The sequence below is a fragment of the Gorilla gorilla genome, chromosome 4 (genome assembly GCF_029281585.2).
Source record: "Gorilla gorilla gorilla isolate KB3781 chromosome 4, NHGRI_mGorGor1-v2.1_pri, whole genome shotgun sequence".
Classification (NCBI taxonomy): domain Eukaryota; kingdom Metazoa; phylum Chordata; class Mammalia; order Primates; family Hominidae; genus Gorilla; species Gorilla gorilla.
Genome location: NC_073228.2, coordinates 123,452,910 through 123,524,998, shown reverse-complemented (window position 1 = coordinate 123,524,998; position 72,089 = coordinate 123,452,910). Strand labels below are relative to the sequence as shown.

The following is a 72,089-nucleotide window of genomic DNA, read 5'->3' as shown; positions in this document are numbered from 1 at the left end:
TCCCAGGTGTATTTGGAAGGCAGAACCATCCTGTGAGTAGGCAACACTAGTGAGAGACTTTTTACCTCTTGCCAATCTGACACACAGATGGAACAGCTCCCCAGAATCAAATGTGCAGTCAATGCATGAAACTAGAAAAGTAAACCTGGGAAGACATGAAACCTCAGAAAGAATGAAAAATAGGTGTCATGATGATAATATGTTATCAACATGTACTATAAATGTGGGGTGCTTCTGGCCTCGCTTTTATATTTACGATAAGGAAGCAGTTGTAAGATACTGATCTGTGATTACATATGGTTTCCAGCTGAGCCCTTAACCTTCCTGTCCCCTTCAGTCCCTTCCTATTGGTCTCTATTCATTTGCCTCCTAGAGATGGGCTCCAAATTCAAAATCAAGCTACTCCAATAAGTTATGCAGGTATAACCTTCTAATTAAAGTTGTATTGAGAATATAATCTGCTTTTTACTAAGAAAGAACTTATACTTTGCTTCCATTTTCACTCCTTTTATTCCTCAAATAAGAGAACAAAGTGAGAAATGTAGAGAGTCGCACTTTTTACTTTGCTTTTTAAATAATAAAGTAGTAAAAGAATATGAACTGACAGCCAATTCCCCTCCCATATCCATTCTTCTAAACTTTGTTAATAGCTATCAATTTAATCTAGTGTTCCTATGTTACCGATCACTACTGTGTGCAGACAATTGAATTCAGCAAGACTCCATGACTGTAGGTGATACTGGAATTAAATGACATTGGACCTGTTTATCTTAGATTATTTACCCCTTAGCATTTAACATAAGTGATGCCTACTGTATTAGTCCATTTTTACACTGCTGGAAAGAACTACCCAAGGCTGGTAATTTATAAAGGAAGGAGGTTTAATTGACTCTCAGTTCCCCGTGGCTGGGGATGCCTCAGGAAACTTACACAATCATGGTGGGGAAAGGGGAAGCAAAGGCACATCTTCCCACGGTGGCAGGAGAGAGAGGGAGCAGGGGAAATGGCCACTTTTAAAACCATCAGATCTCATGAGAACTCACTCACTATCATAGGACAGCATGGGGGAAAGTATCCCTAGGATCCCATCACTTCCTACCAGGGCTCTCCCTTGACATGTGAAGATTATAATTTTGAGATGAGATTTGAGTGGGGACACAGAGCCAAACCATATCACCTACTATTATATGCTTAAAGTGAATGCATTTAATTATAAATTTAATAGAGCCATTATGCTTTTTATATCACCTTTACACTGTATAATTATTTAAACAATACTGTAAGTAAATAATGTGTATAGGGAAATGTAAGTTAACCATAAAGGTAACTTTAGCAAGATCACCAGTGCTTGCTTTGAGCCAGCCATCCAGGTAGTGAAATGTGACCCTCACCATGGTAAATACATGGCTTGCTGTCTGTCGTACCATGGTGACATGGTTCCCAAAGATGTCAATGCTGCCATTGCCACCATCAAGACCAAGTGTACTATCCAGTTTGTGGATTAGTGCCCCACTGGCTTCAGGGTTGGTATTAACTACCAACCTCCCACTGTGGTGCCTAGTGGAGACCTAGCCAAAGTACAGAAAGTAGTGTGCCTGTTGAACAACACCACAGCTGTCGCTGAGGCCTGGGCTCACCTGGACCAAAACTTTGACCTGATGTATGCAAAGCATGCCTTTGTTCACTGGTACGTGGGTGAGGGGATGGAGGAAGAAGAGTTTTCTGAAGCCCGTGAGGACATGGCTGCCCGTGAAAAGGATTATGAGGAGGTTGGAGCAGATAGTGCTGAGGGAAAGGATGAGGGTGAAGAGTATTAACCTATACTTTTATACTCCACTGTCTTGGGACTGTCTCATTTTTGTTCTGTGAAAATGTCCATTATATCCCTAAATTGTCAATAAAAGTAATAATTCCATTTTAAGTGTCAAAAAAAACCTCACTAAGCATGTTACTCTTAGTGAAATCAATGCATGGTCTAGCCTCTTATATAAGAAACAGAAAAACAAAAAACATTCTATTAAAAGATTATTTAATAGATATTAATAGATTAATAGAAAGCAACTTGACAACTATGTTTCCTCAAGAAAATGTCTTCATATGGTTTTTCCCAGATTCAAACCCAGTAATAAGCATCCTAGTTCAAGTAGTTAAATGTGAGAAATGGGGTAGGGGGAATCCAACAGGGGAGTAAGATGGTGAGAAAGAGAAGAGAAAAAAAAATCATTAAAGGGTCTGTTATTCACTGGGTAATATTATAGGCAACTGGAGCTAATCCGCAGAGAAACTCTGGGAATCAGAAAATTCCACGTGAAGGAGAAGGGTGCTAGGGCACTTGTGTATCCCTCCCATCAATCCCTGGCTGAGGGCTGTTCCTGGAGGGTTCTTAGCTCCCATCCCTTCCTCCCTGCCGTCTACAAAGACAGAGCAGACGTCAATAGCTTATGGAAGCTCTTGGGCTGGAAGACGGCAGACACCATCTGCCAGTTGGAAGTCTGCCAGAGTGCACCAAAGAGGTAAGGTCTAAGAGATACTGGAGGGACACTGAAAGAATTGCCAATAAAAGACAAATGCCAAGTGTAAATTCAGAGGGGTTTACAAGTCATCTAAGCAATTGAGCAAAGATAATAAGTCTCTTTTGACAATAGCCTAAGATGAATTACTCTCTATGATTTTAATAATAATTGCTGGTTACCATTTATTAAGCAGCTCCTATGTGCCAGGTATTGCTCTGAGCAACCAATATCCATGATCTCATTTAAAATTCATAGCAACCCTATTATGATCATCACCAATTTACAAATGAGGAAGTTAGGGTTAGAGGGATTAAGAAATTTCCTGAAGTAACAAACCAGAGTAAGTTCTCTTTCTGCCTCCCATTGCTTTCTTAGGTCCTCAGATTGAGAGAGAAATATTTTCCTTAGAATGAGTATACACTAAGCTCTAGAAATTGTATCTAAAGAATATGACCATCCACAACCTTCAGAGAAAGACCCGTGCCTTCACATCTTTGAAATGCCAGCCTGTGTACCAAAAATGGAGAAATCTCCCACCCTGGTGGCCCTGCCGGAAGGGTAGACTTTTATGAGAAGTCTCTCATTTCATGCTCTGTACCTGCTTCTTTCAAGTTAGCACTTTTTCTTTTTCCTTTTTTTTTTTTTTTTTTATTGAGACAGAGTCTGACTGTCTCACCCAGGCTGGAGTGCACTGGTGCGATCTCAGCTCTCTGCAACCTCCACCTCTTGAGTGCAAGCGATTCTCCTGCCTCAGCCTCCCAAGTAGCTGGGATAACAGCCGTGTGCCACTACGCCCAGCTAATTTTTACTGTATTGTTAGTAGAGATGGGGTTTCACCATGTTGGCCAGGCTGGTCTTGAACTCCCGACCTCAAGTGATCTGCCCACCTCAGCCTCCCAAAGTGCTGGGATTACAGGCATGAGCCAACACGCCCAGCCAAGTTTAACATTTTTAAAGAGCTGCAAGCTCCATTAATTACAAGACCATCTCTGCATCTGTTTCCTTTCCCATCTGACTTCCATTCACACTGCCTGGTCATTGATGGGGAAGTTTATTTTTTGTAGCATCCTTCCAATCTGACTTTTCTTTCACCTCTTCACATTCTGGCAATTTTATTCTAAAATCTCCAGTTAGAACTTTAAAATAGATTTTTAAAGAACATCTGGATGTTAGAACTTCAAAGACCTAACGTGTAACCATCTTCTGTAATAAACCTAAATTCAAATCCATTTTAAGTAGCATTTTGGGCAAAATACTATTTCATACTCACATGCATTTGTTCTCTTTTACTCCTGATTCTCCAAATCTTCCTTAAAACTTTCAAACTTTAAGTCGTTTTATGCTATCATACCCAATTTTCAATTATTTGTATCAAAGGAAAAGGATATCATAGGGGAAAACCCTTCTATATTATTTTACCAGTCTAATTTCTAGACAAAAGCTTTGAAGTGGTAACAGAAGAAACGTATGTCCAAATAAGCCATAAGCTAGGAAGACAGACCAACAATTAGCAATGAAGGTCAAATCTGAGTACAACAAAAGCCATGGAGAATACTGATATCCTTTGTTGGAGTGACATTTCACAGACATTGGTACCTTGTTAAAGATTACATTTCCAAGATCAAAATGGACAACAATGAAACATGCTCAGGAATAGAAAGCAAGAGGGTTTTACTAACAGTAGCCCTCTAGAATTTATAAATGGTACTGAATGACTGACAGGAAGATAAGTAGCATATTACCGTTCAGGGAATTTTGTTACTTTCAAACCACGTGGGGTAGCACGGAGGCAGTGGGGGTGTCTGCCACGATTAGTCTTCCTTCTTACACCTTGGTTGTGAAACACAATTCAGTGTTAATCTAAATGTAGACATAGGTGTGTGTGCATAGGTGTGTGTGCACATACACACACACACACACACACACACACATACACATACATATGGAGACAGGGAAACCTTTCATACAGTCTGTGCTTGACAGAACTGAAGGTCTTTTATCAATGTGACTGGAGGTTTCCTTTACACCCTGGAATTCATTCCACAGGAATATTTAACCTTCCTCAAAAGTGAAGCTAAAGAGTTTTCCAGGAGTGGCTTCCTCCCCTGAGGTAGGCCTAAGTTTTCTTCTCTTAAAATAAAAACAAGGTAAATATTTTAGAAAGCCAAGAGACTTAGACCAGACTATACACTAAAATGTATTGAAATTCATTCATATACAGAATTCATTTCTTATTTAACATTACTTCTGAACTGTTTGAGTAGATCTGGATCACACACACACACACAGCCTTTGGTGGAGAAGAGAGGTATTAAATAAGTGATGTATTCAGCAACTAGTTTTAAGAGGAGAGATGTTTTCTGGCTTTTTGATAACTTCTTCTGAAGCAAAAAATGGTTACCTGTGGTGAGGTCCAATCAAAACTCCATTGCCTCCTTTGAGGTGAGCCCACAAGGCCTGTCCCGCTCTGTTCTAGGGGAGCAGCACTGCATGCTGAGCTGGTGCAGATTTGGACCCGAGAGATTTCTTTGAAGAAATTTACAACTATTCCACATTCACCACTGCTTACAACGTGTGGCATACATTGCCTCAGGCGGTGCAACTCATTTTATCATCACAATCATTAACTTAATCTTTTTCTCATAACAAAGAAAGAAGCTATTGAATGTGTAGGAAGGGCCCATAAAAAGGAATATGATCAAAGGTCACTAAAATACCCTTTCATCCTCACAAGCTTGTGGGGATAGAAAGAAAAGAAGGTAAAGAGGACCAGGAGTCATAAAGCTAGAAATTCTGCAAGTGTCTTGGCCCTTACTGTTATATACTTCTAGGTCCCTGCCCCAGAATTCCTTAAATTTCATTTTTTTCCATCAGTTGTTATTTTCACTTGGCTACTGTTGGGAAAAAGCCGAGTGTTGGGAAAAAAGCTGAGGCAGGACTTGTGGGTCTGACATAATGCCCAGGACTTGGGGCATAAAACCCCTCGTGGCCCCTGGAACAAGTCCAGACTTGCAGGCTCCTTGCTTCTAGCTTAAACTAGAAGAACATGCTCCCCATCATCTCAAGTAGCAGAATATGTTCCACATGCTTCAAAGGAAATGCTAAACCGTCACAACTGTAGATCATGTGCTTGCCCTTTCAACCCCCACATTCTCATCACCTGTTTCTTTGTTTGATCACCAATAAATAGTCTGGGCTTCCAGAGCTCGGGGCCTTCACAGCCTCCATTCTCGCGTTGGCCACCTGGACCCACTTGCTCTCTCAAACTGTCTTTCCTCATTCCTTTGACTCTGCCAGACTTTGTCGCCCCCACGACCTGGTGTTGGGACCCGATCACCCTAACAGGCTACTACATGTACCAGACCCTTTTTCATTTTTCTTTTTTTTTTTTTTTTTTGAGACAGAGTCTCACTCTGTCACCCAGGCTGGAGTGCAATGACGCAATCTCAGCTCACTGCAACTTCTGTCTCCCAGGTTCAAGCAATTCTCCTGCCTCAGCCTCCCAAGTAGCTGGAATTACAAGTGCCCGCCACCACACCTGGCTAATTTTTCTATTTTTAGTAGAGACAGGGTTTCACCATGTTGGCCAGGCTGGTCTCAAACTCCTGACCTCCTGATCCACCTGCCTCAGCCTCCCAAAGTGCTGGAATTACAGGCATGAGCCACTGCACCCAGCCACCAGACCCTTTTTCTATAGTGATGGCCCTTTTGGATCCTAAGGTAATTTAGAATAATACAAAGAAAGATCTGCCTTGCAGAATCAGGAAATTTACTGAGCATGTTACTCTTAGTGGAATCAATGTGGTGGTATAGCCTCCTGTAAGAAACCGAAAAACAAAAAACAAAACTCACTGCCCCCCACCCTCCACCTTAGCTCCAGCGACCTACCTAGTCCCATATGGGACACTGGTCCACACACAGAATTCAAGCTTACTCCATGTTGGCTGATGCTCAGTTAAATCCACTCCATATCCAGGTACCTTAGTGACTTCTCTAAAACACACATCTGATGATGTCACTTTTCTGCTTATTAGCCCACAGAACAAGTCCAAGCTTGTTAACACAGTCAACAGAGCTCTGTCTTCCTTCCCAGCCACTCTCTCCCTTGGATTTTATGCCCAGCCATACTGAATAATGTGCACATTGTCTTCATCTTAGAGATTCTGTACAGACTTTCCCTCTGCCCAAAACTTTTCCATTTCTCCATCTTTGCCTGAGAAAGTCCTTGAAAATTCTTAGTCACCCTGCAGAACTCCAATGTCACTTCCACTGAGAGCCTTTCCTGGGTCCCCCATTCCCTACCCTAACAACTAGACTTAATTAGCTGACACTCCTGTTTGCCTCCACAGTTTACACTTACCTCTTCTATCTCCTGTATTGGCATTGCCTATTTATCAGTCTCTCTGACTGAACTATAAGCTCCTTAAAGCCTAATAATTCGTTTTCTTCACTGTTGTATCTCAAAACCCAGAATACTACCTAACACATGACAGTTACTCAGTAAATACCTAGGAACAGATGAATGAATGACAAGCTGACCAATCCCTAATGCTATTCCTCACTCCCTGGTCTGCAACCCAAATCACAGCCCACTACCATCCCTCTTCATGTGCCATTTGTGAATTTCCAGCAACATTCTTCCCATTCCACACATCCCTATTTCACATTGTTCCCAGAACTCCTCAAGCAACTTGTGACTATTCAAAAACCAGTTTTTACCTTCCCTTAGCTGCCTGTACTATGGTCCAAATTATCCCTAATAATTTGCTCTCCTTGGATCCTGTAATACCAGTGTTACATAAATATCGGCTATTTGTGCCATGAAAGGGAACAAAACAGATGAAAATTCTTTTGCACTGTACAGGGAGCAGCAACACATCTTCAGGGTCTGGGCAGTGCCATTGTCAGCCCAGAAAATTCATGTCTTTTCTATAGCCTCAGCCCTTCTTTTTCTCAGAAAGTGAGAGAGTCCAAAGAGTATATCAGAGAATTTCCTGGACCTCCAGAGTTGTAAACAAACTCCGTCTTTGAAATACCATCTAGACAGAACCAAATATAAGAGCCTACATGTGATGAAGCCAAGATCTCCTCTGTGATTTCCCTTCTGGAAACTGTGTAGTTCATTGTTGTTTCCACAGGCCATAAAAGGTGATCTTCAAACTCAAGTCTGTACCTGGTCCCATCTTGAAACTTGGGTCTGTACCTGATCCTTATAAACATCTAAGTTTGCGTCTGTCTGCGCACTCTGACCCACTAGAGCCTGATCATGCATCTAGATGTATAACAGGACTTTTTCTGTCTATCTGGGAACCTGGAATCTTTCACATCAATCCCATTAAATCTCCCAAGACAGAAAAACCACATAGGCATCAAAGCTGTGTTCATCCAGTTTCACAAGCCTCATCACCTCTTGTTGGCCACATGCAGCTATTTTTAGGAAGATTCCATTTTGAACTGGAAACAAAGTCATGAGGGTGAGAGTCACTTTGAGGGTCCCCCTTAGATATGGGCTTCCAGACTTACTAGAAAGCTCTTAAGAGGAAGGTCAGCAAAGGTCACCTTAACTCAGGGAAGCCCAAGGAAGTACTTGCAGTCAAGATTTCACATTGTTCCCCGAACTCCTCAAGCAACTTGTGACTATTTGTACCTTCCCTTAGCTGCCTCTGCTGTGGTCCACCAGTAGGTTGCCAGATTTGGCCAATAAAAATACGATACCCAGTTAAATTTGAATTTCAGATAAACCACAGATAATTATTTTAATATAAGTATATCCTATGTAATACTTAGGCATACTTAGACTAAAAATGGACTCACTATTTTTTTGACAGTCAAATTTAACTAAACAGCCTGTATTTTATGTGTCAACCCTACTCATTGGAAATGGTGGAGGCTCACCAGGATCAGTAATAAGGACCCCAAAGATGCCCCAAATAATCCTTGGCTTTTATTTATAGACTCTGAATTAGTAAGCATGAGCTTTTCATTCCAATTAACAGGCTGTAATGAATATCTTCAGTTTTAGGGCTTTATATACTTATCACAATCTTTCTTATTTTAAAGAGATGGTTATTTTTTCCAACCTTAATATCTCATCAAAAAGTATTGAAAAGTTCACTAGACAAATGAAAAACATGTATCTGAAAAATGAAGGCAAAACCCCTGGTGTTTAGCAAAAAAACAAAAAGTACCAGGAAGACAGAAGAAAACTAACTTAATAAGCAAATCTCTCCAGGGATATTTCCATAGTTTGATGTCCTCCCACACTCTGAAAATATTATTGCATCAAGAATGTAGAACTGCTAACCAAATTTAAGGCATCCTTACGATTCTGTCAAATTGAGGATACTACTGTATCAACAAATGGGCCGAGTAGCTGACCCAGGGACCATGGCAGTTGGTGGAGCATATCCAAAGGCCTGAAATGGAACCAGGCAAGCTTCTTCTGTGCGTTTCCACCTGGGCCCCAATAATACTAAGCTCCTAGTACTTGCCAACTTTAAGTACTTTTCTATGTATCTCCATTTTTCCTTGATTATTTGGACTACATCCTAGACTTGACATTACGTGAACTGCATACAAGAAGCTATTTTCTATAAAAGGGGAGGGGGGGTAGTGGGAACCCTGAATCTGTAGCTGTTTTCCTTCATCCAGCTACATGGAGTTTTATAAAATAAAGGGTCAGTTTAGTTAACCTCTTCCATATAACAGTACCATGCTTGTCTTAAGAGATGTAAAAATCTGACATGATTTTTAACAGTTTTTGTGGCAAAACCATCATCTCCCAGATGGCGGCAATAGAGCAAAGTAATTAAAGGCATGGATTTTGACTTGCTCTTATGTCTTGGAGGAGTCACTTGACATCTGTGTATTGTCTGTACTTCTCTGCACTTATCTGTCACATGGGGTCAATAATTATACCTATTTTATAAGGATGTTGTGAAAATTACATGTGATAATATGTAATATTATTAAATATAAAGTATATATAACATATATATAGTATATATAAAGTAGCTAGAGGAGTGCCTGACACAGAGTAAGCACTAGACAGATATTAACTATTAGCTATTGGAATTATTTCTCCATGAAAAGGACTATATTATCAGTGGATGCCTCAGTGAGAACGAGTGAATCACAGAATCACAGCATTTTGGAGGTGACCTAGTTCATACTCTATGTGAAAAAAGAAAATTATATGTGTGCATAGGAAAATGTCTGAAAGTTAGCATAGTAAATGGTTAATGAGGTCAACTTTGAGGACTAAAATAAATTGGGGAAGGAGTATGGAAAAAAATTAAATTTTACTCAATTTTTAAATCGTTTGAGTTTTTACAGTGAGACTTTCAATATATTGGTTGTGTGATTTTTTTTAAATGTGGCAGGATAAATGTTTTGAAGTTTTCCCGGTATGTCTGTGTTTTTTTTTTTTCTTTTTTTTTTGGAATGGCTGGTATTTCTTTCATCTTTGGATAGAAAGAAATACCCCACTGAGTTAGCAGGCTGCAGGAAAGAGATGACAGAACAAAAATGAATGGAGAGAAAGGAGTCTAGGAAATGGGAAAAACTCACAATGACAGTATTTTGGAGAAAGGATATGATGAGGGAAAATGAGGCAAACATCCTACCTTTATGAAGATAGGGACTCCCTGGGCTGAGGATGGAGGAAGGTCAGAGGTGGCTGAACAAGGGAGCCGGGCAGAAAAGGACACACAAATAAGTGCAGAGCAAGCATCCTGAGACACTCTGCTTGCCCCCATGCAAGCATGCATTTCCAGCAGCTAGTACTTCACCCGTGACTCCCCAGCAAGAATGACACTCAGGGGTGTCCCATCCAACTTATTCTGCATCCACTATGTCAGGACACTTATAAGCCCAGAGCTGTGGATGGCTCCAACACCTATAGGGGTGATAACGGTATGAAGGGGGATCGCCTGAACCCAAACTTCATGGGAAGAAACAGAACAACCTCAGAACTCCCCCAGGCCAGAGGTTTTCTGCACATGATTTCCGTCTGAAATCATGTGCCTTATCTGGAACAGGTGCACCTCACTGATCTTAGAATTTTTTCTTAGTAGCTGATGTGACTACAGTGTACAGTAACCTCATGACTACAGTGTACAGTAAGCTCAGGCATGAACAAACTCTTCCTCCACCTTCTGTATGCTTCAGACTAGTGTGGTCTGGTCTCAGATGAATTCAAGTCTTCAGAAAAAGAACAAAGTTCCCAGATGGTTCCAGGAGTTGTGCCCACATTTCCTTAGACCACTAAGGTGCTCATCCTAAGATGAAAATAGCACCTGCCTCCTAGAGTCATTCTTCAGACTGATTGCATGAGTCAAACAAAGCTTAGAAGAGTGCTTGGCTCATGATCAGTTCTCAGTAATATCTAGCTAAATTTATTATTATATGTCCCTCCTTATCAGAGAGGTTTGAAGATCAAACTCCCATGACCTCTAAAAAAAGATAAACTAGTTTACCTATTGACAGTGATTTTAGCCCTAGGTTTAATGAGCCATCAAAACTACTGTTGAAAAATAGGGGACTTTACAGTTTTGAAGAAGAAGTAGAATGCCTTGGAGAGGAAGAGCTTGGCCAAGAGACTTGGACAAATATTCCCCAGGAATAAGAAGAGAAGGTTCTGGGGACCCAGAAGCATGATCATCAAATTATAAATTCCCTGCAGTGGCATTTTAGGGGAACACTGGAAAGGGACAATAAATGCTCGTAAGACTAGAATAACAAGTAGAAAGTGGTTTCAGGAGAAGATCACTCTTGTAGAGTGTGTATCAAAAGCAGAGAAGCTGGCAAAAGGACAAACATGAGCAAGGAATGAAATAAAGGGGGTACCTGGTTCCTTCATTGAGTGAACCCAGCCCCATGGCCAGCAGGCCTCCAGGAAACACTTGCAGCCCTGGAGCTATCGATCATTCATCAACTTTTGAGAAAATACACCCAGCTCTGAGATCATCTCTTCAACACCATCTTTCCTTCTTGAGTTTAGTTTGACCTCCTCCCTCACCTTCAAGCTATGGACTAATGCTGCCTAGCAAGAAGAGTCATTTGTGTCTCTGGTCCTCTAGCTATCATGATTCACATTAGTGAAGTACAAAAGGCAGTGACCAAATAATAAGAAACAAGAGTGTATGAATAAGAAGAGATACGCATAAAGCAGCAGATTTTTGTGACAATATGGTCCATGTCAGCTGTATGTGTCTGGCACCACCTTAATTACTAGCATTCCTGGGAAAGAAGTTCTCAGAAGGCAGAGCCAGGCCATCTGGTTGCACAGTGCCCTCACACTCCACTCAGAGATCTCAACAACAGCTTCAGCCCCCAAGATCACTCCCTTTGTCTGCTCATGGTTTTTGGATTCTCCTTTTCTCCACATTTGTTTTGAGGAGAGGCAGAAGGATGGAGGCGCAGGCCAGCCCAGATTCTCCCGAGGGCCCAACAGGATGCCTAAAATTAACCTGTTACCTTCTGGGCAGTGGCTTAGATCTCCCCATGTGGGTGAATTTTCCTTTCATCTGTGCTTCAAATTCCTGACAAATGTCGTCCATGCTTCAAGTGTCTGACTGGAGGAAGCCTGTGGAAGGGGGCTAAAGGCAAGCAGCAATCCTTCAAACAGCCTGACACTTTCTGAGTCTCAGGAGAAGTCTACACAGTGTTCTATTAAATCCTGTTTGTTCCAGAGAAGTAATGGAAACAATTCAATTGTTCGATAATATTTTAATGGAAAATAAATTAGTCTACATGCATATGATGGAACAGTATCAAATTGTTAAATGGATCTTGGTCCATGATTGACATGGATAAATCTTGAAAACATGCTGATTGAAATAAAATATGTTTCATAATGTTATAACAATCATGTAAATAGTCACATGAATTCTAAATATTGCTATGGATATATACATGCAAGAAAATAATTAAAACATGGACTGGATATATGCAGATCTTTTATATTAGTTACCTCTGTGTGGGGGTGGGGGGGTAGTCCTAAAAATGTATGAAAAACAGTTATCATGAGTTTTAAAAGTATATAAGATGCATTATAATGAACTAAATTTCTTCATGGAATACATTATTTACATTTGATATCATCATTTATCTAGGAAATCCAAAATAATCCACAGGTAAACCAGTGAAAACTAATAATATAGTTCACCAAGGCACATGGTTACAAGATCAAAAATTTAAAAATCAATCAAGTCCCTCTACAATAGAAATAGCAAATTAGAAAATGTAAGAGAAAATACAATGCTATTTAAAATAGTACCAAGGGCTATATAAAGTATTTAGAGCTAAAAATATATGTAACATAACATATAACTAAAAAGCTGTGTATGATTAAATTCTGCCCAATTGAAGGTTAAACACAACAATAAATGTTAACTATTATGATGCTCATGCTTCATGAGAAAACACTCTCTTCTCAAATAGCAGACAATTAAATGAGGGGGATTCAAAGACACACAGCATTCTAAATGTGAGCTAGCTCAAACCTTTTGATAACACATAAAGCCGAGGCCAGAGAAGTTAAGTTCCTTGATCCAAGGGCCCAATGTCCTGACTGCAAGACTAGCATTTTTCAGTAATTCACAAGACACAGTCAAAATTAGTACCCTGGAGGGAGAAAGTAATTATATGAATCATGTAATTACTCAAACTTAAGTGAAGAAATAGCTAACAAAATTCTAGATATTGAGAGAGAATTGAAGTGCAGAGTTTAAAATTTTACTAATCCGTAGGGAAACTGCAGACCATTTAAAGTATTTTATTAGACAATGGTGATAACCATTGAATACTTAGGAGAAATGCAATCTGGTTAACAAAGTCGAGAGACAACTGCAGGAGAAAGGAACACCTTTCTCAAAATGGCCATCAATTAGGGGATAGTTAATTATATTATGATTTCTCACTGGAAGTAAATAAATTACACTTGCTTAAAAAAAATGGGATGAATCTATATTAAAGATCCATGTTAAATATCTATATTAAAGGCATTAAAAGATCTTCAACAAAAATGTTGATTTAGATTACACATAGTATGATACAATTTATGAATCAAAAATCTCTATAAAGCTACATATATCATATAAAACAGCTATGTATGTAAATACATGGACCTAAGATCTTGAAACCAAACAACTAACAATCAAAATCTCTGCAAAAGGAAGTAGGCTTGGGAGGGGAGTAGGGATAATTTGAAGGGGACTTTAATTTTATTTTTATACATTGATTACTTTAATATCATTTGCATTTTTATGATGACAATATTTCTATATTGCTCCTAAAATTTAAAAATATGTAGCTGGATGCTACTTTGAAAAATTAACTGAAATATTTTTTATCACTTCTCTTTGCTGCTGGATTTTTCCCCATCCAGTCAGCTAAGCACTTCAAGTTCATTGCATTAGGAAGATAAAGACCCAGCAGAAACAAAGGAAAAAAAAAGGAAAATTCTTGGCTATGGAATGTCAAAAGCAGAAACCACAGGAGAACAGAAAAGACTTCTGTGAACAAACAATAAATCTCACCTCAATTGTAGAAAGATTTCCCTGTACTAGAAGGTCAGAGAGAGGGAGAAAAGTGCTGAGGGAGAAAGGTTAGCATGGCCAGGGACAAGGAAAACTACTTTAAAGACTATACATACAAGAAGAGAATCAGTATCTACAGACTAGCCAGCCTGAACTTGACCTGTACTCCAGCCATCACTCCCAATCACAGACACTTGGAGAAACTTAGAGAACTCTGCCTGCAGCTCGTTTGGAACCCATTCCATTAAGCATTTTATGCCTGCAGAACAAGCAAGAACTATATTAGACCCTTCTGTTGAACTCTCCATCTTTTAGAAACCTAAATCCTCCACATACTTCAGCAAAAAGGAGAAGAGAGAAGACTTAGATCATGTGGAAGATTTGGGGGGTCGGGTGGGCATGCCTGAAGTGTGGCATTTATCTCTTCTACCATATTCTATCAGAAAGTTCTGCCACATGGCCCCACCTAACTGTAACAGAGGATAGGAAATATACTTTATGTAAATGCTCAGGAGGAAAAGAAATACAGATTTTATGAGCATATAGCAATGCGACAGCCACAGATGGCATATCAGTATGGTGTGCCCAACTAAAAGCATCTTCAACAGTAATGACATTACTGTTTCATAAAGTTCAGATTTGAGAGGCAGGTGACTCAATGACTATGGGTCCCTGAGTTGGATTTTCTGTAACTCTTTTGGCTATCCCCTCGTGTTTGAAAGACAGTTGTCATACCTGTAGGCATTACACCTTCCAAATCTACCTTCAAAAACAAGAAGGAGGGGGTCAGGGTTTTTCACCGTGAGCCACTCCCTTTTTATCAAAGAGGAAAATCTCTGCCAGAAGTTCCCCAGCAAACTTCCCCTTACTACTTATTTGGTAAAAATCAATCACTAAAAAAGTGGAATGAAGCAATATGACCAGCTTCAGTAAATCAAGATTCATCTCCTGAGGCTGTGCCCAGTAAAGCTCAAAACCTGAACAAAATCAGAGTTCAGCTAGCAGGAAGCAGAGAGTGATATTAGGACATGATCTACCAAAGATGGTAAGTGAGAAACACAGATGGAGATGTAGAAATCATTCCAAACCTCTCAGTCTTTGAAATAAGTATAATCAGCTAAACTCACCTACTAAAAAGCAGACTGAATATTGTAAATACAGCAAAACAGTTCTTAGACAAAAAGCATATTAAAGCAGACTAAATGGAATTTAAAGCAAGAAAGGAATTAATAGAGAAAAAGTGGGGGGAAATATTTGACAATAAGAAAGCCCACCAAAAAAAGTACAAAACATTAATTTTCACATGACTTGCAATATAATTTCAAAATATATGAGCTAACTCTGTACAAATATAAGGAGAAATTGACAAGTTCACAATCATTGTAAAATATTTCAGGCTAAACCAGAAACTGGAAGATCAGACTTAAAAATAGAAAGGATAAGCAATATTTGAATAAAATAAAGGAGACTGATTAACAGATATGCATATGAACTTGAATCCAATAGAGAATACACATTCTTTTCAAGTACATATGAAACACTTTTTAAATTGATTATGCACCAGGTTACAATAAAACTTTGGCAACTTTAAAATGTATGCCTATGTGATTCACAGATTAAAAAGAATATCAGAATAGAAATTATAAAACATTTAGAAATAAATAGCAATGAAAGTATAACACAAAACTTGTGGAATACTACTAAAATGGCATTTCAGAAAATTTGCATAGCTTCATATGCATTTATTTAAAAATAAGAATGATTAAAAATCAATAAGTTAATTGTTCAATAGATGCTGGAAAAAGAAAACATTGAGTAAACCTATAAAAGAAGGAAAGAAATAATAAAGGTACGATTAGAAAATCAAAAAAAGGAAATAATACAAAATATCAACACTACTAAAAGATTTCATTTTCAATTATTAAAATAACAAATCTCTGGCAACACTAATCAGTTGAACTAGGTGAGTAAATGTGCAAACAAAAAATTAGAAAAAAATGCAATCATAATTACAATAGAAGATTTTTAAATCACAGACTACCATGATAAAACTATGAACTACTTTGTGTTATTAAATGTAATTTGTAAAAATATAAATGTGTTTCCAGAAAAACTGAAAACTTTAAACAACAAATTAAAATAATAATAAAAATTATTCTCAACCCTCTCTCTACCCAAGAAAAGAAAAATCCTACGTAAGGCTTTTAAAGAAAAACTTTACCTAAACTTCAAGCATTAAATTGGAGGGGAGGGGCCAAGATGGCCAACTGCAAACAGCTGCAAGTCGGTGGCTCCCACCAAAAAGAATCAACACAGCGTGTGAATCCTGCACTGACTGGATAAAGAAAATGTGGTACATACACACCATAGAATACCATGCAGCCATAAAAAGGAACAAGATCATGTCCTTTTCAGGGACATGGATGGAGCTGGAAGCCATTATTCTCAGCAAACTAACGCAGGAACAGAAAACCAAACACTGTATGTTCTCAATTATAAGTTGGAGCTGAGCAATGAGAACACATGGACACAGGGACGGGAAAAACACACACTGGGGCCTGTTAGGAGGGAAGAAGGGAGAGCATCAGGATAAATAGCTAATGCATGCAGGGCTTAACACCTAGGTGATAGGTTGACAGGTGCAGCAAACCACCATGGCACATCTTTAGCTATGTAACAAACCTGCACAGCCTGCACATGTATTCTGGAACTTAAAATAAAATTAAATTTAAAAAAAAAGGACTAAGTGAACTCCCATTCCACAGAAGCTCTTTCAGGGATGAGAGGAAAAAAATCATGGCATAGGAGATAGCTAATTTTGGTTTTTAAAAAAAAAAAATGGACAAGGGTAATGTAAGAAAAAAATTATACTCTGATTTTATTTGTGAATAGTCATAGAAATCCTAAATTTCTTAATAGCAAAGTGAATTCAACAGTTTAGTAAAAGAAAACAATAATGGTAAAATGAGGTTTATTTCAGGGAGGCCAGGATGGTTCATCATCCAAAAACCTATGATGCATTACACAAAATTAACAACTACAGGAATGAAATCATCTGAACAGATGCATCAAACCCACATAAAATTCAACAATCATTCTCACCTTTTTTAAAAAATTAGGTTATTTTTATGGTCACTATTATTTTATATTGTACCAGAGGTCCTAGCCTGTTCAGTAACAGAAGAAAAATAAAAGTGCCATCTAGAAACAAAAAGGAAAAAACTAATTCTTTTTATTTGTATTTAATATGATTGAATATAGAAAAATACAGAATACTATATAGAAATACTTACACCTGAAAAATTTCAAAAAGGTTGCTAGATGTGAGATGAAAATTTAAAATATGCATCAGTAATAACCAATTCTAAGATATAATAGAAAAAACATACCATTTACAAGGTGAATGAAAAGAAAAGATACCTTGGACTGCATCGAATAAAAATTGTATATAACATTTGTGCAGAAAAGCATTAATCATTATTGAAGAACAAAGAAAGAAAAAAAATGCTTGAACAAAGAAAGAAATACACCACGGCAGTAACTACTAAACTGAAATATCTATATAATTCAGCACAGCAATGGATGTCTGGGTATACATTCTAGAGAGAGACTCACATTCTGTGGTAATAGAGGAAATTTGGATGCAACTAAAATTTCATCAAAAAGACAATAAATAAAAAGTTGGCATATTGATAGAATGAACTATAATACAGTAGTAAAAATTAGTTAACTATAGATATGTGTATGACAATGGATAATCTTAAAAACCTGTTTTTTAATAAAAACAAGTTGAAAACTAATAATGAAGTACAATAGTATGTGAAACTTTCAAGATATTCGAAACATTTTATATATTTATATAACAGTATAAAACATGCACAGAAGTATTAAAAAATACTCAAAATCCATATGTAAGGCAATGGAACAGGGGACTATGGCTGTATTTGTAATCATTTTTACTTCAAAGCCATCTGAAGCAAACGTAGAAAAATGCTAAGCTTAATAAAGCAGGATGATGGAAACATAGGTATGTAGCGGAGTTTGTCATGGTCTCATATGAAATCTGGTATCCAGCCTTGAAAAAATTGTCACACAGAAGTCTAATCAAACCCAGGAGCTTGGCTATTGCTGCCTCTGGAAAAGGCTGATAGATATCTTTAGTGCTGATGTAAAACTTCATTCACAAACCACTGGAGAGATAGATGAAAATAATGAATAGCGCTGGGCGCCGTGGCTCACGCCTGCAAACCCAGCACTTTGGGAGGCCCAGGCGGGTAGATCACTTGAGCCCAGGAGTTCAAGACCAGCCTGACCAACATGGTGAAACCTCATCTCTACTAAAAAAAATACAAAATTAGCTGTGTGTGCTGGCACACGCCTGTAAGCCCAGCTACTTGGGAGGCTGAGGCAGGAGAATCACTTGAACTCAGGAGGCAGAGGTTGCAGTGAGCCGAGATCATGCCATCGCACTCCAGCCTGGGCAACAAAAATGAAACTCCATCTCAAAAAAAAAAAAAGAGGAAGAAGAAGAAGAAAAAGAAAAAGGAAAAAAAAAGAAAATGATGAATAGATAGGTAGATTAATTTGTTAATTAAATAATATATCCAGGGAAGGTTTGAAATACAACCTTTATTACGTATGATATTTACATGTTAGACTGAGTGCTGGTCCCTCATCTGCTTCATACCTTGGGCAGTCTGTCTGCTACTATCTCCATGGCTCTTTCTTCTCCCTGGAAGTGAAGAAAACAATTGAGGCAGAAGAGGAAGAGGCAAGAAACAATACAAGCATTGCTAGTCAGTTACCCTTCACCTTTGTTTTAAAGCTCAGAGTCATGCAACCCACAGTGAGTTCATTTCCAGATCAAATGCAGCAAAATGAAGGTTCTGAAACATTTCCAGTTCTCTTGGTGTCTCATCATGATGATGTTGTTACCTCTCCAAATTCCCCTTTTCCCCAAGGGCTATATCCATGGGCTGAGGTGGGATCCCAGCTCAGGCCAAAGGCTCTCAGACTCCACACCTCTGATCTTGCTGGCCTCCTGTCCTTTCAGGCCAATCCTGGCCCTTGAGGTTACACTGAGCTTCCGCTGCCTAGAAGAGCTGCAGCACTTCCTCTTAGAATTGAGGACAATCATGGAGACATTGAGAAAGTTCCCAGTCAATGCTCTTCACCTTGTCATCTAAGCAAATGGAGGACAATTCCCCCAGAAGCACCAGGTGCATGATAAGTTGATGTGGCTGCAGAGCCACCAGGTGACCCAGTGCATCCCTGCAGCTCCTTCCCTTGGATTCCTCTGGGCCCTCACAACACAGCCTCAGAAAACTGCAAGTCTCACTCCTTACCTCTTGCAAGAGAAGGCCACACCATCTTCCAGTATCTTCTGGCCCATAAGTCTCAGCTGCTGTGTGAAAATCAAACCAAAGAAAGACACTTCTTAGTTAATGCGACTTTTGAAATTCTCAGAATTTCCTGCAGGAGCTGGAAAGGTCAAGACAAATCCTGACTTACAATCGAGACTTTATTAGATGCCTAGGCAAGAAGCAGGGATCCCAGTTATGTCCCCCTCCATTGTTCCCTGAGCCAATAAAGCCCCCAAATCTTCCTTACAGAGACCTAAGCCTGAAATGGGGAGACAGTACTGGCTTGGGGAAGCCATTACTCCCTCAGCAGACCCGCAACCCAGCCTTTGCTCACTTCCTGTCCTTTGGAGAATGAAACACACAGCCTGGACATTGGCTCCAGGATATCCTCAGGCCAAGGTCTTCCTCTGTGGGCTGCCCCTCCTCCTCCTTTGCTTCTGTTTTCTCTTCCTCCTCCTTCTCATTTCCATTTTCCTCCTCCTGCTCGTCTTGGGTGCTCTCTGATTCCATGTTGCCTGTCAGCTGAGCCATGGTGAGATGAAAGACGTGGCAGCTGAAGCCCTCTCTGATCCCAAACTGCACATGCTCCTGGAGGGCTTCCATGGTGGTGAACACCCGGCAGCAGGCCATGCACCTGAAGCCGTTCTCCATGGTCACCAGCCAGTCAGGAGTCTTGGCCCTGGGTGTGTCCTCAACGGTGGGTGAGCCTGGCAGGCTGTCTGATTCTGTCCTTTCCTCATGCTCTTTCTCCTCCCCACTGGGCTCACTGTCAGACAGGAGGTTTCTGGTGGACACATCAGAGGGGGGAGTACCTACCCTCACAACCTCAGAAAGGGTCACTTCTTCCATCCTTGGCTGCTTTTCTAAGGACTCCGAAGTTTCCTCTGTCTCCCAGGAGACAGCCACACCTTTGTTCATTTGTACCTGCATGTAGTATATTTTCATGCCCCTTTCCTCTTCGTTTACACACGGAGAGGACACACAAGTCTTATAGGATGAATGGGACGACAACGGGACATGTTGTGAGCGGGGAGGAGTCTCTCCTCGTTCCTGAACCTGGGCCAGGGGTGATTGAGGCTGGGGGCTGTCTCGATGTATTCTCTGGATTCCTGGGAAAGGAAATTAGAAACATGAGCAGATGCATGGGCCATGCTAGGAGCTGAGGGAACGTAAGTTAAATATGTGTGGTGCAGGAGACAGGGACTGTGTGTGGTGAGATGCAGCTGTGTGGTGAGCTTGGTATTTGTTGTTCATATTGTGGGGTAGTGATTCTAGTGTCATTTGCATGTAGGGATGTTGGTGGGGTGCCCATATATAGGGGTGTGGAGTATGGTGGTGAGGACTGCAGCATATGTGGAATGTCGGCAGCATGTGTGTGCTATGAGGATGTGAGTTGGTGCCATCATTGATGTGTTATTTGTGGAATGTGGGAGGTAGTGTGGGAGAATGGCACTGCAGGTCATGCATTTGGGTGGTGTGTGTACAGAAAGTGTACCTGTGGAGCGTGTGGCTGTATGTGTGAGGTGTGTGGGCCTGAGCTAGAGTCCCGCTGCAGTGCTGGAGGCCTGGGCTGAGGAACTCTGTCTTTCTCTGGAAGGCAAAGGCAGAGCCCAAATAGTTCCAATGAAAGTGCTTAATCTGGTCCTGTGGCCCTACACCCCAACAGCAGACTTTTCCGGCCTCTGCTCCCTGACTGCCTGACTGCACACCAGGGCTCATGCTCTCCTACACTGAGCTTATATTCATGCTCTTCTAACAGCTCTGTCGTCTTGCCCAGACACCTCTGCAGAGCTCTGATCATATCCAACTGCCCTGGGTTTCTTCTTAGCCTCATCCTTGGATCTATGGGCCTCCTGCCCCCTACCCAAGGAGCCCTGCACCCAATCCCATGCCTAAGGAGTCCAGCACCCAAAGAGTCTCATACCCATAGCACCCTGCATCCAGAGTCTCATGCTCAAGGAACCTCACACCCGGAGAATCTCACATCCAAGGAGCCCCACACCCAAAGAGTGTCACACCGAAGGAGCCCCAAACCCAAAAAGCCCCACTCCCAAAGAGCCTTACACCCAAGCAGCACAGCAACCAAAGAGTCTCATGCCCACAGAGCCCCACACTCAAATATTTTCATGCCCAGTGAACCCCACCGCCAAGGAGCCACGTGCCCAAGGAACCCTGCACCCTTACCACTGTGGATGAGCTTGCGTGAAGAAGAAACGCAGGAGAAGTATTCGGAGGTAGAAGTAACTTCTCCCACCCCTTGTCTCCAGCCTTTGGTGACTCTAGTGGATCCAGGCTGCAGGGCATCCTCTTGGGACTTTGACATTCCTGAGAAAGGTATGAAGGGCACAGATATATGATGGATGGGGAATGTTTGTGCATCATTTACCATCCAACAAATATTTACTGAGTGGCTGACATATGTCAGGTGTAGTGAACACACATGGTTTGTGAGACAGGCTTCTGGTGGATACTCCAGTATTTAATTACAGTCAACAGGTATTTTGATAGTGTATCAATAGGAACATAGGCCTGTGTGGTGACTATGAATACGTCTGAAGTGTAAGAGTGATACATACCAGATAGCCTTTGATATGTGTAGATTTGTGTGGGTATATTGTAGAAACGTGTCTGTGTCTGTGGAGTTTGTGTGCATAGTTTTGTGTTTACAACCCTGAAATTATGCAATATGTAACTTTTCCTGATTATATGGTGTGGCTTGTATTTATAATGTACATTCATTCATTCATCTGGCAATATTTTCATGAACAGCTACCATGAATCAGACACCAGTCCACTCTTCTAGGCTCCAGGAATACTGAACAAAACAGTCCTTCTTCTAAGTGGACTTTACATTCTAGACAAGGAAGACAGACATTAAGCAGAAATATATAAGTATATCATAGGTCAGCTCATTATGAATATATAAGGGTCATCAGATTTAGCAAACAAAAATAGCTGATGCCAAGTTAAATTTGAATTTTAGATAAATTACAAATAATTTTTTTTAGTGTAAGTGTGTCCCATGCAATATTTGTCATACTTATTTTTAGTGTCAGTATGTTCCATATCATATTTGGGACACACTTATACTAAAAAATCATCGGTGGTTTATCTGATATTCAAGTTTAACTGAACATCCTGTATTTTATCCGGCAACCCTAATAAGGGGATGGTGGTGAATCTTTGTTTCGTTGTGGTCTATGCAAAGCAGGCCTGGCTCTGGTACACAATGTGTTGCAGATATGGCATGTATGATGTGTGACTGGCTCTAAAAGAGGTATTTAGAGATAGTTTAACATAGCTGTGTTCGTGTGAGAGTTGAGGAGACACACACACACACTCCCCACACACAAGAAATCTCTGTAGGAAGAAAAGACTGTCACACACATGGGTTGTGTGAGTATGTAATAGAGGAACGGTATGTATATATAACTATATCCACTGTGTGTGGAGGTGTGTGACTCTTTTTCTGTATAAGAGTATATATGGGCATATGAGTGACTGTCTCCTGGAATACCCTTAACAAAAATTCGGTATACACTGTTACGTGTATTGAGTGTTGCCCAGGCCCAGGCATGGTGATAGGAAGTTCACCCCGCAGACCCCACCACTGTGCTCCTATTATCTCCAGTCCTCCCCCTCCCAACACACACACACACGTGCACACACAGACACACACACACACAGGCAGACAAAACATTCTGAAATGTAAGGGTAGATGAAGGAGAGGAAAACCATTGCCTTCCCCTTCCTGTCCCAGCCCCCTGCTCTCCATGCCTACTCTCCACGCCTCCATTCCCAGGGCTCAATCTACAGGTCTTTAGGACCTTCAGCCTCATAGGCGCTGCTGAGCTCTAATAGGGGCAGAAGCCTCCAGGGCCATCTCTGGGGCAGGCTCCTTTCTGCCCTGTCTCCTGCATGTGAGCATCCCCCTTTCAGGATAAGTGGCTTGTTTACATTTAATACATGCCATTATCATGCAGCCTGGGAAGTAAATTGACAGCGATCTGAGGCCCTTACCCTGTGCTTCATTTCCTCTGGGAAGTCCCACACTGTGGATTCACAAACTCTATTGGATTAATTGGTTAATTCTTCCTGCTGAAGCAATCAAGCCTCCGTGGTTTCACTATGACGCCATCCCTAAACAAGTGTTTAATCTACTTTCTAACAAGCATTTCACTTCTCAAGATATTTTTCAACAAGGCCTTTAACTCATTGGGCTACTCTCGTTTCTGCTAAAAGGTGTAGTGCAAATCATAGATTTCTACCAGCACACTTCACACCTTCCACCTCAGTCACCCCAGGGAAAGAGCAAATAGAGAGAATACGAGAGAAAGACGAGACTCAGGCTGCATCACTGGGTCTTTGTAAGTGGGTCCCCCGCCTGCCTGAGACTGGCATAGTTCCAGGTACCAGCAGCCCCAGAACAAAAGTTCTCAGCCCAGCAGGTTTGGCTTTCTGTGTGCTAGGGGCATCTGAACTTCCTGTCCGTCTCACATCCGGGTACCCTCAAGATGGATGTGCGGGCATCAGCCAACAGCCAGGTCTTCCCCTCCCTACTGCATAGGTGGTACATTCTCCTCAGTTCCTCCTCCCTAAAGAAGGCTCAGGCTGGCCGGGAGCGATAGCTCACGCCTCTAATCCCAGCACTTTGGGAGGCCGAGGCGGGTGGATCATGAGGTCAGGAGATCGAAACCATCCTGGCTAACACGGTGAAACCCTGTCTCTACTAAAAATACAAAAAAAAAAAAAAAATTAGCCAGGCGTGGTGGTGGGCGCCTGTAGTCCCAGCTACTCGGGAGGCTGAGGCAGGTGAATGGCGTGAACCTGGGAGGCGGAGCTTGCAGTGAGCCGAGCTCACACCACTGCACTACAGCCTGGGCGACAGAGCAAGACTCCGTCTCAGAAACAAAAAAAAAAAGAAAAAAAAGGAGGCCGAAGCAGGCGGATCAGGAGGTCAGGAGATCGAGACCATCCTGGCTAACACGGTGAAACCCCGTCTCTACTAAAAATACAAAAAATTAGCCGGGCGTGGTCGTGGGCACCTGTAGTCCCAGCTACTCGGGAGGCTGAGGCAGGAGAATGGCGTGAACCTGAGAGGCAGAGCTTTCAGTGAGCCAAGATCGCGCCACTGCACTCCAGCCTGGGCGACAGAGCGAGACTCCGTCTCAAAAAAGAAAACGAAGAAGGCTCAGGCTGGCCAGTGACACTCGTGCCCCAGACAGTTTGCCCCGCACATACCTCCTCCCTTCTCAGCGGTTTCCTGGGACTCTTCATTTTCCAAATGTTTCCTCTTTTGTCGTCGTTTCATGATATCAGCTAGAAGAGTTTCTAGAAGATGCTTAATGTCCACCTCCCACTTTTTCCTGTAGATTGGCCCTTCTTGGCTCTCAGGAAATTCATTAAAAAGATTCAGTACGAATAAAAGTAGTTGAATCTCCGAGATAGCTAAAGAACTCAGACCGCTTAGTGAAGGAGCAGCACTGCCCAGTGCCCACTACACTGCAGGGCTGTTAAGGTTCAAAGGTCACCAGGCCCACAGCAGATTCTCTGACCTCAATGATGACATCACGGCGTTCTGCGGACCTAGGTCCAACACAGTCTGTGCAACTGCAGAGACGTCGTTTTCAAAAACAATTCCTTTTTTCCAATAGAAGTCCTCTAACGAATTCAACTCTCCCGTATTTCAAATGTGGCAGAATATTTTGAGATGTTAACATGTTCTGTTTAATTTTTTTCTTTTCTCCTTTTTTTTCACCCTTTCCCTTCTGGACTCAAGCAGGTAGCAGGCTTTGTGTTCATTGCTCAGAGGAGGGGTATGGCAGGGCTGAAAGCAGCAATAGCATGTTAATCATCTTGACTTTTCTTTCTTTTTTTTTTTTTGTTTTTTTTTTTTTGTTTTTATTTTGTTTTGTTTGTTCAGAGACAGGGTCTCTCTCTGTTGCCCAGGCTGGATTGCAGTGGTGTGATCATAGGGTCTCTTCAGCCCCTAGGCTCAAGTGATTATCACACTTCAGCCTCCCGAGTAGCTGGGACAACAGGCACCAGACACGAGGCACCACACCTGGCTAATTTTTTTTTTTTTTTTTTTTTTTTTTGAGAAACAGGGTCTCAGTATGTTGCCCAGGTTGGTCTTGAACTCCTAGCCTCAAGCTATCCTCCTGCCTTAGGCTCCCAAAGTGCTAGGATTGTAGGCATGAGCCACCACACCCCACCTGACTTTTATTTCTAAAATCTCAAACTCTGTAGGAAAGAGGAAAGTTAGCAGAAACATAACGGAAGCAGGATTTTTTTTAATTAGGCATGCCCCCTTCTTGCTCTACTACAGTGTTGAGAGGTACTGATTAGGTCAGAGAGAGAGAGGGATCTTCAAACTATGGAGGAGAGGAGCCCTCTAAAATGTAGCCGAAGAGGTACATGTGGCAAAAACTTCAAGAAGGGCTGGCTGTATTATGCGTACAGGCAGAATCATGGCAACCTATCTCACACATGGCATAGGAGCCACACCACCTAAAGACACCCTTGCAGCTGAGCTGATGGGCATCTAAACTTCAGCTGTATGCTCCAATAACCAGAGACTATGCTCTCACCCCACCCTCAAAGCCTCAGCCCTGTATGATTTCCAAATAGGGAGGGGTGGAAATCCAAACAGGACATCAACAGAACCAAGGCTTAAATTACAAATTAAATGGAGTTACATAAGAAAATTGCATACTATTTCCTGCACATCTCTGCTCATGGGCTGAAATGTATACCAGTTATAAGTGGCAATCCATCTGGATCTTTCTGATTCCAATCTAAAATTAGAGACACCTTATTTGGGGCAGTGGCCCCAATCCAGTGGGACTATTAGTTGACAAGTATGAGGGGGACTCCCAGAAATCACTGCGTTAAAAAAGCAGTAGAAATACCCAGAGGACCAAGATGGGCCCAAATTTGAAAGGGCACTGCAGACTGTCCCCAGGCAGAAGGAGAATGAAGATAGGGCAAATGTAGCCTTGTAAAAAATTGCTGATGAGATTAAATCTCCAGTTTCTTAAAGAATCCCTAAAAAAGAGGGGCCAAAGAGCATTTTTTTGGGTGGTAGAAATTTTCAGACTAAAGTAGAGAGAATTGTATAATGGGAATGCAGCTTCATGTACACATAATCCAGTTTCAACAGTTATCAGTATTCTGCCATTCTTGTTCCAACCACCACACACACAGACTTTTAGTCTTTTGTTCGTTTCTTTTTATTTAGGTGTTTGAGATAGAGGAGTGGGGGACTGCTGTATTTTAAAGCAAATTCCAGACATTATGTCATTTCTCCTTGAATGCAGCAGTATGTACCTACAAAGATATGAACTTTTAAAAAGCATAACAGATATATCATTATCTCACCAAATGAATTTAATCATAATTCTTTTATATAATTTCATAACCAAGCCATACTCAATTTCCTCCAAATATGCTAAAATATCTTTGTATAACTGTATTGTTGAGATCAAGATCCAAAGTCCACACATTGTGATTGGTTGATACATCTTTTAGTCTATAACAGTTCTCCCTCCCTTTTTAAGGCATTCACCTGTTGGAAAAAACTAAGTAATTTATCTTCTAGAATTTTCCACAGTTTGGAAATGGTTAATTGTATTCTTGTGATGTTAGCTAGATGTTCCCCTATGAGCTGAATTGCCTTGTAAACAGGTATTTAGGTCTAGATAATTGATTAGTTTTAGATTCAGTGACATGGGAAGCTTGCAGAGTTTTGCAGGAGAAATTACATTTGAAAAGATCACTCTGGTAACTGTGTTGAGAATAGACTTTTAGAAGGCAAAGGCTGAATCAGAGAGAACAGTGGGCCTATTGCAATAATCCAGGAGAGAGATGAGACTGGTTTGGATCACAATGTTAGATGTGAAAATAATGGATAGTGGTCATCTTCTGGATGTATTTTGTAGGAAGAGACAACAGAATTTGCTGAAAGATCAGATATTTTCCAGAAGCTAGGCTTGTGGACTCCTTCATCTGGTACCCCACCAAAAGAGGCCATTCTACATCTGCCCCTGAAGTCATAGCCTTCATGTGGGGAACATGTGGGGACACTAGATCAAAGGAGCCTCCTCTTGTAGCCGACAAAGATGGCTGTTTGTTCCTCCCTCTGACCTCCCCCTCTGGCTTTCCTCTGTTCCTCTTTGACTTCCCCCACCACCAGTTTCATCATCAAAACTCCTTCTGATCCTTGAAGAGTCAGGGAAAAAATGTCCACCAGGTGACCAAATATTACTTAGGAGTAGGAGTCACAGTCCTGGAAGACATACCCCAAACTGTTCACTTTCCTTACCTCTGAGTCAAGAAGGAGGATGAGAGGAACAGGTGCAGAAGATAATGAAAGAGAACTCTACTCCTTATATTTCATACTCTGGATGGTTAGAATTCTATAACAAAAATGTACCAACATATAACTTGTGTAACTAAAAATATACACATATTAAGAACAAACCAGCGAGCCTGCCACTCCTAGAAAATTGACAACATTAAGAATAAAGCAGAAGATATAATTACAGACCCTGCAGACATCAAAAAAATAGCAAGGAAACCCCACAAACAAAGCTATGGACACGAATTTGACAACTTAGATGAAATGGACAAATTTCTCAAAAAAACACAAACTGCTACAACTCGCTCAATATGAAATAAGTAAATTTCATGCCCTATAACTATAAAGGAAATTGAATTTGTAATTGTTAAACTCCCAAAAAAGAAATCTCCATGACTACATGGTTTCACTGGGAAATTCTGTCAAATGTTTAAAGAAGAATTAACATTAATTCTACACAATCTCTTCCAGAAAAAGAGGGAGAGAGATGATTTCTCAATTCATTTTATGAAGTTAGTAATACCCTGATACCAAATCAGACAAAGATAGCAACAAAAAAGAAAACTACTTACCAATATTCCTAATAAATATAGATGCAAAAATTCTTAATAAAATATTAGAAAACATAATTCAGCAATATGTATAAAGAATTACATACCATGACCAAGTGGGGTCTATTCCAAGGATGCAAGACTGATCTATTCCAAGGATGCAAGACTGATTAACCTTCAAAATTCAATCCATATAATCCACTGTATTTATAGGCTAAAAAAGAAAAATCGCATAGGCTGAAGAAGAAAAGAAAATCAACTGATGCAAAACTTTTTAAAGCATTTTAAAATATTCATTCTAGCTGGGTTGGTTTGGTACTCCTATAGTCCAAGCTACTGGGGAGCTGAGGTGAGAAGATCACTTGAGCCCAGAAGTTTGAGGCCATCCTGACAACACAGCAAGACCCCATATCTTTTTTTTTAAAAGTTGTTCTTATAAAAATAGGAATAGAGAGGAAATTTCACAACTCAGTAGAGAGAATCTACATAAAGCCTACCGCTAACATTGATGGTAAAACTGAATGTTTTTCTCCTAAGAACAGGAACATGGCAAAGCTGTCTACTCTCAATGTTCTTAATAATAATGCTCTTAGCATAAAACTGGATGTTCAAGCCAGTGCAAAGGGAAAAAAAAGGAAAACAAAAGTCACACAAGAGAGAATGAAAGAAATAAAACTTCCTATTTCCAGGTGACATGATTGTGTAGAAAATCCCAGAAAATCTACAGAAAGAAGAGGAGGAGGAGGGGGAGGAGAAGGAGGAGGAGGAGGAGGAAGAGGAGGAACAAAGGTAGAGAAGGAAGAAAAAAGAAAAAAGAAAGAGAGAGAGAGAACTTCTATAAATGAATGCAGCAAAGTTACAGGGCAGAAGATAAAATTACATCAATTGTATTTCTATATATTAGCAACAGACACATGAACACCAAAATTAAAACAATACCACTGGCCATGCAGAGTGGCTCACGCCTGTAATTCCAGCATTTTGAGAGGTGGAGGCGAGAGAATCCCTTGAGCCCAGGAGTTCCAGACCAACCTGGACAACATAGCAAGAACCTTTCTCTACAAAAGAAATTTTTAAAAATTAGCTGGGGGTGGTAGCACATGGCTCTGGTCCTAGGTACTCGGGAGGCTAAGCACATGAAATGATATTCAATATCATTATCCATCAGGAAAATGCAAAGTAAAACCACAGTGTATCACTACACAACTATTGGAATGACTACAATAAAAAAGTGACATCATATATTGATGAGGATGTTGGATCATTCATACATTGCTGCTAGAAATGTAAAATGTTATAGCCAAAAGTATGGCAGCTGAAACATATAACTACCTTATTACCCAGCAATTACATTATTGGGCATTTATCCCAAAGAAATGAAAAACCTGCATACAAAAACCTACGTAACAGCTTGTTCGTAATAGCCAAAAACTAGAAACAACTCAGATGCCCTTCATGGGGTGAATTATTAAACAAACTGTGGTACTTTCTTACTTTGAATACTACTTAGCAATAAAATGGATCAAACTTGGATGAATCTTCAGAGAATTACGCAGAGAGGGGGGAAAAGTCAATGCCAAAATGTTATATACTGTGTAATTCCACTTATAAAACATTCCTGGAATAAGGAAAGTATAAAAATGAAAAATCAATTAATGGTTGCCAGTGGTGAAAGAGGGGGTGAGAGTGAGAGAAAAGCAAATGTGGCTATAAAAGAGCAACATGCAATATGGCTATAAAAGAGCATCCCACTGCCACTCACACCATGGGGTGTGGCTCCTCTTCCTTTGGAAAGGGGAGAGAAGATTGGGAAAGACTGCATCTTGTGGTTTGAGTGCCAGCTCAGCTGCACAACAATAGGACACCAGGTAAACTTCTAAGGTTTTTGACTCTAGTCCCTGGCTTCCGGAGGGCACCTCTGAAAATGCGTAGGGCCTCAGGGAACTCGCCACCCTGAAGGGAAGGACACAAGCCTCTCTGGCTTTACCACCTGCTGACAGTAGAGTCCCAGGGCCTTAAGTGAACATAAGTGGTAGCCAGGGAGTGGTTACAGTAGGCCTTCGGTGAGACCCAGTGCTGTGCTGCCTTCAGGTCTGACCCAGTACAATCATAGTGGTGGTGGCCTCATGGGAGTTTGTGTCACTTCATCCCCAGCTCTAGGTGGCTCAGAATAGACAGACTGTGTTTGTTTGGGAGAAAGTAAGGGAAGAGAACAAAAGTATCTGCCTGATAATACAGAGAATTTTTCCAGATCTTGTCCAAGACCATCAAGGTGGTACCTCTAGGAGTCTGCAAGGACCACAGCGTTACTGGGCTTGGGGTGGCCCCTAAAGCAGATACAGCTTAGATCACAACACCAGAGTCCTTTCAAAAAAAGTATTCTCAAGAAGGACAAGTACTAAGTCCAGACTGAGAAGACAACAGTAAATACCTATCTCTTCAATGCCCACACAGACGAACATCTACAAGTATCAAGACCATCCGAGAAAACACAACCTCATCAAATGAACTAAATAAGGCACCAGGAATCAATCCTGGAGAAACAGAAATATGTGATCTTTCAGAAAAGGAATTCAAAGTAACTGTTTTGAGGAAATTCAAATAAATTCAAGACAGCATGCAGAAGGAACTCAGAATTCTATACGTCAAATTTAACAAAGAGATTGAAATAATTAAAAATAATTAAGCAGAAATTGAAGACAAGAAAAACACAACTGGCATACTGAAGAATACACCAGAGTCCTTTAATAGAAGAATTGATCAAGAAGAAGAAAGAATTCATTGAGCTTAAAGACAGGCTATTTGAAAATATACAGTCAGAGGAGACAAAAGAAAAAAGATTTTAAAAAAACAATGAAGCACACTTGCAGGATCTAGAAAATAGTCTCAAAAGGGCAAAACTAAGAGTTGTTGGCCTTAAAGAGGAGATAGAGAATGAGATAGGAGTTAAAAGTTTATTCAAATGAATAATAACAGAAAGCTTTCCAAACCTAGAGAAAGATATCAATATCCAAGTATAAGAAGGTTATAGAACACCAAGCAGATTTAACCCAAAGAAGACAAGCCCAAGGCATTTAATCATCAAACACCCAAAGGTCAAGAATAAAAAAAGGATCTTAAAAGCAGCAAGCAAAAAAGAAAAAAACAAATAACATACAATGGAGGTCCAATACATCTGGCACCAGACTTTTCAGTGGAAACCTTACAAACCCGGAGAGAGTGGCATGACATATTTAAAGTGCTGAACGAGAAAAGTTTACCCTAGAATAATATATCCATGAAAATATCCTTCAAACATGAAGGAAAAATAAAGACTTTTTCAGACAAACAAAAGTTGAGGGATTTAATCAACACCACACCTGTTCTACAAGAAATGCTAAAGGGAGTGCTTCGGTCAGAAAGAAAGGATGTTAATGAGCAACAAGAAATCATCTGAAGATAAAAAAAATAAAACTCACTGGTAATAGTAAGTACACAGAATATTAAAAAACTGTGGCTGCAGAGTATAAACTATCTTAAGAAGAAAGACTAAATGATGGACAAATCAAACATAATTACTACAACAACTTTTCAAGACATAGAAAGTACAATAAGATATAAATAGAAATACCAAAAAGTTAAAAATCAGGAGACAAAATTAAGGCATAACATCTTTATTAACTTTCCTTTGGCTTGCTTGTTTATGCAAACAGTTGTTATCAACTTAAAATAATGGGTTATAAGATACTATTTGCAAGCCACATGGTAAACTCAAACCAAAAAACATACAATGAATACAGAAAAAATGAAAAGCAAGAAACTAAATCATATCATCAAAGAAAAGTACCTTCACTAAAAGGAAAACAGAAAGAGAAGAAAGAAGGGAGAGAAGACCAGAAAACAAATAGAAAAATTGTAGGAGTAAGTCCTTACTTATCAATATTAGCAATGAATATAAATGGACTAAATTAGTCTATCAAAAGACATGGAATGGCTGTGTGGATTTAAAAAAAAACAGGACCTAGTGATCTGTTGCATACAGGAAATACAATTCACCTATGAAGACACACATAGAAATAAAAGAAAGAGGAGAAATAAGATAATCCATGCCAATAGAAACTGAAAAGGAGCAGGAGTAGCTATACTTACATCAGACAAAATAGATTTTAAGACAAAAACTATGCAAGGAGACGAAAAAGGCCACCATACAATAATAAAGGGGTCAATTCAGCAAGATTTAACAATATTAAATATATATGCACCCAACACTGGAGCACATAGATATATAAAGGAAATATTATTAGAGCTGAAGAGAGAGATAGACATCAATATAATAATAGCTGATGACTTCAACACCCCACATTCAGCATTGGAAAGATCTTGCAGACGAATAAACAAAGAAACATCAAACTTAGTCTGCACTATAGACCAAATTGACCTAATAGATATTTACAGAACATTTCATCCAGTAGCTACAGAATACAAATTTTTTTTCCTCAGCACATGGATTATTCCCAAGGACAGATCATATGTTAAGTCACCAAGGACGTCTAAAAACATTCAAAAAGATGAAATCATATCAAGCATCTTCTCTGATCACAATGAAATAAAACCAGAAATCAATAACAAGAGGAATTTTGGAAGCTATACAAACACATGGAAATTAAATATATGCTCCTGAATGACCAGTGGGTCAATGAAGAAATTAAGAAGGAAATTGAAAAAATTTTTGAAGCAAATGATAATGGAAACACAACATACCAAAATCTATGAGGCACAGAAAAAGCAGCTCTAAGAGAGAAGTTTATACCTACAAGTGCCTACAACATCAAAAAGGAAGAAAAACTTCAAACAAGCTAACAATGCACATTAAAGAACTAGAAAAGCAAGAGCATGCCAAATGCAAAATTAACCAAATAAACAATAAAAATCAGAGCAGAAATAAGTGAAAGTGAATGAAAACAATAAAAAAATCAATGAAACAAAAAGTTGGGGTTTTGAAAAGTTAAACAAAATTGACAAACCTTTGGCCAGAGTAAGAAAATAAGAGAAAAGATCCAAATAAATCAGAGATGAAAAAGGAGACATTACAACTTATACTGCAGAAAGTCAGACGATCATTAGTGGCTAGTAGGCACAACTATATGCCAATAAATTGGAAAACCTAGAAGAAATAGACAAATTCTGAGATACATACAACCTACAAGATTGAACCATGAAGAAATCCAAAACCTTAACAGATCAATAACAAGAAACAAGATGAAACCATAATAAAATTTCTCCCAGTAAAGAAAAGGCCAGGACTCAATGACTTTACTGCTGAATTCTACCAAACATTTAAAGAAAAACTAATATCAATCCTACTTAAACTATTCCAAAAAATAGAGAAGGGACTACCTCCAAACTCATTCTATGAGGCCAGTGTTACCCCGTTACCAAAACCGACAAAGACACATGAAAAAAGAAAACTGCAGGCCAATATCTCTGATGAATATTGATGCAAAAATCCTCAACAAAATACTAGCAAACCAAATTCGATATGTTAAAAAGATCATTCACCATGACCAAGTGGGATTTATCCCAGGGATGCAAGCATGGTTCAACATATGCAAATAAATCAATGTGATACATCATAGCAACAGAATGAAGGACAAAAACTATATGATCCTTTTAATTGACATCAGAAAAGCATTTGATAAAATTCAACATCCCTTCATGATAAAACCCCTAGAAAAACTAGGTATAGAAGGAACATACCTCAACATAATAAAAGCCATATGCAACAGACCCACAGGTAATATCATACTGAATGGGGAAAAACTGAAAGCCTTTCCTCTAAGATTTGGAATATAAGGATGCCCACTTTCAACATTGTTATTCAACATAGTACAGGAAGTACTAGCTAGAGAAATGAGACAAGACAAATAATAATGGGCATCCAAATCAGAGAGGAAGAAGTCAAATTATCCTTATTTGCAGATGATATGCTCTTATATTTGGAAAAACCTAAAAACTCTACCGAAAAACTATTACAACTGATAAACAAATTCAGTAAAGTTGCAGGATACAAAATCAACATACAAAAATCAGCAGCATTTTTATATACCAATATTGAACAATCTGAAAAAAAATTTAAGTAATCTCATTTACAACAGCCACAAATGAAATTAAATACCTAGGAATTAACCAAAGAAGTGAAATATCTCTATAATGAAAACTATAAAACATTGATTAAAGAATTTGAAGAGGATACAAAAAAATGGAAAGTTATTCCATGTTAATGGATTGTAAAATCAGTATTATTAAAATGTCAATACTACCCAAAGTAATCTATTGATTCAGTGCTATTCCTATATAAATATTAATGACATTCTTCACAGAAATAGAAAAAACAATCTTAAAATTTATATGAAACCATAAAAGACACAGAATAGCCAAAGCTTCCCTGAGCAAAAAGAACAAAACTAGAGGAATCACATTACCTGATTTCAAATTATACTATTGAGATACAGTAACCAAAACAGCATGGTACTAGCATAAAACAGACACATTGACCAATGGAACAGAATAAAGAACCCAAAAACAAATCTACACAACCACAGTGAACTCATTTTTGACAACAGTGCTAAAAACATACACTGGGGAAAAGACAATCTCCTCAGTAAGTAGTGCTGGGGAAACTGGATATCCAAATTCAGAAGAATGAAACTAGACTCCTATCTCTCACCATATACAAAAATCAAATTGAAATTGATTAAAGACTTAAGTCTAAGACCTCAAACTATAAAAATACTAGAAGAAAACATAGGGGAAACTATCGAGGCCATTGGTCTGGACAAAAATTTCTTGAGGCAGACACAGTCAATCAAAGCAAAAATGGACAAATGGGATTACATCAAGTTAAAAAGCTTCTGTACAGCAAAGGAAACAGTCAACAAAGTAAAGAGACAACCACAGAATGTGAGAAAATATTTGCAAACTATCGATCTGCAAGGGATTAATAACCAGAATATATAGGGAGCTCAAAAACTCTAAGGGAAAAATCTAATAATCTGATTTTACAGTGGGCCAAATATTTGAATAGACATTTATGAAAAGAAAACATACAAATGACAAACAGGCATAGGAAAAGGTGGTCAACATCACATCGTTGATCATCAGAGAAATACAAATCAGAACTATAATGAGATATTATCTCTCCCTAGTTAAAATGGCTTAAATCCGAAAGACAGGCGATAAAAAATGCTAGTGAGGATGTAAAGCAAAGGGGACCTTTGTACACTGTTGGTAGGAAGGTAAATTAGTACAACCACTATGGAGAATGGTTTGAACGTTCCTCAAAAAATTAAAAATAGAGCTACCATATGATCCAGCAGTCCCATTACTGAGTATATACCCAAAAGAAAGGAAATTAGTATATTGAAGAGATAGCTGCACTCCTATGTTTGTTGCAGCATTGCTCACAATAGCCATAATTTGGAGGCAATCTAAGTGTCCATCAACAGATGAATAGATAAAGAAAATGTGGCACATATACACAATGGAGTACTATTCAGCCATAAAAAAAAAAGAATGATCCTGTTATTTGCAACAACATGATGGAACTGGAGGTCATTATGCTAATTGGAATAAGCCAGGCAGGGAAAGACAAATATCGCATATTCTCACTTATTTGGGGGATTTTAAAATCAAAACAATTGAACTCACAGAGATAGAGAGTAGGAGGATAATTACCAGAGGCTGGGAGGGGTCATGGGAGGTTGAGGGGACGGTGGAGATAGTTAATGTGTACAAAAAAAAAAAAACAGCTAGGAAGAACAAATAAGACCTAGTACTTGATAGCACAACAGGTTGACTATAGTCAATAATAATTTATTTGCACATTTTAAAATAACTAATAGAATGTAATTGGATTGTTTGTAACACAGGGATAATGCTTGAGGGGATGGATATTTCATTTTCCATGATGTGATTATTCCACATTGTATGCCTATAGCAAAACATCTCATGTACCCCATAAATATATATACCTACTATATACTCACGAAAGTTAAAAAAAAATTTTTTAAAAGATCGAGGTTGGTCACTGTGGGATTCAGGTAAAGAATTATCTTGCTTCTCCTACAAAATACATTTTTCTTAACACCTGTGCAAGTCTCCATGGAAGGCACAGTAGATAAAATTTCTTGCTATTCACAGGAGAGCAAATAAGTTAACACTGGAGAAAGCACTTTATAAACTATACCTGCTGCAAAAATGTAAGGTGCAAGAGTTACCCTCAGGAATTGCAAATCTAAATACCTTTAAACTAGAATGAACTTTGAAATTCTCTAACCATCATTTATTCTTCAATTTCTATAGCAACCTCCATCAAGAGGTTGCCCAGTCCACATTTCAATATTCCCACTGATAGGAAGCTTGCTTCCCCTAAAAGTAGTTTTAACATCTATCTATAGAAAGGTCTGTAAAATTTTAATTTAAGAAAAAAGATCTTCTGTAAGTATGAAACTTTCCCTCATTCATCACCATTACACTCTTTAGAGACTATATCAATCAAGAATAAGCTTGCTTATTCTATTATTAACAAATAACCCATAAAAATCTCAGTGGCTTAAAACAACCAAGGTTTCCTGCTCCTAGTGCTTGCTCTCTGTGGGTCAGCTGGGAGCTTGCTCCTCATTGTCCTCACTCTTGCACCCAGGCTTATAAAACCACCACTTTCTGGAAAATTTCCAGGCATTACAGAAGGAAAGAGAATTCTGGAAAGTCTCACTTGGGCATTAAATGTTCTGACCTAAAAGTCATACAGATCACTTCCACTCAAAATCATTGACCAGGAAATACAATCTTATCATGTGCCACCCCATATTCTAGAGTCCTGAGTCAAAAATACTTGTGACCAGGCACAGAAGCTCATGCCTAGAATCCCAGCACTTTGGAGGCAGAGGTGGGAAAGTCACTTGAAACCAGGAGTTCAAGATCAGCCTGGGCAACATAGCAAGCCCCTGTCTCTACAAAAAATAAAATAAAAAATTAGCCAGATGTGGTGGTGCACAGCTGTAGAATCCATTACTTGAAAGGAAGCAGGAGGATCACTTGAGCCCAGGAGTTCAAGGCTGCAGTGAGCTAAACTATGATTGCACCACTGCACAGAAACCTGGGCAACAGAGCAAGACCCTGTCTCTATTTTTTTAAATGCTTGTGAACAGTACTGCTGAATAGCACAGACACCAGATAAAAAAATCCTAATTCCTTATCATTAAATACAAAATTTGACAAACCCATCAAGCTATATTTTCACAAAACTAGGGCTGGAACTCAGATCTCTGAGATCACAATTTGGAACTTTTTCCATCATGCTGTGTTAGGATGTTTACATGAGGACAATGTAGCTGGGATTATATGGCATTTACTTAGTTTTTTGTTTTGTTTTTCTTATTCATAAATAGGAGGAAGATTGGAAGTTCCTAAAGCACATGCCTTAAACTGAAAAGCGACTGCAAAATAATTTTACTCCCTTTTGAAATGTTTGACCTAGTAAAGATTGGATTTCTGAGAGGCTTTTATATTCTGAATATAGGGAATACAAAAGAAACAATCTTTCTAAGACTTCAAGAAACAACGGAAAAACTCTTGACTCTCACTTTGCTATTTCGATTATTTTTTTGACACATTGGGTCTTTGAGTAATTGTGGCAGCAGCAGCCACAGAGTTTTACCCAAGATAAAAGTATATATAATAGCATGGCAGCCTCTGCAGAACCACACAATATGGTAAATGCCTTAGCTCAATCTTATTTGCTCATAGTTCTGTGCAAAATAACAAATGGTTCTGAAACAATTATTCCAAATATGTTTTGCTCTTATTACTTTAAAGACTTGGCTGCCAAATATTTGCTCCAAGATAAAAAAGGAACACATATATGGGACAAAGATTATGCATTAAGATATGCTGCTTATTTTGCTTCTGTAGATACAATGCACATCTTATGAATTAGAGGCAGTCTTCCACCATTCCCCAAATGGTGGACAAATGAGCATATCATTCCATCACTTTAATCCATCCTGGCTGGAAACACTTTTTTAAATATTACTTTCCTGCTCAAATCTTAAATGCCTTCCTAATATGAGGAGAATAAAGTCTAAAATATTCAACCAAACATTCAAAGCCCTGCAGGGGTGGAATCCTTACTGAATTTTCTAGCCTACAGCACAACACTCCCCTTTAGCTTCTATTCAAGTAAGCCAAGCTTCCCTCTTGAAATAGAGTGCAGGTCCTTGCTCAAGTTGTTTCTTTCAATAGCACAAATGTTCAAAGTACAATTTGTTTTAAAGTTCCACTTTCTATAAAAAGCCTTTTCAGATATCCCATTGGGAATGGACTACACATTTTTGGTTTTTTGGTTTGTTTTGGTTTTTATTTTGTTTTGATTTGTTATGTTTTGTTTGAGACAGAGTCTTACTCTGTTGCCCAGGCTAGAGTGCAGTGGCGCAATCTCAGCTCACTGCAACCTCCACCTTCCGGGTTCAAGCAATTCTCCTGCCTCAGCCTCCCAAGTAGCTGGGATTACAGGCACCAGCCACCACACCCAGCTAATTTTTGTACTTTTAGTAGAGACAAGGTTTCACCATGTTGGCCAGGCTGGTCTTGAACTCCTGACCACAGGCCTGCCTTGGCCTCCCAAAGTGCTGTGATTACAGGCATGAGCCCCCACGCCCAGCCTGGACTACACATATGTATAGCATGTTAGTTGTTCTTCTATGATAGCCCTTTTCATATTCTGCCTTCAGGTCAGTCTATTAATGAACGTATCTGATTTCCCCACAACGCAGGATATAAATCCTTGGAAAGTAGAGGCTATAATTTCTCATCTCTGGATTCTCCACAGCTCCTTGAACTTAGTTTAAGCTCCCCTACTCGCCACCTGCCCCTCAAAATAAAAACGAAAGCCTAAATAAATTGCTGAAGTACTGGATCTTGTTTCTCCCTGGCCCAAACAATGTCCCAACTGGTTTCTCTTTTACTTTTCTTCACACAAGCACAGAAGTGTAATCTCTGCATTTATCTGTAAAAGGAGGGATTTGTCAGGCCTGTCACCATACCCACGTATCTGAAGCAAAGTGAGAATGCTGCTTGTCTTGCGTAATAAACCCAACTCCCTTTATCTTTACCAAAAACTATTTTTTCCACTGCCTAAAATTTAACCATGGAGACTCAGCACTTTGAATATTTAACTTTCAAAGTTTCTTATTAAAATACAAGTACTTTTGTGAGAAGTGATACCTTAACTTAAACCATTATCAACCAATGTTTTAGCAATGATTAGAGGAAAATAAGTCAGGAATTAAGCCATTTCTTAATGGAATAAAAGATATGGAAACAGGGAAGAGAGGGAATAGTATCGGGTTAGCAAGTAGATGACGGTGGTGGTGAGAAAACAACAAAAATATTCAACTTCTGCATAAATTTGCAACAGACTAGATCTTCCTGAGATGGTGTGCCTGTATGAAGCAATGTATTAAGAACATAAGGAACATATTTTATATATATACCCATAGCCAAATTAATAATGTTAACAGACATTATTACTGTTCAGTAGAACAGAGATTCACAGAAGTTCAAATAACTACACAGCAATCAAAATTTAATTATAGAAGAGCCCAGAGATTTGGATAAAACGCACAATTGTAAAGGAAACCTTCCCATCAGACACTTTGTTGCTGTGTATAAATGAGAAGCAAGAGAAGCAACCCTTACAAAGCAGGCTCAGATGATTGCTGGTGCCTAGGAAAACTCCTGGCCCAAAAGGATTACTCTGAACTGAGCCACATTTTCCACTGAACCTGTTTTGTAGAGTTTGAAAATCTCCATGGACCTGATACCCTTGACATCAATCCATGAAAGTAAATGGGATTAACAGGCTCTGGCCAAGGTTTCAGTGTCCCTTCCAAGAGATGGGCAGTGTATCCACAGTGAGAGGGGGAATATGAATTGCTGGCAAATCCCATGCTTAAAATGCCTCTTGGTCTATAAATCATGCCTTCCTGCTGTTTACAGTTCTATAAATGATTAGAGAGAAACTTGTTCCTAGATGCAATAACTGAGGTCACTGAAGATTACATGCTGCATGAGCTCACAATATCTGCCCTGAGAAAAACAATAAAGTGGTCAACCTCCTACTCCTTTTGCTGGAATACTTACTGTTTGTCACTAAAGGAGTTTAGCTGTAACCTATGAGCAAAAACCTTCTGTCATTCACATTCAGTTCTTTAGTGGGTAGAAAGGGGTCAGAGAAGCTTGAGAGTATCTGAACAGTTGAAGATTCCAACCTGACACAGAGCTGGGAGCAATGCATCTACCATGTGGGTAATTTTTAAGACTGCTTGGATGTGTGGAACCTTTTTATTTGTTCTCTGTCTTTCAGGTGTCCCAAAATTTCTATCTCATTGCAATTTTGGAAATGACTCAAGTTCTGTCTTCCTCCAGAGAAAGGAAGCAGCCACAAGTTTTATAAACCTAAAATTAGAGTAGCCAAGTCAGACTGTCATACCATTGAAGCCTGACAATATTTAATACCTGATAACATCATTGTCAAGTAACATTTCTAAGAACCCAATTGCATGACATATTGAAGTTCTAAGTTGAAGATCACAAATTACATTGTTGTAGTCTCTGGGCCTCCTAGTTTCCACAGTCTAAAGCAGGTGTGCGCAGTGTATAGAAAAGTCAAAATAAAAAATGGCAGACCAGAATTAGAATGGACAAAGCAACTGCTCTATCACTGTGGATTCTTTCCATCTCCTGCCATCCATCATTCTTCCCCCAAAAGTCTATCCCAACCCTGGTGACCAGTCCCACCTCCTTCAGGTGGAGGCAAAGCCTGGAAAGATAATCCAGCAGTTGCTGAGATGCTCAGGATTGGGAAGGACTCTGGTGTTTGTGAAATCCAGTCCCCATGCTACCCTTGAATTTCCTCTAAAATGGCTCCACCAAGTAGTCACCTGGCAAAGTTTCAGGGGCTGGTAATTCACCACTTTCTAAAGAAAACTATATCTCTGGGCAAGTATGATAGAAAACTTTTCTTTGTAAGGCCAAATCTACTTCCCAGAGTCTGTTGTTTCTAGTTGCTTCCTTTGGGGCCACAGAGAACAAGTCTACATTCCTCTTCCATAAGACAGCCCTCCTAATATCTCAAGACTATTATCTCAGCCCTTTAAGTCTTTTCATAAGCTACACAGTCCTATCCTCCAAGCATTCTGATTTTATTAGCCTGTTGCCATCCAAGTTTCCCCTAATGTGTCCTAGTTGCTTTATATTTGTCTTAATGTACATTTCCCACAACTGCACACGATATTCCAACTAAGCCCTGACCAAAACAAAATAAGAGTTGTGTTCTTACTTTCTCCATCGTAAATACTTCATCTAAGACTAGTTCTTTGGTATACACATCACATTAACTCTTGCTGACCTGATCCAGGCATTTTGAAGTAGCCAAGTCAAAATTCAAAACCATTATTTATTCCCAAGTAATCTAGCCAAATGATAACTAGGACTCTTCTATCCCCAACCTGAAGACCATCCATAAGCCTTAGCCTAGAAACATAAAGGCACAATAAATGGGTGAAAGGTTTTGTTGTGTACTTTCCTTTTATTTTTTATAAGCAGAAAAATCTTTTAAAAATCAGCAAAATAAAACATTCATTTATTCAACATTTATTGAGGACCCACTATGTACAGCTCTCAAAATTACTGGGGCCACAAAGATAAATATTTGCAATCAGTGCTGTAGAAACTCTTACCACCTGGTTTCATGGTTATTTTGTTATCCTACTCTTGAGTAGGTGATAGAGTATACTCTTGTGTTTAATGTAATTTTTCCATGCACTGAACAGATTCTAATGTTTTATGCCAGCCTAATCTTAATGCAACATTGACAACAATAATAATACCTAATATTTGTTAAATGTTTATTACATATTTGCTTTGATTTCTAGATTTGATTTGCTCGAGATTCTTCCAAATCTCCTCAGGTCAAAAATAATTGTCTCAAAATGTCATGCAACTTGGTGAGCTACCTACATAAACCTTTAACTCCTGTGAAGGCATGCCTAATAAATTAAACCATTAATTGCCAAATGATATTCTGTTTGGTTGATAGTAAAATGTAGGAGAAAGAGCACAAGTCTGGCATTAGAACCACCTGGGTTTGAATTTCAGCTGCACTAATAAACAAGCCATCAGCCTAGCACAAGTTTCCCTCCTCCCTGGAAATGGGGATAATACCCTTTACCTTGCCATGTTCCTGTATAAAGCGCTTGACACAATACTTGTAAATAGGCAGTAAATGGCATGCTTCCCTCACAGCACAGATTATTACAGCTTACATCTCATTTCCCTTAAATAGATTACTCGCTCATAGAGAAAGGACTGAGACTTGCTTTTCTTCATATCCCTCATATTCCCGACACCTAGCATAAGTAGACACCCACATTCTTCTTGAATATAAATGTGAGCATCTGGCTTCAAGTTCAGTTGCATATCATCTAGAAATAATCACATTTCTGTTCTGGTCTCTCATTTTCACAAGGGATGTTTGAAGACTTTCAGGGATTATCTAAGATCAACTATTATTTAAAAAAAAAAAAATGCCCTCCTCAAGTCCCAGGCAGTCGTGTTGAAGCTCTAGTTCCAATCTATTTGACAAACAGGTTGGCATTGACATTTATTATATTTTTAATGTTGAGCCAACTTTAAGCTCAACTTCTCTCCTAAATTAATGGTGTTCCAAGACATGGCTAAAGCAAGAGGAACAAGAAGTGGTTGATGGGGAAAGCCAACACCTGATATGTCCCATTTCTGCCCTGTACCTCAGCAGGCTAAAGGAAAATGTTGTTGGTCTCCAGTGTCTACCCTGAGCAATAAAATTAAGAGGTTCACTCCCACACTGCCTTAACCAGGCTGAGGTAATTGTTATTGTTATGGCTTTAGCAGGTTGAGTGGGAGAAGATGAGAATTCTGAAACAGACTTATTTACTGCAAAGCATCCCAAATATCTCATTAATCTGCTTTTCATTTGGCAAACTTTTATTTCATTAAAAGTGCCATGCTGTGTGGTTTAAAACAAAGCAAAAATGCCTCTGGGAAGACAAAGCAGCAAAGTGGAAAGAGCTTGGGATCTGAAATGATTTTGATATGAGTTTGATTTCCAGGTGCTCTACTTACTTGCTCTGTGACCACAGGCAGTTTTCCATAGTTAGTTAGAAGCCCAATTTCCTCATCTATAAACATAGGACAACTGTTATGTTGTTTGTGAATACTGAGGCCAGCTCTAGGACCTTGGGCTCTCTTTTGTTTATCTGTTTATTTCTTCATTTGCAAAATGAAGATCATAATAGTACCAACTCCATAGAGTTTGTGATGAGGATTTAGACAGGTGAATATATGTAAACTGATTAGAACAGTGTCTAGCACAGAATATGTGCAGTGTGTTTGTCATCATCATCATCATCATCGCCATCACTACTAAGTGACACAAGTAAAGTGTGCCTTGCACAATACCTGATACCTAGGAGGTGCTCTATAAATGTAAGAGAAAACATCTCCCCTCACAACTAGAAACTTTCCATTGGGGTCTGAAGAAACTCACTGGGTAGGAAGGCCTATTCCACAATTGTAGACTCTGCATTTTGGAGAAGGTGGGATCATGTAGATGAAGCCTATTTACAAAAGAAAAGACCAAGGGAGGTAGAGAAGGGAGTTAACCCTGAAAAGGTGTCATAGTTAATAAAAAAGAGAAATTCCAGGCCTCCTGCACCCAGATTACTGCATTGTTCTGCCTTCTAAAAGTGTTATTTGGTTGAGTGATCCTCTTGTAGCTCATGAGCATGATGACTGGGTGTTCAAGCACGTGTGAGAGATGTGCCACCCTTGAACCTTGTTATGACATTGGCACGTTAACTGTCTGACCTGAAAACAAAATAAAAATAAAAATAAAAGTATTACTTGGTTGAGAAACACCTTCCAACAAATAATTTGCAAACTGTCAGATGGCATCTGATCCTCTGCGATTTTCGTGAGCTTGAGGTAGCTTGAAGAGATGCCAGGAATATAAAGGGAGAGGGCGGCTCCTCAGCAATTTTCTTAGCAGTTCCAATTCAGAAAGGGGACATTCACCTCTCTCCAGACAGTAAAACAAGAATAGGGCCTCTAGATACTTGCCACCCACAAATGCAAATTCAGCAAGCTCTGCCTTCCTGGATTAATTTTAAACACTGCTTTTTAATCCAAGTTTAGATTTGTTTTGTTGTATATATACAACATCACTGAGTTTCAGAGTTCTTATTTCTTATCCCTAGGTAACGATATCCTTTTTTAGCTGATTTGATGTCACTCACCACTAGAAGGAAATAGAATGTCCCTCTTCTAATTGGAAATACATAACTGCTTCAGTGGGTTTTCCTTCATTCCTTCCCTTTTGTCAGTGAGATAGACCTGACCTAAGGAGTTTTGGCTTTCAAAGCAGCTTTCACAAACCAAGGATAAAAGAAATTCAATTAACCAAAGAATCAGAAGTCAAGAATACAAGAAAGAGAACAGAAAATAGAAGGGGAAAAAAGTCAGCCCTGGGTTGAGCACAAAATACTGACATTTTTGGATGCCCAAGCTTGAGTCTAGGTTCTATTTAGTGCTGGGATTCTGAGCCGCTCTGGCAAACTAATGGAACAAGTAAAGCTAAAGTCTGTTTTCATGAGGAGCCAAACGGAGGACCAGGTGATGGTCTTAACACAGCATTTAAGCTTTTTTCCAGCTTTGTCCATACCATACCTGCCCTCATGGCCTCAGATCTCAGTACTAAAAAGAGAGAAGGCTGTACATCTAAAAATAAACATATATATATATACTAAAAACCTTGCTTTGAGATCCACGTGTATCCCCAAAGGGAGAAGAAGGCATTATCCCACTTCCACCCAGCTTACATCAAGAACTCCAAGAAAGAAATCAGAGGCACAGGCAAAAATGGTACCAGGAGAGGGTACTGACTGAGAGCAAAGGCTATCACCCCTCCGAAGGCAGCCCACCTATCAACATGAGGCCAGAAGCAGGGCGGGGGGGAAATAACATCAGAAATTCCTGGGTGGTTGATAGAACTAGCCAGCACAGACAGACCACCCCTGGGGACTCCACTGGGGGTGGGTAGAAAGGACATAGAGGTTTGTAATAGCCAGAAGGATCAAAAGCCAAAAAATATGGGTTATTACCATTTAGATGACCCCTTTTAAAACTCCAAGTTCATGCAGCCTGACAAAATGAGCTTATATTCGTAATATCACCTCCTTTCCTTTTCCTACAATTTAAACTGCATACAGTGTTATAATGAGGATCCCTACAGAGCTGTGCTCATACAAACTAACTCTTCTGATGCAGGTGTTCTCTGTCAAAGATATACAATTTTTGATGCTTAGAACTTAATTAGGTGCTGCTCTTTATATATTAAAGTAATTCAAACTATTGTACCGCCGGGTAATATGATTTCTGTTACTTTTCTTGTAAGTATGATGAGCTGGTCCTGAATTATCCATTTTCTCATTCGGGTTCCCTTGAAACTAATCACATGTGTTTGAAAAAGAGTAGGTCAGGGTTAGGGACCATCTATGACCGTGAGAGCATTTCTCTATAAAGAAGCAATATAATATGGAGAATTAAGCAGCATTCCTTCAGAGGATAACAAAAAACTCATTGTTATTGTTATCTAGAGCCTCAGTCTGGGCTTCAGTTTCTTCATTAGTGTAAACACATTTTTTGCAGATAATATCTCCTATGCTTCCCCTAGGAGTTCTTGAGAGTCAGAGGAGATCATCTGAAAGCTTTATTAACCTATAAGGGATCATGAAAAATAAAGAGCTGCTTAGTCCATTGGAGAAATAGAAACTTGTTTTCAGGTGAGTTAAGATACCTGCTTCCCTAACTATTGGTATTAAAATTTAGTAATTTATAAAATTTAGCACTCCAGCTCACAATTCTCATGTAATTACATGAAATTCAGAGGGAAAGAAAATAAAGACCAATCCCCTCCCATCACAGTTTCTGGGCAATTTTAGCTCGTATTAGGCATCTTTAAGCAATGCTGCATTCTAACATCCAATGCTAGGAGTTCTTTTGGAGAACAAAGAAAATATGTACCAATACAAAGCTGCTTTTGCCATTGTTATCCTAAATGCACATGGATGTCTTCTTAAGGCACTTTGCAAATCAATATGCCACCAACTTAGTGAAATGTGGCACCATACAGTAAACGTATGACTAAAGAGGAGCATCTTTCCCATGAAAAAACTAGTGGCTTTTAGTGGCCAGAATAAAAACAAAATTAAATGGGAGTCTGGGGATGGTGACAGCAGGAGAAATAGGTCATCCTTATAAACCCCATTCCTTTCAAAAGTTTGTGTTAATAGAAGCCCGATCTCCAAAATATGAGTTTCTATATTACCTAGGGGAAAATGATGTCAAAGTAATTTGAATATTTTTCAAATAACTTTCCTTAATACTTTATGCAACTGTGAAATCCCACAGGCCTGCAAATCTTAGCAAAGCCACTGTTTCCAGCTCAAAACCCTGCCTTTGGGTCTGCCTTTCTCTCTTCTTTTCTGGATGAGTAACATTTTCAATCAAGTCATTTTTCTTGTTACTCTGGGAAACAGGCTCTTTCTGAATAAACATAATCCCCCATTTCAGGCTCACTGGTATTACCTTCTTCTCTTTCTCATATCAGCTAGAACATGAGGATTTACATCCTAGCAACTGTGTGGGTAGAGAAGAGATGCTGTAGAGTGGGACAATTCACTTCAGCAATCTTAAGAGTAGGGTCACCTCAGAAAAAAAATGCTTTACTTCTCTGAGTTGGATCCCTCAACTGCCAACTGCAGACAACAGTAACATTAGTAAGAATCAAATAGGACTTCACTCTATATGTTTCTAATAAGAACAGCCCCCACTGCCTGCCTTGTGACCCCACTGTGGTGTATACAGACTTCAATCACAACATTTTAGTCCACTTACTTGTTTATATTTCTGTCTCCCCTCACTCAACTGAAAGCCTTTGCAGAACAAGACGTTTCCCTTATTTATTTTAGGAATCCCCAAATCAAGCTTGTTGATATTCATTATGTAATGGTTTTAAAGGAATTTCGGTTAAAAGATTAATTTGCTAATTGACTAGTTGATTGGTTGAATGAATTCTGCAGATGAACGCACTTTGTAAACATCTGAGCACTAGACAAATGTAAAGCATTATTACATGGAATTCCGTAATTAGCTTTGAACTTAAGGTAATTAGATAGTTGCTCAAAGTCAAAATGTAATGAGCCTTATAAGTGGTCTTATTTCATAGCATTCTTAGTTTTTGTTTGTTTAATCCAGACAGTTGCCAAAAATTTACACACCCCAAAATAATACACTAAAAAAGCATTTCATGCAATCAAAATAGTGGAAAGTATTTTGCTAGTTAAATTAGCATTGCCTCATAAAAACACAATGATGGAATGACATATTTTAAATTTTTCCTTGGGTATAAAGTGGTGTCCTGGAGAGACCATTAATGCTAACACCAACACAACACAAAACACTCAGGGGACGGTCCTCAGATGCCCATTTTGTTTTTACAAATTGTCCTCTATATGAGAGTATTTAAATAAACCAATTAGGTTTGGGATTTTTCCCCCTATTTGATTCAATACCACAAATATTAGATGCCAACTTCATGTTAGCTAAGTACAACAGGACAAATAAGGATTTTAGGATGGGACGTAGGTTGCAAGAGGGAGCCTTGACAAGAACACAAATACCATAACCAAGGCAGAATGTAAATGCCATAACACAAATACATAACTCTCTAGTGCTATGAATCTAGAGACAGAGAAGTAACAGGCAGCTGGGGAAGATCAGAAAAGGCATCATGGCAGACGAGGTATCTGTAATAAAAGTTAAGCTTTGAGCAATATTGCAAGCCACACAGATAGGGAGGACAGTATGGTAGGGCTAGAGGAGTAGGTATTCCAGAAAGGCGGAAGACCAACTCCTCCAGCTATCTTTAGTCTGCATTTCCAGAAGTATCTACTTCATCGGTTCCTGGAATATCAGCTTGACTTTGCTAATAACTAGTCTGAGAGTACTCACATTTGATGAAAAATAACACTGATGCGATTACTGCCAACATTACTCCCTTTTAACAACAGCAGCAAATATTATTTTTCAAAAATGGAACAACTGCATTTTTCTAATATCCCTGAGAAAGAATTAAAAATGTGAAATACATTCTAGGTGATTTTTTTTTATTATACTTTAACTTTTAGGGTACATGAGCACAACGTGTAGGTTTGTTACATATGTATACATGTGCCGTGTTGGTGTGCTGCACCCATTAACTCGTCATTTAACGTTAGGTATATCTCCTAATGCTATCCCTCCCCTCTGCCCCCACCCCACAACAGGCCCTGGTGTGTGATGTTCCCCTTCCTGTGTCCATGTGTTCTAATTATTCAATTCCCATCTATGAGTGAGAACATGCGGTGTTTGGTTTTTTGTCCTTGTGATAATTTACTAAGAATGATGGTTTCCAGCTTCATCCATGTCCCTACAAAGGACATGAACTCATCATTTTTTATGGCTGCATAGTATTCCATGGTGTATATGTGCCATATTTTCTTAATCCAGTCTATCATTGTTGGACATTTAGGTTGGCTCCAAATCTTTGCTATTGTGAATAGTGCCACAATAAATATACGTGTTCATGTGTCTTTATAGCAGCATAATTTATAATCCTTTGAGTATATACCCAGTAATGGGATGGCTGGGTCAAATGGCATTTCTAGTTCTAGATCCCTGAGGAATAGCCACACTGACTTCCACAATGGTTGAACTAGTTTACAGTCCCACCAACAGTGTAAAAGTGTTCCTATTTCTCCACATCCTCTCCAGCACCTGTTGTTTCCTGACTTTTTAATGATCACCATTCTAACTGGTGTGAGATGGTATCTCATTGTGGTTTTGATTTGCATTTCTCTGATGGCCAGTGATGATGAGCATTTTTTCATGTGTCTTTTGGCTGCATAAATGTCTTCTTTTGAGAAGTGTCTGTTCATATCCCTTGCCCACTTTTTGATGGGGTTGTTTTTTTCCTGTAAATTTGTTTGAGTTCATTGTACATTCTGGATATTAGCCGTTTGTCAGATGAGTAGATTGCAAAAATTTTCTCCCATTTTGTAGGTTGCCTGTTCACTCTGATGGTAGTTTCTTTTGCTGTGCAGAAGCTCTTTACTTTAATTAGATCCCATTTGTCAATTTTGTCTTTTGTTGCCATTGCTTTTGGTGTTTTAGACATGAAGTCCTTCCCATGCCTATGTCCTGAATGGTATTGCCTAGGTTTTCTTCTAGGGTTTTTATGGTTTTAGGTCTAACATTTAAGTCTTTAATCCATCTTGAATTAATTTTTGTATAAGGTGTAAGGAAGGGATCCAGTTTCAGCTTTCTACATATGACTAGCCAGTTTTCCCAGCACCATTTATTAAATAGGGAATCCTTTCCCCATTGCTTGTTTTTGTCAGGTTTGTCAAAGTTCAGATAGTTGTAGATATGTGGCATTATTTCTGAGGGCTCTGTTCTGTTGCATTGGTCTATATCTCTGTTTTGGTACCAGTACCATGCTGTTTTGGTTACTGTAGCCTTCTAGTACAGTTTGAAGTCAGGTAGCATGATGCCTCCAGCTTTGTTCTTTTGGCTTAGGATTGACTTGGCGATGTGGACTCTTTTTTGGTTCCATATGAACTTTAAAGTAGTTTTTTCCAATTCTGTGAAGAAAGTCATTTGTAGCTTGATGGGGATGGCATTGAATCTATAAACTACCTTGGGCAGTATGGCCATTTTCACGATATTGATTCTTCCTACCCATGAGCATGGAATATTCTTCCATTTGTTTGTATCCTCTTTTATTTCATTGAGCAATGGTTTGTAGTTCTCCTTGAAGAGGTCCTTCACGTCCCTTGTAAGTTGGATTCTTAGGTATTTTATTCTCTTTGAAGCAATTGTGAATGGGAGTTCACTCATGATTTGGCTCTCTGTTTGTCTGTTATTGGTGTATAAGAATGCTTCTTATTTTTGTACATTGATTTTGTATCCTGAGACTTTGCTGAAGTTGCCTATCAGCTTAAGGAGATTTTGGGCTCAGACAATGGGGTTTTCTAGATATACAATCATGTCATCTGCAAACAGGGACAATTTGACTTCTTCTTTTCCTAATTGAATACCCTTTATTTCCTTCTCCTGCCTGATTGCCCTGGCCAGAACTTCCAACCCTATCTTGAATAGGAGTGGTGAGAGAGGGCATCCCTGTCTTGTGCCAGTTTTCAAAGGGAATACTTCCAGTTTTTGTCCATTCAGTATGATACTGGCTGTGGGTTTGTCATAGATAGCTCTTATTATTTTGAGATATGTCCCACCAATACCTAATTTATTGAGAGTTTTTAGCATGAAGTGTTGTTGAATTTTGTCAAAGGCCTTTTCTGCAACTATTGAGATAATCAAGTGTTTTTTGTCATTGGTTCTGTTTATATGCTGGATTACGTTTATTGATTTGCATACATTGAACCAGCCTTGCATCCCAGGGATGAAGCCCACTTGATCACAGTGGATAAGTTTTTTGATGTGCTGCTGGATTCAGTTTGCCAGTATTTTATTGAGGATTTTTGCATCAATGTTCATCAGGGATATTCGTCTAAAATTATCTTTTTTTGTTGTGTCTCTGCCCAGCTTTGGTATCAGGATGTTGCTGGCCTCATAAAATGAGTTAGGGAGGATTCCCTCTTTTCTATTGCTTGGAATAGTTTCAGAAGGAATGGCACCATCTGCTCCTTGTACCTATGGTAGAATTCGGCTGTGAATCCATCTGGTCCTGGACTTTTTTTGGTGGGTAAGATATTAATTATTGCCTCAATTTCAGAGCCTGTTATTGGTCTATACAGAGATTCAAATTCTTCCTGGTTTAGTCTTGGGAGGGTGTATGTGTCAAGGAATTTATCCATTTCCCCTAGATTTTCTAGTTTATTTGCGGAGAGGCATTTATAGTATTCTCTGATGGTAGTTTGTATTTCTGTGGGATCAGTGGTGATATCTCCTTTATCATTTTTTATTGCATCTATTTGATTCTTCTCTCTTTTCTTCTTTATTCATCTTGCTAGCAGTCTATCAATTTTGTTGATCTTTTCAAAAAACCAGCTCCTGGATTCATTGATTTTTTTGAAGGGTTTTTTGTGCCTCTATTTCCATCAGTTCTGCTCTGATCTTACTTATTTCTTGCCTTCTGCTAGCTTTTGAATGTGTTTGCTCTTGCTTTTCAAGTTCTTTTAATTGTGACGTTAGGGTGTCAATTTTAGATCTTTCCTGCTTTCTCTTGTGGGCATTTAGTGCTATAAATTTCCCTCTACACACTGCTTTGAATGTGTCCCAGAGATTCTGGTATGTTGTGTCTCTGTTCTCATTGGTTTCAAAGAACATCTTTATTTCTGCCTTCATTTCGTTATGTACCCAGTAGTCATTCAGGAGCAGGTTGTTCAGTTTCCATGTAGTTGAGCGGTTTTGAGTGAGTTTCTTAATCCTGAGTTCTAGTTTGATTGCACTGTGGTCTGAGAGACAGTTTGTTATAATTTCTCTTCTTTTACATTTGCTGAGGAGAGCTTTACTTCCAACTATGTGGTCAATTTTGGAATAGGTGTGGTGCTGAAAATAATGTATATTCTGTTGATTTGGGATGGAGAGTTCCGTAGATGTCTATTAGGTCCGCTTGGTGCAGAGCTAAATTCAATTCCTGGATATCCTTGTTAACTTTCTGTTTTGTTGATCTGTCTAATGTTGACAGTGGGGTGTTAAAGTCTCCCACTATTATTGTGTGGGAGTCTAAGTCTCTTTCTAGGTCTCTAAGGACTTGCTTTATGAATCTGGATGCTCCTGTATTGGGTGCATATATATTTAGGATAGTTAGCTCTTCTTGTTGAATTGATCCCTTTACCATTATGTAATGGCCTTCTTTGTCTCTTTTGATCTTTGTTGGCTTAAAGTCTGTTTTATCAGAGACTAGGATTGCAACCCCTGCCTTTTTTTGTTTTCCATTGGCTTGGTAGATCTTCCTCCATCCCTTTATTTTGAGCCTATGTGTGTCTCTGCACGTGAGATGGGTTTCCTGAATACAGCACACTGATGGGTCTTGACTCTTTATCCAATTTGCCAGTCTGTGTCTTTTAATTGGAGCATTTAGCCCATTTACATTTAAGGTTAATATTGTTATGTGTGAATTTGATCCTGTCATTATGATGTTAGCTGGTTATTTTGCTCATTAGTTGATGCAGTTTCTTCCTAGCCTCGATGGTCTTTACAATTTGGCATGTTTTTGCATTGGCTGCTACTGGTTGTTCCTTTCCATGTTTAGTGCTTCCTTCAGGAGCTCTTTTAGGGCAGTCCTGGTGGTGACAAAATCTCAGCATTTGCTCATCTGTAAAGGATTTTATTTCTCCTTCACTTATGAAGCTTAGTTTGGCTGGATATGAAATTCTGGGTTGAAAATTCTTTTCTTTAAGAATGTTGAATATTGGCCCCCACTCTCTTCTAGCTTGTAGAGTTTCTGCCGAGAGATCAGCTGTTAGTCTGATGGGCTTCCCTTTGAGGGTAACCCGACCTTTCTCTCTGGCTGCCCTTAACATTTTTTCCTTCATTTCAACTTTGGTGAATCTGACAATTATGTGTCTTGGAGTTGCTCTTCTCGAGGAGTATCTTTGTGGTGTTCTCTGTATTTCCTGAATCTGAATGTTGGCCTGCCTTTCTAGATTGGGGAAGTTCTCCTGGATAATATCCCAAAAAGTGTTTTTCAACTTGGTTCCATTCTCCCCGTCACTTTCAGGTACACCACTCAGACGTAGATTTGGTTTTTTCACATAGTCCCATATTTCTTGGAGGCTTTGTTCGTTTCTTTTTATTCTTTTTTCTCTAAACTTCTCTTCTTGCTTTATTTCATTCATTTGATCTCCCATCACTGATACCCTTTCTTCCAGTTGATTGAATCGGCTACTGAGGCTTGTGCATTCGTCACGTAGTTCTCGTGCCATGGTTTTCAGCTCCATCAGGTCCTTTGAGGACTTCTCTGCATTGGTTATTCTAGTTAGCCATTTGTCTAGTTTTTTTTCAAGGTTTTTAACTTCTTTGCCATGGGTTGAAACTTCCTCCTTTAGCTCAGAATAGTTTGATCGTCTGAAGCCTTCTTCTCTCAACTCGTCAAAGTCATTCTCCATCCAGCTTTGTTCCGTTGCTGGTGAGGAGCTGCATTCCTTTGGAGGAGGAGAGGCACTCTGATTTTTAGAGTTTCCAGTTTTTCTGCTCTGTTTTTTCCCCATCTTTGGGTTTTACCTACCTTTGGTCTTTGATGATGGTGATGTACAGGTGGGATTTTGGTGTTGATGTCCTTTCTGTTTGTTAGTTTTCTTTCTAATAGTCAGGACCCTCAGCTGCAGGTCTGTTGGAGTTTGCTGGAGGTCCACTCCAGACCCTGTTTGCCTGGGTATCAGCAGTGGAGGCTGCAGAACAGCGGATATTGGTGAACAGCAAATGTTGCTGCCTGATCGTTCCTCTGGAAGTTTTGTCTCAGAGGAGTACCCGGCTGTGTGAGGTGTCAGCCTGCCCCTACTGGGGGGTATCTCCCAGTTAGGCTACTCGGGGGTCTGGGACCAACTTGAGGAGGCAATCTGTCCATTCTCAGATCTCCAGCTGCATGCTGGGAGAACCACTACTCTCTTCAAAGCTGTCAGACAGGGACATTTAAGTCTGCAGAGGTTTCTGCTGCCTTTTGTTTGGCTATGCCCTGCCCCCAGAGGTGGAGTCTACAGAGGCAGGCAGGCCTCCTTGAGCTGCGGTGGGCTCCACCCAGTTCGAGCTTCCCGGCTGCTTTGTTTACCTATTCAAGCCTCGGCAATGGTGGGCACCCCTCCCCCAGCCTCGCTGCCACCTTGCAGTTTGATCTCAGACTGCTGTGCTAGCAATTAGCAAGACTCCGTGGGCATAGGACCCTCCGAGCCATGCGCAGGATATAATCTCCTGGTGTGCCATTTGCTAAGACCATTGGAAAAGTGCAGTATTAGGGTGGGAGTGACCCGATTTTCCAGGTGCCATCTGCCACTCCTTTCTTTGACTAAGAAAGGGAATTCCCTGACCCCTTGCACTTCCTGAGTGAGGCGATGCTTCGCCCTACTTCGGATTACGCTCGGTGCACTGCACCCACTGTCCTGCACCCACTTTCCAACACTCCCCAGTGAGATGAACCTGGTACCTCAGTTGGAAATGCAGAAATCACTCATCTTCTGCGTCACTCACGCTGGGAGCTGTAGACTGGAGCTGTTCCTATTCAGCCATCTTGGCTCCTGGTGATTTTTAATAATTGTATTTTCTTCCATTTTTATTAGAATTCAGAACATATACTTCTTGGTCTTTTCCAAAAATGATCTGTGCCTAACGTTAAAGGACAGCAGAGTCTGCCTCCCCAAAATATACCACTTTGATGTAGGGATTATTCTGAGTGGAAAGCAATTGAGAAGAAACAGATACAAAAACAAAATATCTGCCCTCTTCCTAATTGCCTAAAAGCAAGGCATTAAGGAAACAAAGGTGTCCCTTCCTCCCCATTTCTACCAGGTATAACAAAGTTTGATCACCAGAGATGATCTTTATCAGCCTAGAGATGGCACCAAAGGAATCCATGTTAAAAAATTTACTGACGAGGGGCTAGGCACGGTGGCTCATGCCTGTAATCCCAGCACTTTGGGAGGCCAAAGTGAGTGGATCACCTGGGGTTGGCAGTTCGAGACCAGCCTGACCAACACGGAGAAACCCCATCTCTTTTAAAAATACAAAATTAGTCTGGTGTGGTGGTGGGTGCCTGTAATCCCAGCTACTTGGGAGGCTGAGGCAGGACAATCCCTTGAACCGGGGAGGTGGAGGTTGCAGTGAGCCAAGATTGCGCCATTGCACTCTAACCTGGGCAGCAAGACCAAAACTCCATCTCAAAAACAAACAAAAAAAATTACTGACTAGCCTCTATCTACCATCTGTTTCCCACATATTTGCCACCTCACAATTTTCTGCCCCTAGAGAGTCAAGGTCCTTCTGCTTTATGTTGCCAGTTCTCTAAAAATGTTTTGTTCTTTGTTGAAGACACCGCATAAGCCACCATTCTAAGCTACCTCTTTAAGAGTTAGTCTTTCCCTGAGTTTTCTCTCAGGTATATATGAAATATACATGTTAGTAAACCTCTGTTTGTTTTTCTCTTGTATTAAAAGAAAAACTTTAGACAAATTAAATTTAACAGAGTTTAAGTGAGCAAGAAAAAATACAAAAATGACTTGTGAATCAGGTGGCCACTGGGGCTGCCACATGGTGGGATAAGATTTATGAAGAGAAAAAGGAAAGTGACATGCAGAAAACAGAAGTGAGGTTCAGAAACAGCTGGATTGGTTGCAGCTTGGTGTTTGCCTTATTTGAACACCATTTAAATCACTGACTGACTGTGAGTGGCTGAAGTATGACTGCCATGATTGGCTGAAAGTCAGCTACTATTACAGACACATTCTCCTAAGTGAGGTTTTCAGTTTGTATATGTGCTAGGTTAGGTTGTGATTCATACATAAGAACTCAAGTATGCAAATATGGAGGCTTTCTCAAGCCAGACTTTGGTTTGATTTAACAATTTCCCTCCTTTTGGTCGGCCTCTCAACTTTAGATATTAACCAAAACCTCAGACAGTGGTGCCACTCTCTGTCACCATCATAAATAACTTATTTGGTCTCAGTATGAAATTCACACATCTTCTTTGGTCTCATTGTGGAATTCACACGTCACAGTGTCACACCAGTTGAATAATTCTTTATGTTCTTGCTGATCTAGTCAAAGTAAAATCACAAGACCATTCAACACTCAATGGATGGCTAAATACAAAATATTTAAGACTTGAGAGGATACAGTGTTACCAGGGGGACTATTAAAATTACTATCAAGAGTGTAATATCAAAAAACCAAAGTGTACTTCTTAAACAGATTTCTTATGAAATTAACCAAGTCAAATCAAACAAGTCAAAGTTCAGCAATATAGGCAGTTCAACAGTATTTGAGTCTAATTGGTCATAGTCTTTGTTCAGGGTGTCATGGTAATTAAGGACCATCATTCACTGTAAAATGTTCTGATTTAAAGAGGTACCCATTTTTGTTGTTATCCTGGTCATACAAGTTATAATAACCTGGAGACCTACCAGAAGAAATATAAAGATAAGAAAGCTTTGGAAAACACCAGCTTGCTATCCACCATTTAGGATATCTGCAAACCAACTGTTAGTTGTTCCCATGAACACATTCTATGTTCTTTTCTCTTGAAAGATTTCCTTAATTTATTTGGTGGCAGTGTCTAAGGAAAGAATAGTATCTACCATATTTTTAATTAAGCCTTCTGTAGTAATAAAATTAGGGGAAAGATAGTTCCAACATTCAGTTTTGTTCAATAGCAAACATAAGGCCCCACTTGAGCTAAAAGGAAATATAAAGCTGCATGATGTGTTTTTGTTGAACACTTATGGTACCATTTACCTTTCAGAGAGTGGCTCCTACCCACCTCAAACCGTGGGAAGTCTGATTGGCTATAAACTTCAAGATTTCTCTCAATTTATGAATTAGCTTTAAATTCCATACAACTAGTACCCCACTACCACCAAGAGTGAGTCCCCAGGAACCACGATGGAAAGTCTCCTCAGTAGAATCTAATTTATCTTTCATCTATTTCAAGATTGGTGCTAATTTCAGTTATTGACTGCTTTGGTTTCTGATCATAGGAGCTATTACAGGAACTCTCACGAGAAGCTATTTATAAGGCAGGAGTGAGCCAGACCAAATAGCAAGATCCAAACCAGCAAGGAGGTAGAATGAAATTCTGTACAGACCAAATATAGTCCCTAAGGGATTGGAAAAGAGGGCCATCTAGTTGTATTTGAGCAAGGGTTAGTTAAATTTTTCACCCTTGTTCTGCCTAGCTCCTGAACAAAGTCCAGTGGAAAATTTACTTTTTTGTGGCCCTTTCATAAAATGTTGTAAGGATGTATAACCATATTTAGTTAAAAAAAAAAAAAAACAGGGGGATGGGGCAGGGGGACCTACTGGATTTAATCTAGTGACTTTCTATGAGCGATTACTTGTACCCACATGGATAATTCCCAGGCCTTGAGTGTGTGATGCCAGGAAGCACAAAATACATTTTGCAGACATTACTTGGATAGGTTTCCTATATTTGGTAATGATCAGGTTATTAAATATAAAAGATAGAATGTTGTTTCTAGTGAGTACTGGAAAGCAAGTAGCAGTGATATTTAGAACACCAAAGATAGCTTTCCAGTCTTCTTCTGGCATCTCATAGTGATTGTCATTGAGAATGCAGAGAGGCACTGGCATCAGTGGGACTGTTTCCTGATTTTTTGGCATTAGCCCACAAACAACAATTGTTCTAGTTTTATGCTAGAATACAAGCTTGAGCTACAGCCATCCACTGATTATGGCCTCATGAATCTTCCTGTAGGAAAAAAGCATTAGGGCAGCAGAAAATGAGGGAAAAAGAAAAAAGCATAACGTTTTCATGATGGTACAGAAGTCTTGATCTGTAAATTTGAGAAAGCTGTTAACATTTAAGATGCCATTTACTTCTAGGGAGAAATTTCCATGGTCAGCTTTACCTTAAAGTCCTAACAGGAGTACTGTTCCAAGAATCTGAAAGGGCTCTTTTGAATTGCAACGTGGACCTAGGATTTAAGGCCTTCATTGCAGTGTGAGTGGTGAGAAAAACTTGATATGGTCCCTTCCAATAGGGGTCAGGGGCAGTCTTACTCTGATGTTATTTCCAAAACACCCAATCTCCAAGTTCTAGACCACGAAGTATTTGATTGACCTCAGATGGTGGATCATGTAAAGCTTTTTTTACCTGGTGAAAATACACTTTGGCATAATGCTTAAAGCCTTGCAGCATTTAATCATATCAGAGTTTAAGAGAGCAAGGAATGTGTGAGCTTTTATTATTAGGGACATAGGTTTTCCAGTGACTGTTTCCTAAGAGCTCAACTTACAATTTCTAGTCAGAGTGAATCTGATTACCATTAAAGCCAACAGCAGTGTCTTAGGCCAAGAAAATGCAATTGACTTAGTTAGCATTGCCAATTTCAGTTCTAATATGCCATTTGTTCTTTCAACCTTTCCAGAAGACTGAGGATGATAGAAACAATGATAATGCCATTATGTTCACAATACATTCTTTAATTGCTTTATAAATTGCCCAGTAAAATGAGTTCCCCTACTGCTAGAGATTTCTCTAGGAATGCCCCTTAAGGAAACACATTTTCCAATAATTTCTTAGCTACTGTTACAGCACCAGCTTTCCTACATAGGAAAGCCTCTACCAACCAGGAAACACACAGACTATTACAAGAACATACTAATACCCCACTGAGAGTGGCAACTGAATAAAATCCATCTTTAAGTGTTCAAATAGCCCATCTTATGGTAGGAATATGCTACCTGAAGTTTTGATTGTTTTCCCAGGATTATAAGTTTGACAAACCAAAATATTGGTTATGAACCATTCTAGAAATGTTAGCACAGTAACCCCAACAATATTTTTTCATAACTTGTATCACTTTGTCTTTTCCATGTTGAGTTGTGAAGTGCATAGCTTTTAACAATAGAAGCTTCAAAGACTCAGGAAGGACCAGGTGGCCATCTGGGCCCTCTGTGAGTCCATGCTTAACAGTGAATTTGGATCCTTTTTTAACTATGAATTTGTGTCCTTTCAGAGATCACTTTTGTTTTTCCAAATCAAGTGCATTATACTGTTTTCTAAATAGGTCATCATAAGGAAGTTGACTTGGATCGATCTTAGGAGGTTGATTCAGAAAGCATACCCTAACCGTTCCAGCACTAAACGATTGAGCATAAAAACCTACTAGAGAATTCTGTTTTATGTTCAGGTTCAGTTTTATATGCATGAGAGTCAATCTTAATAATGACAATCTGTGATGGTAACAGGATAGTAGAAAGGAGTTCTTCCGCGTGGAGTCTATTTTTGATGGAGGTCCCACTAGAAATGAGAAACCTTTGGTGTTTCTATAACATACCAAAATTGTGTGCTATGCCAAAGGTATATCAGCCATCTGCATAAATATTTACTGACTTGCCCTCAGCTATATGACAAGCTCAGGTGGGAGCAAAAAGCTCCATGTCCTGAGCTGACTTAAATTGAGGAAGAGCTCCCTTCTCTCTCAACTTATTTTGGGTGGCAATGGCATACCCTGCCCAATATTTTCCTTCTGAATTTTTGGCACAGGGCTCATTGACAAAAACTTATGATTATCCAATGGTGTATCTCATAAATCAACACAAGAGGCAACTATTTCTGATATTATCCTTACAAAATTGTAGTCTTCACCATCATCAGACAGGAGTAATGGAATAGCAGAGTTAAGTATGTTGCAGAATTTTAAATGGAGATTAGAAGGAGATTAATTTAACAAGATGTTGGTCTACTTTCTGAAAAATACTGAGTTTGATTGGCATGTAAAGGACTTCCCACAGTATGTGGGACTTGCAAATTAAGTTTATTCCCTAAAATCAGCTCAGATGAAGCTTCTATCAAGTTGGCTGCAACTGCTTTTAAACAATTAGCATGTACATTCACTACTAGGTCTAATTGAGGGCTATAATATGCAATGGGCCTATGTTTTCTTCTACGTTCTTGGATAAGAGCTCCTAATTCCTGATTGTTACATTCATGGACAAACAAGGTAAAAGGTTTAGTGTAATTTGGAAGTCCCAAAGCTGGAGGCTGTCGTAAGGCAAAATTCATTTGGTTAAAAGCCTGCTCATGACTGTCTTCCCAAGGTAAAGGCTCTGGTACTGTGTTTCTAGCAAGCTCTTACAATGGTGAGGCCATTCAGAAAAAATGCAAGACACAGAATTGGCAATATCCTGCAAGTCCAAGAAAACTTCTTAATTGTCTTCTGGTTACAAGCTGAGGAAAACTTTAAATAGTTTTATTCTTTCAGGCAAGAGGGAAATCCCTTTAGCAGTCAAGTCATAATGGACTTGCTGTTTTGAAAACTGAAGTTTTTTCATCGAAGCCTTGTGACCCTTATGTGTGAGTTGCTGTAAAAGGTAAATTTAGTCCATTTTATAGCACTCTTAATGGGAGAGCCTAAGAACAGATCATCTATATACTAAGTAACAGCAGAATTTTGAAGAAACTATAGGGGTATTAAGTCCTGATGCAGTATTGGGGAAAAATACAAAGGGCCTTCACTAAACCCTTGTGACATTACAGTCAAGGTGTACTGCTGGTTTTTCTAAGTAAAAGCAAACAAGTATTGACTCTATTTATGGATTGAAGTGCTAAGGAAGGCTGAGCAGAGGTCTCTGACCTTCCTGTACCTGATGTTCCGCTAGGCCTTAAAAGGTTTCTATTATCATTTTTTTGAATAAGCTTTCTACTTCTTCCTTTTTCACAACTTTCTTGAATTCCAGTGACTCTTAGATTTGTTTTCATTTTGTTTTGTTTGAGGTTATTCTCTATATCTTGTAGGTATTCTTAATTCCTTTCATTATTTTTCTTTTTTCTCCTCTGTGTATTTTCAAATAGCCTGTCTTTGAGGTTACTGATTCTTCATTCTGCTTGATTCATTCTGTTTTTGAGAATCTCTAATGTATTTTACAGTTCAGCAAATGTATTTCTTGTTTCCAGGATTTCTGTTTGATTTTTTATTATTATTTTGATCTCTTTCTTAAATTTCTTTGATAAATTTCTGAATTGCTTTTCTGTGTTATCTTGGAGTTCCCTGAGTTTCCTTAGAATTGCTATTTTGAATTATCTATCTGAGAGCTCACACATCACCATTTCATTAGGAACAGTCACTGGCTCCTTGCTTTGTCTGTTTGGGAGGTCATTGTTCCTTGTTTGCTGTTGTTTCTTGTGGACATACAGCTATAGCGTCACATTGCAGGATTAGTTATTTTTTTCCAGTTTTCACTGTACAGTTTGTTTTGCTCTTAGAGGGTATATTTACTTAGGGTATGTTTATTAGAGTATGTTTACTTAGAGGTTCTTTGCAGTTTCCTATTGAGTCTCCTTAATCCTAGACCACTGCTTCCTTTATGGGACTACATGGCACCTTAAGCTTAGGTTTGCCTCAGCTCTCCCAAATGTTCAGAGCACTGCCTGTCCCATATGGGAAGGGGGTCCCAAATGGGATACACCTGTTCTATGTAAGAAGGTTGGCTGGAGGTTTGTGCCCAGAAGACCTATGGAGGGTGCCTCCTACAGCATGGTGCTGCAGAACAGCTACTCTGATTGGAAATCTCCTTTGGCTGAGATAAAGAGCAGAATTTACAGGCTGAGATTGCTAGACTCACCTCCCTATTTTGTCTCTAGCTGCTCTTTGGGATTTTTCTCCCTACAGGCACTTGCAATGCTTCCTATGGGTTGAGGCAGGAACAGTTTTCTTGTAAGAGTACCCATGATGGTGCAGAAGCTGGCTGTCTGCCTCAATCTCACTTTTTCCAGAGTAGAAACCATAAGTCTGAGAAGAATTTTCCATGTATAATCCCTGGCAGATTGGGAGAGGGGCGTCACGGATACAGACATCACTTTCTCTTATTCTCTGCTTGGAGTTTTGCACTTCTTTGTGGCCCTGGGGATCATCTCAGCCTCATATTTGAGTTCTGGGATATTGCTGGTGATAATCTGGATGCTGGATATTTAGTTTTTTGATGGGAAGAGTGGAGCCAGAATGCTTCTACTCCATTACTTTTGTGACATTACTCCTCCTGAGTAGAGGTCTACTACAGTGAACCACTTCAAATAAGCAGGAACATTAGACAATAAAGTATTGGGATTTGCAATTACAGGAAACCTTGGTATTATAATTGTATTAATTAACTGTAAATCTTGAACAAATCTCCAGCCTCATTCATTTGGCTTTTTTTTTTTTTTTTAATGGAGTTTCACTCATGTTGCCCAGGCTGGAGTGGAATAGCATGATCTCAGCTCACTGCAACCTCTGCCTCCCAAGTTCAAGCAATTCTCCTGCCTCAGCCTCCCAAGTAGCTGGGATTACAGGCACGCACCACCATGCCTGGCTATCTTTTTGTATTTTTAGTAGAGACGGGGTTTCACTGTGGCCAGGCTGGTCTTGAACTCCTGACCTCAGGTGATCCACCTGCCTCGGCCTCCCAGAGTGCTGGGATTATAGGCATAAGCCACCGCACCCGGCCTCATTTGGCTTTTTAACTGGTAAAATTGGAGCATTACAAGAACTGGCACACAGAATTATGTCTTTTTAAAAGTAAATCTTTTACAGTTGGTGATGTCCCCTGAATTGCTTCAAGTTTTAGTGGATATTACAGTAATTTAGGCAAAGGTTTAGAATGATCTACTTGAATTTGTATAGGTTCCGTACTTTTAATCCTTCCTATATCAGTTGAGGAAGGGGCCCATAACATTCAGGTGTTTTAGAAAGGTTAGGTATATAACAGACCTGAGTTTCAATCTTATCAATTTCTGCCTGTAGAGAGCATAACTCTCCTGGTTCAGGAGAATCTGGAAACTCTGTCTCCCTCTGAGTAGAATCATATATGTTCTTTTAGTTTTGAAAGTGAGGCTCACCCTAGCAAGTTTATTGGAGTAGTATCATACGGTGAAAAGGTATAATTTTCTGAAAATGGCCCAAAAGTAAGTTGAATGAGTTGATATATGAAAATCTCATGAATTTGATTTGAAACCCCCACCAGAGAAATGACTTTTTTGCGTCAAGGGATCTGATGGCTTAATAAAGTGGAGTTTATGGTACATAAGGTGGCTACAGTATCCACCAGGATGTACAAGATTCCTTATTTATTTTAACTTGTTTCTCCATGTTTATGTAAGGGTATTATGTCAGGGGCAATTTAACAGAGAATCCTTGGAGCCTAATAAATGTTGATTATCATCATTAATGTTAAAATCTCTTGGGCTCATTCTAGGGGTAAAATGATCTAGCCTAAAGAAAGGAGGCTTATTGCAGACTAATATAAAACCAAGAAACCTCTTTCCACATGTCCTTGTTGTTTGCAATGAAGGCAAACATCTCAGGATAAAGAATTTCTTGTTCTAGGACCTGTTTGTTGTGATTTAAAATAAAAATGAGAAGGTCCCTTTAGCCTCAGCCCCTGTAACTGTTGTGATTGAAGAGTCATAATTGTTAGCATTTTGGATATTTTTTTTTTTTTTTTTGCTCCAGAGTCCTCTCAAAATGTTCAGCTGAGGCCACCAGTTCATACCTGTAACTCTCCATCCAGGTTTGTGTTTCTTAATTAAACAGGTAAGTTCAGGATGAAGTCCATTTACAAATAGAGGAGTTAATATCATTTCAGTCCCTGCAGGAAATACTTCTTGCTGTATTTTGAGTCCAGAATATTTTACAAACAGCATTTCTAAGTAAGTTTTGTAATCAGAAAATGATTCATCCTTTTTTTTGTCTGCAAGACTGTATGATGAACCAATCAACCTTTGGTGGGAAAATCTTAGGAATTAAATATAAATGGTTTTCAGCAATTTTTCTAGCTCCTTTTGGCCTTTCTCGTGAGGAAGTTTTGGAGAAGTCTAATACACGCCTCAGATTTGTCTCATCGCACTCCTGCCATCCATTTTTAAGCTTCACCAAACGTCAATATTGTATGAATATATTAGTAAAGGTCAGGGAGTCATGGATTATAGACTCCTATGAGGATTCTAAATTCTTCAGTAAATGATTGAGGATTTTTCCCTTGGGTTAGGGAAGTCCTTTACAATGTCTCTAAGATGAGTTTTAGACCATGAAGTAAAAATGGTTACAGCAGGAAAAACCTGGCTGATCAGAAGGTTTTACTAACTCCTCTTTTTTCATCACCTTCAGGATGAAAGGATAATGTTGCAAAAAGGTTAGCAGATTCAGAGTATTGAGGTAGAGATGGATAAAGGGAAGGAACAGCTGAAGTTAGTTCAGTAAGACAACAGTCCTCTTTTATAATGTCCTTAAGCTGTTGCTTAAGCTTTTCATTGGCTTTTGCAAAGAATCTTTGAAGGAAGCAATTTTGATTTGTTTAGCCTGTTAGATGCTTCTGTATCCCATTGTTTTGTGTGGGTTTTTGATCTCCTTCTTTCTAATATGCCTCACAATAAACAATTTTATCCAACTTGAAATGTTACTGCTGTCATCACAATTCTAAGTTGTCTCTTGTAAAATTAACTCATTTTTCTGAAAATGCACACATTCTGGGCCCATAAGTTTTATAGAAAACATTAGCTGCAGTACCAGAAGGTAGAGTCTTAGACTCCCTGGATTGAGATAAACCCATTATCCAAAAGGTATCTACCCAAACCCTCAGGCCTCTCACTGAATCCAATCTTGTTAAATATTTAATTCAATTAAATCCTGCACCCAGTCCAGTCTAAATATTGTTCAAATAAATTCAGAGAGTTCAAATCACAAATTAGTGGAGCTCGGAATTCAAAAGAAAATTCACTCATGATCTCCAGTTACAAACAAGAGAATAGTGAACACAGCTGGCTTCATGGGTACTTTGCCTGGTTGCCTAGTGTTCCTAGGGGTCACTGGTGTTTTACTTCACATCCTCACTTCTGACATCAAATCTGTTAAAAGAAGGGCTTTAAACAAATTAAATTTAACAGAGTTTAATTGAGCAAGAAAAAAGACAAAATGATTTGCAAATTGGATAGCCCTCAGAATCAGAAGAGATTCAAAGAGACTCGGGCTGCAACATGGTGTGATAAGATTTATGGACAGAAAAAGAAAAGTGACATACTTAAAACAAGAGTGAGGTACAAAAACAGCTGGATTGGTTACAGTTTGGTGGTTGCCTTATTTGAAACAGTTTGAACAGTTGGCCACCTTTGAGTAGTTAAGGTATGGCTGCTGTGATTGGCTGAGACTCAACTGTTGTTACAGAAGCATTCTCTTAAGATAGATTTTCAGCAGAATTCATATAAGAGTATGGAGGCTTTCTAAGGCCAGATTTTAATTTGATTTAACACTGGTTAATGTGTCTTCTTGTTATAGGGGTCCCAGTCAAGAATTAAGAAGGATGGAAAGGAAAATTATTTTTTCCACTTCTATATTGAAAAAACTCATTTAATATTTATAGCATTACATCTTGCCAACTTCTTTGTTATTCCATCCTTGCCAAATTCTGATGTCTAGCGTTAGAATTAACTTCCTCAGAATATTTTTAAGAGCTGGAAAATGAAAATGTTTAACTGTATTATATTTCTTAACTTCCTCAAACTCTAGAGCAATCTCTTCAATCTGTGATAGAAATAAAGAATTGGTTTAATAGAACGTCTCCCAAACTGGCATTTGCAGGATATTAATAGGTGTTTCATTAGGAAATGGGAAATGTAAATTGACCAAAGCTAATAAGCAAGTTTTCATTTTATCTATAAGACTTCTCAGTCTCTTTAATATTTTCTCATAAGTTGTGACTCTCCAGAGAAAGGACATATGTCTCCATACTTATTTTACAATGAAACATTTCTTAGCTACACCTATTAATTCCCAGAATGTTGTTTCAGGAAATACCATTCTGCGAAACACTTAGCTAATGAATTACTCTAGCTTAAAGATAGTTCCACAAGTCAGCTTTAGGAGTTTAGTTGAGCCCACGGAAATTTTTCCTTCATCCAACAAAGAGCATACTTAGCCAAAAAACAAATAGCAATTTAAAAAAAGAATTATATGTATCATGTAGCAAACATCACTATAGGTAATTCTTTCAAGATGCCAAAAAAGAATATTTAATCACTACTTTCAAAGAAAGACAGCCACTTTATACGGGTTTCTTCACTTGTTGAATACTTACCATTGGAATATCTACTCTAACAACTTAAAAAAGTGTTCACTCAAAATTTACTATCCAAGTGAAAAATTACTTCAATGAATCTGCATATGCATGCCAGAAAAAACATTTTAGTGTCACGAAAAAGCCTTAGTGAAAAGTGAAAAGCCTCAGTCTCAACTGTTCTCCAGACAGGTTTGCGACTTACGCATTTTTTGATTAAAAGTTTTGTGCATTATCACTTTCACCTCCCCTACATCACTAAAAGAAAAAGTTTATTGAAAGAATAGAAAAGTATAAAGGTCTTTGAATAAAGCAGGTAAGTCTAAGAGATGTGGGAAAGCCCATATATTAGAAGAAAGAGGTGAATAATGAGGCACGTGAAGAATAAACATGTAAAAGACATATGCTTGGCATGCATTTGTTTTCATCTGCCAAATCTATGATTTTTTGTAAGCATGAAAAATTTTAAAAGACATTTGCAATTGTGGTTGGTCCCAGAAAGCTTTACTGTTTTTCACATGTACACAGAATGATTTTGTCATTGTTTGTGTGTTTTGGGGTGAGCTAGAAATACTTTATAATTTCCCCCATTTAAAATAATGAGATATAGGCTACCACTATACAAAAATTGTATATCCAAAATATTTGCTTAGATTTGGATAAAGATGCCTGAATATGTATTTCAACTATTCATGGAATAAGCAGATCAATATATGCCAAAAGAAAGGGTTATACATTTTCCAAGTAGATGCCTGGGGAATCCGTGACCTTAGTCTAACAATCCTGACATTACTCAAAATATTTTGAACACCTTTTAAAAAGTCACCTTTAGCTTCTGACATAGACTTTTAAATCTTCTAAGTGGTGAGAAATTTTCATCATCAATAGTTTGATTTTATTTGGAAAATAGACAAAGACATTCAGAGCCAGATCTGGCAAATAAGGTAAATGATCTTTCCAAGAAATGGTATTTTGATCAACTGTAGTTTCCCTGTAAAGTCAAGTCACCAAATTTCATGTAAGTCTTATAAACTGCTTTGAAATCAGTAGGACAGAAGGAATTCCAAAGTGTTTTAATTAATGGCAGCATCATAAGAAAAGATACATCTTTTTCCAAAATGAATATGAACAATAAAACTTTTTTTGTTATGAACATTTAAATTTGGATGTTCAAAACTGTTCTCATTACTTTTTTTTGCATTTTGTTCAAAAATAACTTGTCAATGTCAGTAATTTGTCAATGGCAACTTAAGGCATACTTCTAAACAACTGGCTACCTACCTATTTTCATCCAAATGGATTATTTTCTATTCCAGTATTATTTGGGAGAAGAGATGAGGACTTACTCTGTCTGCTCTGGCTCTCTTCTATTTAAACAGCAAATAAAAACCCTATACACCATAGAATACTATGCAGCCATAAAAAAGAATGAGTTCATGTCCTTTGCAGGGACACGGATGAAGCTAGAAGCCATCGTTCTCAGCAAACTAACACAGGAACAGTAAAGCAAAAACCATATGTTCTCACTCATAAGTGGGAGTTGAACAATGAGAACACATGTACACAGGGAGGGGAACATCACACACCAGGGCCTGTCGGAGGGATGGCGGGGAAGGGGAGGGAGAGCATTAAGACAAATATCTAATGCAAGCAGGGCTTAAAACCTACAAGACAGTTGACAGGTGCAGCAAACCACCATGGCACATGTATACCTATGTAAGAAACCTGCACATTCTGAACTTGTATCCCAGAACTAAAAGTAAAATTTTAAAAAAAGAAAGAAAAACCCAAGAATTGTTGAAGAGAAGACAGGGTTGGGGGAAAGGGAGGTGGCCAGCAGGTATTATTGAACTGTCATTTGATGTAGAGTTTGGTCAGATTCTTAACATAAAGATTGTTCCGGAATCTCCCAATACCTCCCAAAGCAGACAAAACACTAATGTCTTTCAATCATAATATTTACCTCATTTGAATTCCAAGCAACCTTAAAGTTACAGTCCTTTTGACCCCAACAATATAGCAATGGCATTTAAGACACCTGGCTTCCAGTTTCAGTCCTGCCCCTGTGGGTGAGGCCTTAAGCCCCTTGGGGTGGAAATTTTTAACTGTTTTGTTTACTATTAATCCCAAGCATTTAGAATGTGTACTTTGTAGGCATACTTGTAAAAGAATGCTTAGTCTCCCTTATCTGTTATTTGATAATAGTTTCCTTATCTGTTAAATGCAAATACTAGCTTAGACTAGAGATTCCAACCATACGGATGTGCTTAATGATAAGCCTCATCTTTTTTTTCTCTCCTCCCCTTTGGGGAGGGATTTGGGGCAGAAATCCCTCCCCAAATTATACCAAAAGGCAGATGGTCAGCTGTCTCTTCATGCCTGGTTACCATCTGTATTATCAACAAGCACATAAACTCAAGATTTTCCATAAATGAAAATAAAGCGGGTAGAAACTACCAATTGCCCACTGACTATTCTTTTCTTCTCTCTTAGTAACAGAATTCCATTTCATACGGACCACAATATGTTCAGCTGAAACAACCCAACAAAAAATATTTTCCAGTCCCACTTGTGGATGCTGGAGTTATGCAACGCAGCTCTGGCTAAGAAATGAAAGCAGGAAGAATCCCTACAAGAAGAGCAGAATTAGCTGATAGTACCACTGTTTGCTAGAAACATGGGTACAGTGCTGAGATGCTGGAGGTGGGACAGCCATTTGCAACCTCAAGTAGACCAGTAAGAAAGGGCCAAGAGAAGAACTGCCAGTGGGAACCCCCAGGAAGCAAACACTGAGTCAGAAGTAAGACTGGGAGAGCTTTATTGTGAGTGTAGAGGCAAAAAGCAAGGTGGGAGTAGGGATGTGGAATAGGATTGGGTGAGAAAAGTCTTTAGATTACAATGCTGATTTGACGCTTTGACATGCTGGACCCCTATGACTTCAGCAGAAACCGCACCATGTTTAAGAGGCCCAAGAAGAGACCTAGAGCCAGTGAAGAATACATAGGGTTTGTTGAGGAAACTTACATGCAGGGGTGGTCCAGTGGCAGTGGGCTGGAGAGGAGAACTGCAACCACGTATTAAAAGCATGCAATTTAGACAGCATTTTCACTTAGCAACCTCCACTTGGAAACCTTCATTTAATCTAAAACAATGGGCCTTGGTCCCCTGTATCGCCTGCATTCCACAGGATGGGCTAAAGGCTCAGATGTCCCTCATAGACAAGGAATGAATCTCCAGGTTGGCCACACCCAGATTCTGTAGCTCCCAGCTCTGAACGTGCATTCTTCTTAGACCATATGGTCATTCTCAGGGTATGCTTAACTTATTGCTGTCAGGTTCATCTGCCATACAGTGTCATTCTTGGGATACACTTAAGTTATTGCTGTCAGGTTCATCTGCCATACATCTTTATGAAAAGAAAAGTGGAAGGAGACAATATTGAGCAGGAGGAGCCTTGAACAATGATGCACATCTAACAAAATTTCAGCAAGCCCAATAGGAACCTCCAGAGCAAAGGGTGCCCATTAGAGGAGGTCTGCATTGGGCAGAAATGGCCATGGCCATGCCCAAGTGTCCCCTGCATGCTCTGTCATTGCTTGGGAGCTACCTGAAAAAAAGTGTAGCCTTGGATCAAAACCTGAGGCAGATTCTGAAGGCACTGAATTTGGGGGCTCTCAAGATGGCAAATTCTTCCTTGAAGGAAGATCCAAACAGCACACCTCCATAGCCAGGGCTACCACCACCATGAAGGTCTCAGCCCTGAGCTGATTTCAATCCTTGAGCTGAAGTTACTGCCAGCAACCCCCATCTCTGGCTTCCTATTGTGCAAGAAAAAATAAACCCCTAATTTGTTTAGTTCTAGGTATTGGGGTTTCAGTTCTCTGTGCTTCTACGAATCATTGACCCAGATTCTTTCCACCGAGTCTCTAGTTAATAGTAAATTAGGTGTCTGGGGAGATGCATCCATCATTCCGGGCTATGAAGGCTCTATGCAGTGAATAATAGCATGTGAGTAATGCTGCAACTAGGCAAATATGAACACCAGTTTCCCAGGAGAACTTAGTTGTGACAGCAACTTAAATAATTTCTTGCAAAAACAGAAATAACAGGCTGAATGAAGGTCGGCTTACAGGGGTTGATGAATTAGTATTAGTGCAAGAATTTTTGCTAGCTACTCCCATTAAAGATATTACAGTTTTCTTACTCCTGGGTGTTTAAATGTGTTGTCAGTGATTGAAATTGCTAGAAATCTGACTTCCAGATCGCTTTAGGAGGCATACTTTAATTGCTCTGATCTTCATATTTTTTCTTTATAAAATGAGGAGGTTGGATTATATACCACTGAAAGTATTTATAACAGGGAATTTAATGCACAGAATGAGTTAACACAGGTTACAGAAAAGCTGAGAGCCAAATGGGATGATGCAGTAACTCAGACATCACCTACAAAAGGAAGCCACTACAACCACTAGGCTGGAGAACAAAGAGGGAAGGTGGTATTGCTGGAGTTCAGGAGAGTCAATCATCCAACAAAGGCTTGACCCATGCTGGGCCTGTACAATGGGAGTTGGAGCCATGGGATTAATGTGCCTGCTGCCAGAGAATCAGCCCAAGGCAGAAAGGAAGAAGGAGAAATACCCTGGCTTCTCCCTTCTGCTGTATCCCAACCTCCCTCCAGTCTCTAACCAGTGCCTCCTACTGGCTACACTAAGTGAGAAGCCAGCTAACACAGGAATTTGATAAACAACAGCCTTCATGGCTCAGCCCCTTTGTGAAAAAACACAGCAGGGAGAAAACAAGAAAAGTATCTGAGGACAAGCAGGTCCTAGACAACCATAGTCTAGATCAGAGGCACTGACAATTTTGTAAGTAGCAGGTCTTATGAAAATAAAAACACAGGCAGGAGGGCTGCTTGAACTGATGATAATCATAGTTAGAGAAGATCGGTGATTGGCATATAAATATGGAATTTTACTCAAATATAAGGCAAATGCATACCGAAGCTTATTCATATTCACAATCTATTCATCAAATGGGTCTGGTATAATTTTAGCTGAATTAAATAGTTCAAAATTATGTAATTAACAAAACTCATTTCCATCCCATCTGCAACATGAATCCTGGCAGCAGCCAGCTATACAACAGGAGCTAGTTTATTATATGCACGCTCTTGTTTGGTCATTTTTTAATTGAACCAAAATTTTCAGGCAGCCGGGACCCAAAGATCAGGTGGCTGTGCTGGTCTGAGAGCCTCTTACTGGCCAAGACACCAAGATTCCTTCTAGTTGCAATGGTCTCCATTCCTCCAGGCTAAGTAATGGTGCCTGGACCATACACTGAGGGAAGGCTTCCAGGAGATTGAAGGGAGGTGGTCACACCTGGTCATGTCAACATTGTCAACCTCCACCAGGCCACAGAGCACTGACTCTTGGTTGGGAAATTCTTTAAGCCCGGTTCCTACAATCATGCAAACAATTCAAAAGGGTCCCGGAAGAGTTAGAAGAACTTCCTGGAGCAGTAAGCACTTACCTATCCCTAGCCCTTTTGGGGGTCAGACTTCTAAAGTGAAATCTTTGGGTATCAAGAAGAGCTAAGCCAAAACTAAAATTCCTCACTGATTCTGTTCATTGTTGTTTTTTTTTTTTTCTTGAGAAGCCTGCTTGACACTACACATCAGCCAACGTTCTGAAAGCATGCAGTTGAGGCATGGTACTTCTTTTTGTTTTATATATGCATCATTTTTTATGTTCCCAAAAAAGCATATGAATTAAAAATTATCTGCATACACATGAACTTACGATTTTTTCTATATG

At 39.3% G+C, this 72,089-nt stretch overlaps 1 protein-coding gene, 1 non-coding gene and 1 pseudogene across 6 annotated transcripts; 2 read left to right on the top strand and 1 right to left on the bottom strand.

Moving 5' to 3' along the window:
• The window catches only part of LOC101132293 (tubulin alpha chain-like), an 8,965-nt pseudogene extending 7,148 nt beyond the window's left edge, over positions 1-1,817 (top strand).
• Positions 1,818-18,663: 16,846 nt separating this feature from the next.
• Positions 18,664-28,540, bottom strand: FAM170A (family with sequence similarity 170 member A). Of its 5 annotated transcripts, XM_004042396.5 has the most exons (6): positions 28,434-28,540; positions 24,658-25,243; positions 21,601-21,741; positions 19,751-20,525; positions 19,399-19,457; positions 18,664-18,785 (listed from the first exon to the last, which is right to left on the bottom strand). In XM_004042396.5, the coding sequence occupies exons 2-5, from the start codon at positions 24,725-24,727 to the stop codon at positions 19,451-19,453; spliced, it is 993 nt and encodes a 330-aa protein (XP_004042444.4). In that variant the 5' UTR covers positions 24,728-25,243; positions 28,434-28,540; the 3' UTR covers positions 18,664-18,785; positions 19,399-19,450. The 5 variants fall into 5 exon arrangements, with proteins under 5 accessions (XP_004042444.4, XP_063562790.1, XP_018882107.3 ...); XM_063706720.1 differs by lacking the exon at positions 24,658-25,243 and having other exon boundaries at positions 28,434-28,515; XM_019026562.4 differs by lacking the exon at positions 28,434-28,540 and having other exon boundaries at positions 20,233-20,525; positions 24,658-25,277.
• Positions 28,541-44,168: 15,628 nt separating this feature from the next.
• On the top strand, positions 44,169-44,272 carry LOC115934868 (small nucleolar RNA U13). Its single transcript, XR_004070606.2, has one exon. It is a non-coding gene; the product is annotated as a small nucleolar RNA U13 (small nucleolar RNA).
• The last annotated feature ends 27,817 nt before the right edge of the window (positions 44,273-72,089 follow it).

Bases quoted from the DNA above. Each gene is read 5' to 3' on its own strand.
- FAM170A (XM_004042396.5), bottom strand. From the start codon at position 24,727: ATGAAACGACGACAAAAGAGGAAACATTTGGAAAATGAAGAGTCCCAG. The intron at 21,742-24,657 runs GTATGTGCGGGG...TACCTTTCTCAG, and splicing joins AACCGCTGAGAAGGGAGGAG to GAATGTCAAAGTCCCAAGAG. The intron at 20,526-21,600 runs GTAAGGGTGCAG...TTCCTTTCCCAG, and splicing joins ACGCAAGCTCATCCACAGTG to GAATCCAGAGAATACATCGA.